This window comes from Salarias fasciatus, chromosome 6, assembly GCF_902148845.1.
Source record: "Salarias fasciatus chromosome 6, fSalaFa1.1, whole genome shotgun sequence".
Classification (NCBI taxonomy): domain Eukaryota; kingdom Metazoa; phylum Chordata; class Actinopteri; order Blenniiformes; family Blenniidae; genus Salarias; species Salarias fasciatus.
In genome coordinates, this window is record NC_043750.1 from 12,694,914 (window position 1) to 12,755,861 (window position 60,948).

The 60,948-nt window shown below is 43.4% G+C and overlaps 2 protein-coding genes across 3 annotated transcripts; both read right to left on the bottom strand.

The window, feature by feature from the left end:
* Positions 1-28,474: 28,474 nt before the first annotated feature.
* LOC115390111 (uncharacterized) lies at positions 28,475-31,358 on the bottom strand. Its single transcript, XM_030093813.1, has 4 exons — positions 31,218-31,358; positions 29,691-30,136; positions 29,346-29,473; positions 28,475-29,201 (listed from the first exon to the last, which is right to left on the bottom strand). Exons 1-4 carry the CDS (start codon positions 31,239-31,241, stop codon positions 29,044-29,046), a joined length of 756 nt encoding a protein of 251 aa, XP_029949673.1. The 5' UTR covers positions 31,242-31,358; the 3' UTR covers positions 28,475-29,043.
* Positions 31,359-32,699: 1,341 nt separating this feature from the next.
* rab11fip4b (RAB11 family interacting protein 4 (class II) b) lies at positions 32,700-54,803 on the bottom strand. Of its 2 annotated transcripts, XM_030093811.1 has the most exons (14): positions 54,410-54,803; positions 44,036-44,286; positions 43,600-43,785; positions 42,216-42,350; positions 40,596-40,631; positions 39,560-39,659; positions 38,945-39,048; positions 38,622-38,762; positions 38,347-38,428; positions 37,884-38,021; positions 37,527-37,685; positions 35,978-36,058; positions 35,419-35,562; positions 32,700-34,966 (listed from the first exon to the last, which is right to left on the bottom strand). In XM_030093811.1, exons 1-14 carry the CDS (start codon positions 54,485-54,487, stop codon positions 34,850-34,852), a joined length of 1,752 nt encoding a protein of 583 aa, XP_029949671.1. In that variant the 5' UTR covers positions 54,488-54,803; the 3' UTR covers positions 32,700-34,849. The 2 variants fall into 2 exon arrangements, with proteins under 2 accessions (XP_029949671.1, XP_029949672.1); XM_030093812.1 differs by lacking the exon at positions 35,978-36,058 and having other exon boundaries at positions 54,410-54,802.
* Positions 54,804-60,948: the final 6,145 nt, after the last annotated feature.

Consider the following 60,948-nt stretch of genomic DNA (forward strand, 5'->3'; position numbering starts at 1 on the left):
TCTGTGAGGATGTATCTCACAGCAGTAAAACACTGCATGTGTGTATGAGCGGCTATAGGGTTTGTGTCTACATTAATCCCAGGAATGTTGATGTGGTCTATAGTTTAATAGAGCGAGGCGTGGGTGTGGAGTACGAGTCCCCTGGAGCAGAGCTGAGGTCTTAAAGTACTAAAAAGCCTTGACCCAGACTCTCTACACCCACTCGCAGGGACACAGCACCTCTTCTCCGGTCCAGAACAAGCTTTCATACTTTGGCAGTGCAGCAAAGAAGCTCACACTCGGATATAAACTGACGAAAAAAAAAAAGAAAAAAACGCACGCGGGGAAGAATATGACCTTAGACAACAAACATGCACAAAATGTACCCGGCATTCGTTCTCCTCCGCTCAAACACACAAACCCTCACAGCCGAACACATCCCCGTTGTCTTGTCCTGCTCGTCATGCAACGAGGAGCACATGACTTAAATCGGGTGTGGTGCGTGACCTCTTATCGGACAAAAGCGTCCCACAGAGAGCGCTGATGTGGGAGCCTGTGCTTCCCAGCCCGGCCCGTCGTTCGACAGTCATGAGGTCTCCATCCTGTTCGCCACGCCGTGTCTCGTGGTTCAAAGTCCATAAAATGTTTGAGCTGAAAAATCCCCCCCGCTTTTAAGAAACGTTCAGCCATGGCGGCGCGTTGTCAATAAATCAGCTGCTTCGCCCGAGGACAGCAGCGCTAACCAGAGAGGGGGGCGAGGGGCAGAAGAATTAATGTTTTTCAAGAATGAAGCCTTTGAATTCAGTTTTTTTTTTTTTTGTTTGTTTCTATAAATGTCTCACCTAAAGGGCCTGGTGGCTCTCAGCGAGAATGGCTCGTCTGTCTCTCGATACGTTCACATGCTCCAGCAGTCACAGCCCACTGCAGACACTCACTCCTGCTTCATCCCGTTAAATTATCATTTTTTTTCCACTGTTTTCTTGATTAGCACATATTATTTAACTGTCAGAACTACTGATGGCATCTCTCTGTGTCGCACTTCACAGGGACATTTGGCACAAGTTAAAACTTCATATGTCATTTACAGTGAGAAGCGTGAGTTTTATATCTGCAGCGCTGTTTTCAAAGGAGCCAGCTAATCATGATGTTTAGAATTAAACTCAATGTCGCATGCAAAGTTTCACAGACAGGTAGTTAAAATGTGTGTTAAAACGGCTTATAAAGCAAAGCGTTTCACCACCAGGACGCATTCTTCTTTGTTAATAAACCGGTGAAACAGAGAAGGAGAGAATGATTATAACATTTACTGCTTCTAACATCAACTCTTTGAGTAGGAGAGGCATGTGTAGAACTCTGGAATTAAACCGAGCGGAAGTGTGTGAGGATTTACATGTGTGTGTGTGTGTGTGTGTCTGTTACAAGGCAGTGTCATTGAGAGACGATGCCCCGAGGCAGCTGGCTTCAGTAGACAGAGCGCTCTGTAAAATCACAGTGATGTTCAGCAACACGAGGTTACCGGGTTCCTCCACAGGCCAGATATGAAAACGGGCCCCAACTGTGCATGAAAATCAAGTGAAGAAGCTTTAAATCGCAGCGCCTGCATGCAGCCATGGCTAAATGAGAACGGAAGAAGCCAAAGGATGAGTTGAAGGATCTCTTTAAGTCAAGACTGCCTTCATTGTCTTTATAAATGTGGTGATAAAAGACTGAATCAAAATAAAATGCACTGAATGTGAATCTGTTTTTCCTTTAACTGTCATTTGCTGAATAAAGTTTTGATTCAAAATAATTTTGGAGCGTTTGTGTCTATTTGAGAAACTTCTACAGCTGATGCCGTCTTGTCATTTCGCACCAGCCTCCATATCTTGTTTTTCTGCACCATGTGAAGAAATCTGCGACGAGCCGACATCAGTTCAACATGGTAACATCAAACACATACCGATTAATGTGAAAGACGACAATCAATACACGAAATGCAGGAAAAGATCAACGCAATGTTCAGCATTTAAATACACACCTGTCATCAGCCTGCTGTTCCACCTCCCTGTTGTTTTTTTTTCAAACCTTTATATAGAACTCACGAACGTGTGTCATTTCCTCACATAGTTGCAGTTTTTAGCAGACAATAACAAAACAGTAGTTAAACAGCAGTCATCAGGGACGACTGTTAGCTGTGGAGTAAAACACAATGAGGATTTATGGCAGTAAGATCTAATACGAATCATCAAATGATCAGCCTCTTGGAGAATATAGATGGAAATAGCTCACCTGAAGATACGTGTGATTTATTTTGGATGATGGGTGTTTTAATGGGTTTTAAAATGGGATGAAATGTCTGAGCATATGAGGATTTAAACTTTCAGTTTAGAAAGAACTGACCGTTAAATTTCAATGTGAACATCTGTGATCTGCTGGAATAGATTGTTGTTGTTTTTTTAAGTTATTCATAAAATATTTAAAGCATTGCACACTCCCGAACAAGCACGTTCTGGGGTAAAGCCAGTGCTTAAAAAAAAAAAGAGCAAAAAACATGTTACCAGTCTTTTTTTTGCTGAGTAAAGCAGGTAATTAGACCCAAAGTGTGCATGCAGAGTGACAGCAGAGGAGCTCTCTCCATGAACTCAGTGAGGGAAGAAGAAATCTGTAAATGATCTTACCAACCTTGTTAAGCTCAGCTTTTCTAATGATATGCCATGCACACACACGAATAATGAGTCTGACATTCCAGGCATTTAGAACACTCTCTCTCTCTCCTGTGCTCCAATCTTAGATAAGATATAGCGCGCTTTGTGTCGCTGTTTGCCAGTGAAACACTGTCTCGCAAAGATCAAATAGGAGTCTGGGTTTTCTTCTTCGAGGGAAGCGGAATGACACAAATACTGAAACTTGGGGTTGTTTTTAAATAGACCCTCTCTTCTAATAGCAGCGATTTCCAGTTCCTTATCTGGCGTGTGTTGATATCGCTGTTCGTCATGTCTGAAGAATCCGTGCTCGGAGTTTGTGCGAGTCTTGCTCCCGAGGCACAGTTTGGCAAACCACAAGAATCCCTCACCCCCCTTCCACCACCAAATTATTAACTGCTCCCAACAAAGCAAATTGTAAACTGCTTGGAAATGTCACACCAGGCCTAGTTTCAGTATAATGAAGTGTTGACGGACACAAGACGGATCTTGGGAGAGAGCATTAACATCCTGTTTGTTCATTTTCGTATTCGTGTTTTTTGTTTACTTTTCTTGCAATTATTGTTCGTCCAGGCTTTTGGAAAGCACCTAAATAAATTAACATAACAATGTAGACATTTATTTATAAATCTGTTCAACTTTCCTGTATAAACTTCAACAGTAGGGGGGTTTATGGCATGCTTCATCTTTACAAACAAACCCTGAATGTGCATCTTCGAGTCTACCCACAATCCTTCAGGAGGTCCCGTTGCACAGCCTGTGATCCACACCCCGGAGCTGCACTGGAGGAATGGCTCACACACACACACACACACACACACACACAGCCCAGCGGGAACCGTCCAGGATCCGCAAACACGCAGACACGCCTTATCCGCGCCGCATTTCTGCCAGATACTGAACAGATATGCAAACCGCTCGCAGATAAAACGGCGGAGGAGCATGCCTGAGCCGGATGAACTCACACCTACGGACTTTTAATACGCCGCTCCTCCTCCTCCTCCTCCTCCTCCTCGCTGGCGTTCGAAACACCCCGCTGTTCACAAAGCTACACGCAGTTACAGGGCTGAAGTATCTCCAGCAACTTGTGTGTTTATCACTGGTAAATACACACAGCTGTTAGCGTCCAGTGTAGCCGGTGAACAATGCTGGCAGCTACACACCTCCAGCACAAGGGACACATTAAGAGAAATAGTAGGAGGAACTGGCCCACAGTCTATAAACCAATCCCCTGAGTGTGTGTGTGTGTGTGTGTGTGTGTGTGTGTGTGTGTGTGAGTGTTTAATGTAAAATGTCCTCACCCGAGGAGCAGGATGAAGATCTTGTTGCAAGTCACATGGATTGCAACATGTGTAGAACTGCAGAGGAGGAGAGTTACTAGTATCAGTTCAACTTTTCTAATCGTCAACAACTGAAACAGCACAAAATCTCCCTTTTTTTTTTTTTTTTTTTTTTAACAGCTACTGCTTTAAAGTTCATGCTAGGTTTGTAAGCTCTGCTAGATTTAGGCCGCTTTGGAAGCAGCTGTAAAGCTTAATAAGTGTTTAGTGTGTGTGCCTCAGGTTTCAGCTTGCTAAGTAAATTCAAAAGTGCCAGGCGTGATGGCTGATGCCTCGGCCTCGACCGTCCAACGTTTTCTTACTCGCATTAGTCCAGTCCCACAGAGGGAGATGATGTTTCAGATGCAGACAGAAAGTGATGCCACGCTCTTCACCGGCATTGCTCAACCTGCTGATCAGGCTCCAAGCGTGTTTTATGATGAGCTTTTCCTGTTTGTCATGGCAGCACACACAGGTGAGATGATGGGAAATTTAGGGGTTGCATTTATTTCCAAATTCGCATGAGAGAAATGTGTCAACTGCAGGGCTGACATAACCTCCGAGAGCGAGATGAGGTTTGATCTGAAGGGAGCACACCATCACATTTTTCCTTCCAAAAAACAAAGATGTTGACAAAGCTGTGGGAGAAACACTAAACTGACAAAAAAAAAAAAAAGTTGCCAGGGAACTAAATTCATAGTTTTAGTTTCGCAAGAATAATATTTCTCAAGTTTCAACTCCTGTGGCCTGCAGTGACAAGAGACCTTGACATGGCGCTTGGTCACTGGTAGGGTTGGCTGTGAACACACACACACACACACACACACACACACACACAGAATTGCATGTGTGCACACGCACATGCATGCACACAGGAGGACCTCCCCTCCAGCAACCCCAGTTTTTCCGAGCAGACGGTTTTGCCATCCCGCTCCCGAAATAGCCACCCGTTAGCACGGCCAGGTCAGATGGTTTTGAAACATCCATGGCAAACGGTGCTGGAGTGAAGAGGCGGAGGGATCCATGAGTGCGTGGCCCCCTCTTGGAGGGCTCCTGAGAGGTGGTCACGGGTGGGCCTCGAGTGGAGGTTTCTCCCACACTCATGTGACAAACGAGCGCCGAGGAACAAAGGAGGGGCGTCTAAGAAAAACCGCTGATGTGTGTTTGGATGCATGTGCGAGCAACAGGTGGCGGATACTTCACAAAGAATATCTTACCTTGGATTTCTAGAGTAGGAGCAAAAAGCACACCTTGCTGCCACATGGTTCCTGTTGGATCTGTTAAAACAAACTGTCTTAAATTTGTCTAATGACGACTGTGATAAGCATAGCGTCCGTTAATAAAGCTATAAATGTTTCAAGTGCAGATCGAGTGTCAGTGTTGCATTTCTATATTCACCAAAAGCTGCACCTCTGATTGGTAAAGACGGCCTCGTCTGTGTCCTGCTGGTATTACAGACATGCCTGAGCCGATCGCAGCGCGCCGTCTCGCCATTTCCGCCTGCCGTGTGTGTTTGAAGCTGCAAGTTTTCCGAGGCTCATGGGAAACGCTGCTCCTCAAAAAGCCGTCCGAGCGCGTGAACTGAAACAACTCCGGTCCGAGACTGTAATTCTCACTTCTCAGTGTGGCGATCGAGACACAAAGCCTTCTGAAAAAGGCTTTCTGGAGAACAGTTTGCGTTTTGCACAAGTGATCGGTTGTGCGCCGGATTTCGAGGGGTTTTCCAGTCGGAGGTCTTGATTAGTCACACCTGTCAATGCGTCTTTCTGCTGCGCGTGAACCTCACAGGAATTTGTAACAAAAAAAAAAAAAGCAAAAAAGAAGGCAAACACTGAGCGAATGCGGCACTTTCAGATGTGATGTGTTTAAAGCTCAAACGCTCGTAAACAAACAAACAACTGGTTTCTAAGAGACTCCAAAAGTCTTTCCTGCTTAATTTGATGGTGTTTTCACAGCGCAATCAGAACCGAGACAAATGTGACTGCAAACATCAACTCACTAAAATATTGCTGACAACTTCGCAGGCGGCAGTGAGCAATCACATGCGCCATCTGCTTTGACTGATGTCATATAGAAGTTACTTTTAGCCACGCTAGCGCGCGCAATCTGTAGCAGGACGGGCTCCAAGCTGAAAACGATCTGGAGCCAGGAGAACCGGCAGATAGGTCCGCTCTCTGCGTCGCTCTCGCAAACAGGCGTTTGGCGTATTGATTCACCGGGAAGGCAGGCCGGAGCCTCGACACAGCAGCCGAACACGCAGCCTCCTAATGACTTAACCACATCAACCCTTTTCTCTTCTGTGCCGTTCGCCCTCCCTTCATCTCTTCCTCCAGGCACCAACCGTGGCTAAGAACGTGGTGAGTCACGTTGGAACAAAAAGCTCCATTCAACACACACACACACACACACACACACTCCTGATCAACTGCCTGCCTTTTAATAAAAACTTCTTTTTCAGCGCCCCCCTCCCCCTCCCCCTCCTGCCCCACCCCGTCCTTACAATCTCCAGGCAGAATTGGACCAGATCAGGCCAATCCAATTGCCGTGCGAGGATCAAGTCACCACGCTGGTGCTGCTCCCAGAAACCACCAGGAGCCAAACCTCCTGAGGTCTTCTCACCACATCACAGAGCCTGCTGCCCAGGCACAGGAGCGTGTGTGTGTGTGTGTGCGCGTGTGTGTGTGTGTGCGCGCGCGCGTGTGTGTATGGACATGAACAGAATAGAAAGCAGGATTAAAAGATAAAAACCATACGCGCAAACCGAATCTATTTCGATGTACTAGAACTTCCTTCCTCATACGGAGCCTCATGACACACCGCCACCGCCGCCGCCGCCCTCTGACCTTTCCTCCAGCCTACGCTCTGGTCAGGGGTGGCGTGTCCATATCTGCGTATTCCCTCAGTGTTGGGAAATAGTTTGTCCAGTGAGGGCAACTCACCACGCATTTCCAGAGAAAGGACAGTAGTTTTTTTTTTTTTCTTTTCTAATACCCATTTTATGTTTTTCCCTCATGAGCAATGTGTGATTATCAATCCGAAAATAAACTTGCAAGAAGAGGGACTCTGGTTTTCCTTTAAAACAAAAAAAAAAAAGAATATTATTCAAAACAGAACTCTGTGTGCTAACAGCAAAAAATTCAAGCGAGGGACAAACCCACACGGCTTTCAGCACGCTGCTTGATTTCAAAGTGATAAAACGGACTAACATCCATCTATTCCAGTTCTAGTGTGCAGGCGCGCCAGGATCTCTTCTCTTTACACCATGAGGACGACTCAGACTTTTCCTATCTCGCTCTCATTCTCAAACTGTCCTCCAATGTTTATCTGATACGTGAGATTCTATTTATCACAAATGAACTTTCAGTGTTAGTTTTTTTTATAAAAAACTTTAGGAAAAGTAAATCCTTTGTAAAGACTGTAGCTTAAAGAAACAGCATTTATGCTTAAATTAACAGACATTTGGAGCTCAACATAACTCTGATTTAAACTTCAGTCCATTGATACAAGCTCCTGTAGTATCCATTTCCTCATGTATTCAACATCATTCATGATTATTTTTAGAAAAAAGGGAAGAATGATATGAAAAGTGTCTCACAACAGCATTCATTTCATCATTCCATAACTGACGTTTTTTTAAAAATATGTACATAACAGAAAGTTGGGGAATTAATTGTATTTTTTTTTTTTAAAAAAGTGCATTAAAAAATACAAAAACCAAGAGTCAAATATAAACCAAACTGTAAAATGAATATTTATTCCTATCCTATTCTACTGATAAAAGTTCCGAATACGTTGAAGTTCATCACTGGAGGTCTAAATTTAAACTTTAGCAAAAGCATAGCACAAAAATAATTCAGTCCACAGTGTAAGTGTTAAAAGTGCTTTACAGCAGTGTCTGTTCAGGAATAAACAGCTTCACTTGTTTCTAAGTCCTGAGGTGTCGGACTTACGTAAGGATCTGCTGAGTGACTTTCACTTGTTTATCATGACAACAGCGTGAAACATGTTTTCTCTCTCGGCTTGGTGCCAGGATTCACACTGCCAGTCCACACTGGAGGAATCTCTGTCAGGTCACAGAGTGTATGTCACACACCAGTGTGTGTGCCGCGTTTAGACTGCGATAATGGGTTCATGTAGGAGCAGTTCACTGCCACATTTATGCTCTTTTCATCTCTTCATCGTGATTTTCTCTGGGCTGACATTCACAAACTGGATTTTTTTTTTTTTTTTTTTTAAATCACCTTATAAATTCTCAACCCAGAGGTGAATTAATCTTTTGTAGTTTGATTTTAGAATGAAGCGTTCTCCTGAGCGCCAGACAGGGACAAAATGAAACGAGGCCTAAAGGTAAAGCTGCTCTGGGAGAACACGCCTCCTGTTTTATCTCACGGTTTCTGGAAGAGCTCCTCTCTCCCTGGCGTGAGGGTTCTCTGTGGGCACGACGGGTCAACTTCCCCGTCAGAAAAGCAAAGTACATTATTCAGCACATCCACTCTGATGCTGCAGGCGTTAAGGCTGGAGAGCAAAATGTTCTCCCCCGGGAAAAACGACCTACCTTTTGAGATATTAGGCAATTATTCAGGCTTGCAGACGCTCTATTATCAACAGCAATCGCAATATAACTACCTTTCAATGTGCTGAATGCATACGCTGAAAACAAACCTCTAAAAAAAACCAAAAAAGGGCCCGTTGAATCCACTTCCAATAGGCTGGGAATCAGCTTCTCGTTACAGGCATTAGTAATACAGTTGTGACTCAGAGCTATTTCAGATATTTCACTCAGCTCGATGAACTGAGGCGGCAGAGCCAAACATATATTTACACTGGCCGCGGCCCCGTGTACACACCGCCGCACAATCGCGATGGAGGTTAGGAAGTTACGGACATGAATAGCATGCCAGAACTTTTTAGCTCATGTCTTTTGCCTGGGGCGACAATCTCCTCTGCTTGTAGGTCTTTCCTTGAAATTAAATATTGATGCCCATGAGTACAATATATCTTTAGTTCATGGGATAAAAATGTGAGTGCAGGATTTAACATTTCATATTTAATATTAACCGATCGGTTACAACATTATATCAGAAGAATGTACAAGTTATTGAGATTATTTAATTGCTAAATGCTCTTTAATATCTAATATCTCCAGCTTTTACTGGTCGTCGTCCTGACAGACCTGTCACCACCTGCCTGCCAGAGTCTGGCTTCACCGGAATGTTTGGAGAATCGGAGACTATTGATCAGAGAGGCGGCAATGCAGTGCGGTAAGCGGGGGAAAAAAAACTGAGAATTACAGGATAAGATTATGTCTTTTAACAGTTCCTCTGTACGTTTTCCCTGTAAGACAAACACTGCGGACTCGAACTGTCACTCAGTGCTGTCCGCTGGGAGCATGGTGACCAGCGTGGGGACCTCGCTTCTCTGATTTCAGGAGTCATGATTATGTTTACCAGCATTGTTTAGCACTCCCGAAAAAAAAAAAAAAGCTAATTACAAGTAAATAAAGCACAGCTGACCCGACGGCTGCTCTCAGGAAAGAGTTCAGGCAAAAGTTATCCTAATTGAAATGTAATGGTTGTTTAAATATCCAACTCCAAAATGAAAATATGAACCGCATGGCGAAGCTGGAGAACAAGTGAAGTGGTAATGTCCGTTTAAAATGTCACAACAATCCATGTAGTAGTTTTTTTAAGTATCTGTTTTCGATTACACTTGTCAGAGGACCAACAGGCGCACCGACTGACGCGAGGAGACCGGAGCCACCCGGCGAGCGAGAGCTGCCGCTGGAGGCCAGATTTATGTCCAGTGAAAAGTCAGGTCGGCGCAGCGGCTGACTCCTCATGCTTTCAGCTTGTTTTTCCTTTTCAGAACCAGACAGACTTTTTTTTTTTTCCTTTTTCAGACGGTTGTGTTATCTGCAGCACCGGTTGCATCATGTAAACCGCTTCACTCCGAATGATGCAACTCTCTCCGTTAACATGCAAAATGACAAATCTACAGGCGAACGCCGCGATTTCAACCATACATGAGAGAGACGCAGGAAGGCTCGGGGTCTCTGGGAAAAATAATCAGGCTATAATGACAGTAATCATTTTCTCGGAATATTTTAGCGACGCGCTTTAATCTCCTCTTAACTCTCAATTGGGTCCTGACCCAGATTTAGAAAAAAAAAAAAAAAAAAAAAAAAAAAGCCTGTAGGGGACTGTGAAGACCTACCGCACGCCGAACAGAGTGCAACACTGGCAGAAACGGGTGTGGTGAGAAAAAGAGCCATGATGGAGGACGCTAATAAGAAAGAGGAAACCTAAAAAACAAGGATGACTCAGTGTCATCCTCCAGACTGTAGCTCACTATAAAGGGAGTGGGTGACAACCTGTCCCCCCCCCCCACCCCCACACACCCCCCCCCGCTCCATCCCTCACATCCACCCCTCCCTGAACGGGGCGGCGAGCTGTGGCCATCGGAAGGTGGTAGACCTCATCAACAACCTATTCAAATAATAAAAAAAAGGCCAACATCAATTCAGCATGAGTCACAAAAGGAATTTTCCCAACACTTTTTTTCCCCCCTAAACCAAAGACAGTCTGTTGTACTTCCATGTGTGACATTAAGTAATGTAGGTCATAGTAATGCAGCAAGGCCTACGAGCTCCAGCCTCATTACAGACACACCTTAAATAACATGTCTAGTAGTCATTCTGCCATTCTGTCATTATCGGTGGACAGTTTTTCAAACAATGAATATTCATTGATTTGTTTTACAATGCTAAAAGGACAAAGACTGATGATAGTCTCAAAGACTGACTAGAAAAAAACGCTGCCACTCAGCGCCAGGGACACACACACACCATAATAACCTACTTGCTCAGCTCGCTCAGACTCGAGCAGCGCTGACCATATAAAACCTGTCGGTGTCTGAAAAGCTGTGCGACACAAATAAAATGCAGACGGCAGCAGCACTTAACCGCACACACAGATAAACACACGTGCGTCATTATAGTCCGTATAATTACCTCAAAGCACACAAATAACCACGTCGAATCAATACAATTTATAATCAGCTACAACACACAGTCATAGACACATTTTAAGGATGTGTATGGCACACACACACACACACACATTTATGGGCACACACACCAGGAGTGGTAAGTCAACAGATAAAGAAGCAGGTTTACTCTCTTTGTCACGTTCACACATTTAAACAGCACCTCAGTTAAATGGGATCCTGCTCTTTCTTTTACAGTGGGCTATTTCCTTCAACAGATTTATCACCAGTATTGCACAAGTCCGTGTATGTGTGTGTGTGTGTGTGTGTGTGTGTGTGTGTGTGTGTGTGTGTCCGTGTGCCCTTTGTGAGAGGGTGACCAAATGAGCCTCTGTGTCAGTGCCTCTGTGGGGCTCTGAGGGCCGCAGGCTCAAGCTATTAAGATGAATATAGTCCCAGATATGTGATCTGAGGAGTGATACTTCAGGGCGAGGGAAAAAGCAGATGCTATTCCAAAAAAGAAACCGCACGGGCCAACGTACAAACCCTGAGGGACGCCTCGACAACGCTAGTGTCGGAGTCGCTATTGTAGTTGGCCAATTCTACTAGAGCCAACAGTTAAATCTAATACTCCAGAAAGGACTGCCAGTAAAATCTGATGTGTTATTATCAACACATTCTGCCATCTGCGTGCAGTGTTGTGGAAATTTATATTTTGGGGAGGATTTTGTGCACGTTTTGTGTTAACGTTGAAAGCGGCGAAGATGTGGCAAAATCAGCGGTTTTTGGCTGAGGCTGAAGTGATCTCCTGCATGCATGAATGGAAGAGGATCAAAAGTGAAAGATAAGCAGTGACAAAGACTGCAAAATTAAACATGATTGCTACAAAGCACATTTTTCTGCTGTAAGAACAAATAAATGTCGAGTGTGTGTTGAATTTTTGGAGGAGAAACATAAGAGCAGAAATCTGAGCGAGGAGTCGAAATGAAAGGTTAGAGAAAGGCGCTAAATCAGGTGACTGAGAGTCTCTTAGCTGGCGCTGCAATACACTCAAAAAGTACCACAATTTCAGGAAATCACGAACAAACTATGAACTAAGAGGTGAACTATGAATACCTTCACAGCATTTCAGAGCGGCTTCGTCAGGGAAAGCCAAACCCGGGAGGCCGGGTGGACAGAAATACCAAAGCAACCATTCCGACGTTTTCGGGCGCCAGATTCGCCGTGGTGACACATCAAGAGGTCAGACAAGAAACAACAAGAGCGATAAGTCATCGGGAAAACTGTGAGTCAGTCAAACAATATTCCAAATTGGAGAAAATTGCCTCATGAGTTGCAGCAACGATTGCCGACTCTGTCGTGAAGTTGGGTCGTGTTCCTTTAATTTCAATTCACGGTTTAACAAAGTACACAACTGTGATCATATCCACTAAGAATGTTATTTAAAACCCTTTAGAAAAAAAAAAAAATCACTTAGTACTGATTGTAATAAGCAAAACCTCTGAGTTTGCATGTTTCTAGAATATTTTTTTTTTCGTGTGAAATTTCTGATAAACGTCATTTAGATCCTCTGTTCAAGTTTAGATGGAATAAAATCTGGAGGCGAAATTTATTTTTAATGTATCAAACTTTAATTATAATGTTTATAATGTAGGTCCAGAGAAAATCAAAACCTGTTAACAAGGATTATAGTAAAAAGACTGAAAAGATTATTTTTGCGGCACTACAGTTACTTTAAAGGCAGTGTTAATTGTTACTTGAGAAAATAAATTTACAAAATCCGAGCCTGAAATCCATTGAGGCTGTTATGATTTTAATGTGACATACTTCACCACTTAGTTTCAGCCTGACTTTGTTTCACTGAAGGTTTTATATCAACATTGAGTCAGATTGTAAACTCAAGGAAATTAAAATTCCAGATTCTAGCAGCTGAGAAAAAGAGCAGCAGGAGCAGCAGCAGCAACACACAAAGTTAAAAGTATAAAAGGTAAAAAAATTAACTGTTGCTAACCGGACAGCATTGTGTTAAAAATGATTTACTGCTAGCAGGGATCTAATGAAAAATACATTATTGTAATTAATTATTTTTTTGAACACTAGTAATTGAGTATTTTTTCCAGTTTGTCACTTTACTCAGAAGTCTGATCAACTGCATTATTATTGTAAAATCTACTTTTAAAATCACTGATCCCTAATGAGTTTTCCCATTTCAATCTATTTTTAAACCTTTCATCTTCATTTTGACAACTTTCTTTGGAACAGACACTATTTCTTATTTAGTTGATGACAAAGCTTCATAAACATGTACATATATTTTAGTATGTCTCTGACAAGCTGGTAAAAATGTAAAAGTTTATTGAGATGAGTACTTTGACAGTGCTTTTCCTTCAATTTGAGTAAAAATGTTTTGAGTTCTCAATCGGTATGAAAGCAAGTGTGATATTTGGCCTGTTATGATTTTGTTTTGATCATCATTTTGCACCAAAACTAAAAAAAACAAAAGTATCAAAAATAACCAAAATCAGTTACTTTTGATTTACTTAGAAGAGTTTATCCAGATTAGTCACTTGAACAGGTGATAAAAAAGAAAACCTGATAAGAATAGGAAGATCATTTCAATCTGTCATAACAGACAGAAAATAACTTTTTCCACAAACTAGAAAGTTCCAAACACAGGTATGAAAGTGAATGACATTACAGTTAAACCTGATGAGCCCTGAGCCTTATATCCTCAGCTAAAAATCACATCAATGTTTTCATTTTCCCCAATAATTCAGAGCATTGAAAACGGTGCGCTTTTTTGCAGCCGCGCTCGGCAGCACCGGGCGTCTGCAGCCGGTTCCAGCTCAACAGCACAGCACATAAACATGTATGAATATCATGAACCCATTTGGTCTGTCTCCAGCTGATCTCTCCTTCTCTCTCTCTCTCTCTCTCTCTTTTCTACTGCACTTATTGAACCGGGTACATCTGAAAAGGCTTAAGGCCTTCATCCAGCCAAATTCTTAAAAAGGAATCTTCTGTCAATTTCGCTCCGTTTTCATCAAACCTTGGTTTGCGCCTTAGCAACGGGAGCAGCGCCAAGCACATTTCTCTGAGTCATCGTGGAAGGGGGGAGCGACATGGGGGAGGAGAAAGAGAGGAGGAGGAGGAGGAGAAGAGAAGAAAGGGGGAGGAGGAGGAGGAGAAGCAGGAGGTGGCAAGTCCGGAGTTTCCCCTCTTGTTCTCGCAGGCGAAGGCCCGAACGGCGAGCTGAGAAAACCGTGCTCCATTGTTTCGGGCCCGCTGGCAAAGCGAGCCTTCCTGAAACTCAGCAAACAACTATCACACACACAGATGGGAGAGGTGCCAGAGCAGCGCTCACTCACAGGCCTGCCAAAACTGTCCGGAGCTGTTGTGTGGGAAGTTTAAGACTTTCGTAGAAATTCTTGTTTTCTTTGCCTGGCAGTGGGACAGAAATACCTCCGATACAACCTTGAGACAGAGTGATATACAATGTTTTCTTAGAAAAATCATCGCTTCCCCCAGAGCGGTTTTATAACCGGCGCTGGCTGATTGAAGCCGCGGTAGAAGTGAGGCTGGGCGTGAGACAACCTTCAATCATCATTCTTTCAGAATACGTAGTTAGCGTAAACAGATGACACTTAAAGACTTTGCGGTTATGCCACTTGACTTTTAAACCGCTTAATAATGCCGCTTAAATATACACATTACGTGCTGGCATGAAAAAAAAAAATGTCAGAATCATTTTATGTGCAGTTAGTATGTAGTTTGGTTTGACAGAAAGTGGAACGAGACGCTGCATGGGAGAGAAAATAGACAATGCCATTACTGGATTTATGGTCATTTCTGTTAAAAAACAAAAACAGCTTAACCTACTTTCTAGGAAACGCTATTACTTAATCTAAAATAGTTTTTTGAACCTGAGATGTCATCTGAACCCGAGCTGGATAACGTTACCAGACATCCTGTAAAGTGACAAAGTCATCAGCGGAGGGTGTAATCCACTATTTATGCAGCTCTAAAGGAAGCCAAAAAAAAAGTGGGTTGGGATCTCTGAGTGAGATTCAGACATGGCAGGAAGAGAAACGCTTAATAGGTAAAAATGGTGAAAGAAACGACGCGGCGAGGAGGAAGCGGCGTGAGAGTCGAACCCAAGCCTTCACTTCTTGGCCGTGTTCGAACAGCGCGCGGGTCCTGGCGTCCCCCCGGACCCTCCGGCCAGCTCCACTGTTTGTTTTCCACCCCGACGTGGGGACAGATTTGGACGGGGGGCGACAGCGGAGTCTATTTTCTCCACCTGGAAGCTTGGAACGGACGGGAGGGAAACTCAAGACTGGTTTTACCCGCTTCCTGGAAACGGTAAAGCAAGCGGGAGGCCCTGCTGTCAGGGAGAAGGGGGGCAGAGAGAGAGAGACCGGGCAATCGAGTCTGCAGAGAGAGAGAGAGAGAGAGAGAGAGAGAGAGAGAGAGAGAGAGAGAGAGAGAGAGAGAGAGAGAGAGAGAGAGAGAGAGAGAGAGAGAGAGAGAGAGAGAGAGAGAGAGAGAGAGAGAGAGAAAGAGAGAGAGAGAGAGAGAGAGAGAGAGAGAGAGAGAGAGAGAGCAAATGAAGATAAGGAATATGTGTGAATGCATGAGTGGGCGTGTTTATTTGCTTGCTCGCCTGTGTGTGAGAGTGTTTGTGGGTCTGCGAAAAAAAAAAAAAAAAAAAATAAAGAGAGAATGACAGAACGGCAGGAGAGCACGTGCTCCGGCCGCGCGATTTGCTGATGCCCACGGAGATCTGTTTACAGTGAGCGGCCCTGCTGACCCCCTCCAGAAAGGATACAAGACTCACTGCCAACACACACACACACACACCTGGACACACACATCATCCCAGCCACATTTCTCAGTGGACGGAGATACAGATGGTACCAAGGGCACCTGTTAGACCGTACACCTGTAACGGCGCCGTGTGGGGGTCCGGCGTGACAGAGGGGGAAAGAGCGAGGCGCGTCCCTCACACCCGGCGGACGGCGGAACCCAGCACACACCAGTGTGCACCTGACGTGCACTGGGAAGTCACGCATGAGCAGATAAAACTCGCAGAACGCAGAGCGCAACGAGGAGAGCCAATGTGGGAGTTTCAAGGCTCGGTCCAAGGCCTGAAGGAAAAGAGGTGTGAGGAGGAGATTTAAGACATGCAGGAGCAAAGAGCTGAAGGATGAAGATAGAGAAGGAAGGGGTCAAAGGTCAAATAAGGCAAGAATTCTGTAAAAACAAGAAAACACCTATTAGAACGGCTGCCTTGTTTGAGCATTGAAACTATTCACCAGTTCATCTAAATATACGAGTATTTGGCTTCAAGTGTTGAAAACACAGACGACTCTCCAGTAACAAGGCGCGCGGCTTTTTACCCGTGACTTTTCCACTCCTGCTGTGAGGGAACGATCTATAATGTCAGGGTTTCTGAGCGCTGATCTCAGCTTCACATTCCAGTTCATTCCGCTCTGCTTTTCTTTTGCCTCAGCATTCATGTCGTCTGCAAACCATCAGGTGGCGCTGTGACCCAGAGTCTCTGAGGGTATGCGTCATTGCGGGGCAGGGTGTACAGCAGATGACGACTGAATCCCGACCGCAAAGAGTATATGATGTTTATGCAGTTTGTATTTTGAATAATTAGCTTGAATAAACTCAGCAAATGTAGATTGTTCACATGTAGCTGCTATATCATATTTTAGAGGGCACTGACAGCCTTATGTATAACACTGTATACTCTGTTTATGCCATAATTTGCTTGGTTTTCTACTTTATGTATGCTGTAATACCTTTCTGAGTTCCAGCTTAAGGCTTAAAAGGTCAGATGTTAAATCTTGTTCCAGCGATAACTTAAAAATGTGAAGGCCCATTCAAACTTCAAAACCTATGAATTGTAGGATGTGCTTTGTATTTTGTCCAAACAAAAGTGACTGACATAGATTTATTAGTGTGTGTGAGTACATTTAGAGCATTTAAAAGAACATTACAGAGCTAATATCTGTAAGGGTAAAAATTTAGGAACAAAAATTGTGAAATCTGATATCTAAACTGTTAAATTTGTACTCAGAACCTAACAAAAAAATTATGAAATAGTACCAATGAAATTCCTTAGGTTTACAAAACACCCAGATTGCAGATAAAGGCCTAAACCAGCTGTCAAAGGAGATCCTCTGAATTACACGACCTGTCTTCAACTGCCGGCCAGCTTTTTCAAGGCTCCAGCTTTGCTGTCCTCACCGGCCGCTGCCTGTTCTTAATGCTAAACTTATTCATAAGTGAAAAACAACATCCTGTCAGCTTCAGACCTTCAGACCTTCAGACCGAGCGAGGCGCACCCCCCCCCCCCCCCCCAAAACTATCAATCCACTCCTCCAAATCGATCCCGTCCTCACTCCGCCTGGCATGCCGGCCAGGTTTCAGCATGTCCAACGTTTCGGGGGGACGACCCTCCCTGACACACCTCGGCGTGCGTCTGCTGACTCACGGACCGGCTCGTCCGTCACACTGATTAATCGTGATCGATGCTGCGCGGCAACAATGGCCGTGCTGCTGTACGTCGACGGACTGGAGTATAACGGACTCGAGAAAAACTCTCCACAGCAGGGCGTCGATGCCGTGGAGGGAACGGTCATGTGTTTATATCATATGTAATGCGAAGGCACACCAAAGCACACTGAACACAGAAAAACAATGGCGGCTCATTGCGCTCATTTAGCTCCGCCCGTCGAGGCATTAAGAGAGCGAGAGTCTGAGGGTGAAAGTGGGACAGACATCAGTGATACCAGATCTCCCGCTCTGCCCTCCTCTTCAGCTGCCTCCCGCCACCGAGGGGGAAGTGAAGGAGGTCACCCACGCCTACGAGCACTCAATCAACCTGCCGGCGACCTTGCCTGTCCTGGATACGGCGCCCGCTGCCTCTCTGCCAGCCTGCTGCCAGCTCGCTGCAGCCGGCGCCGGGTTAGCCCGCCGCGGGAACAGAGGTGGCGTTCAAGCGAGACGCCGGCGGCGGCAGGCGGGGGCCGTTTGGTGTCAAACGACCGAGGCTGCGGCGGAAACACACACAGGTTAATTAGTACGTCGCCAACGTGAAGCGCTGGCGACAGTTTGAAGGAAAATGAATGTCGTGGTACGGCGAACGTCGGCCAGCGTGAAGGTGGAATACCAACAGCTAGAATCATGTCTTTATGATCCACTTACTTTAGCTTTGACTTAACAGTCGTCTGTGGCAAAAAGAGATTTTCATTAGGAAAAAAACAAAAAAAACTCTGTATTCATGTATCCATTGCTGGGGAACAGCGAAGCTAAAAATACAAACTGCTGCAATATGAGGAGTGAAATTTAAGTTAAGAAATTTAATTAAATGTATTCTAAATAGGCTTTCCTGTCATATTGGAAAAGGATACCGCAGCATCCCTGACCTTTGACCTCCAGTTTAACTCATCTTTGAGTCAGAGAGAACAGCTGAGACCATTTTGGAATACCGGTAATTATCACATCGACAGAGGAAGAGCTAAAAACTCACCGAAAAACTGAACTTCATTTTTTTTTTAATAGAAAACAGCATAAACCTCAAGTCTGCCTCAGCCACTGCTGATTGGCATGGAGAATAAAAAGAGAGGCATTCAAGCGGTTGCCAACAACAATCCAGCTCCTACAGTTTACACCAGTCACCCCATCAAAATATCTGCTCCGACTGCATCATTATTATTATTACAGCCAGCAAAGAAAATCTGATCGAGTATTATACCGTCGACGAAAGCTCAAATTTGCATGGTGGGGCAAATATCCCAGACCGCAGTAAGTTTGGAAACAGCTGATCTCCGGCAGTCGCCACCGCCAGGGTGCAAATTGCCACACGGGGCTGCAGATATCTCTATCAGCTGCGACTGTCGGGTCACATTCCTTTGTTATGCGCTGTCACACGGGCCTTCCCCTTCGGAGAGTCAGTCAAGGCAGCGGATACAGCTGCAAAGATGGCTCCAGTGAAGACAGACGACACATGGGCCGAAACAGACGGGGGGGGAAGATGGGGGGAATCTTTCTGAACGGATGGCAGAGAAGTTGAATAACCTTGGACACGATGGTGTCCAGTTTGTAGACTGAGCGAGAAAAAGGGAGAGACACAGAGACAAGAAAGTGAATGTAATTCATCTTTAAAAGGGCAGATTCCAACATGATGCATGGTGTGTAGGGTGTGCGTGTGTGTGTGTGGGTGCGCTACATCTCCCCCTTACTGCTCCACAGAGCAATGTGGAGAATGAGGATTCTGGGTTCTGCCCTGATGATCAAAGGCATGAAGAAGCTGATAGAAAATCCCCCCCTCCCACTCCTTAACACACAGAAACACACACCTACAAGCTCAGCAAGCAGCGTGTGAGCTGATGCTGTGAGGGATACCTCCACTGCGACTAACAAGCGGACTGGGTTCAGCTTTAATTCATGATTTGGACATTTTAATAAAGAATGTCATCTGTTTGTACACACTGTGTCTGAAGTCACTGGTTTATTAGTGCAGTTCGTAAGAAAGCAGTGAGCGAGAGAGTTTTAATTTAATCAAACTTGATTGATTTTGACGCGGTACACAACATAAAGCTCTTGTCAGAATTTTGTATTTCAAAGAAAGATCACTTCAGAAGAAAGTCTCAAAAGGAATTTAGTGAGGATTCTATTTGCTTGCTTCGTGCTTAAACATTGAACATGTCAATTACTGAGACAAAGGGGAAATCTTCCAATGTCATCTTTAATTGATTAAGTGTTGTCAGTCTGCACGTGACATTTACGGCAAAAAAATACCAAAAACAACTATTCTGATGTAGTCTTTTAAACTACTACAGTGAATTTAATACTCCAAAAGACTGCAGAATAATCAAACCTTTTCACTAAACACTGCTCAAACATCATACATGTGCACCAGCAGAACACTTTGCTGGCATGCTGAAATCATAATTCCATTCACTGATTTTGCCTCGTTGTCCAAGTGAAATTGTAGCAGCCCCCGAAACACTGAATGATTCAATCAAACCTGTTTTCTATTACTAAACAACACAGCAGAAGTAAAAACAACTGTGTGTGACTGAAAAACATCTGTGAACTGAACACATACAAGACACATGCCTGGATTTATCAGCATATACTGACAAACAAATGGATGTACAGAATGTATTTTTCGTTATCTCTGAGAAAAAAAGATGAGTCTGATATGGTGAATCAACTATTGTTGTGTTTCCCTACAATATTATGTGGATTTACCCTTTGGAGTGTTTGAACTGAGAACTCTGCTCTGCTGCCTGAGTACGGGACAAAATGAACATGAGGATATAAAATGGAACAACATGTCACTGAGTTATATTTAATGTTTTTATTTTTTTTGGCTACTATTTGAGTGTATACACACAGATGACTGCATACCAAAAACCTGAACTCACTACATGATAAAGTGAACAGAATGTGTTCAAAAAATACGTATGGGGTGAAAAATGCAGGTTTAGAAATCAGCATGCTGAGCTCCGTCGGAGGCAGTCCTCCTCAGTTCCACTGGAACAAGTTCCGCTTGTGCTCTTCCACAACAAGAAGCTACGCAAAATAACTATTTTCACAAAATGATCTAAATCCATGTCTTTCAATTTACCGTAGTTCATATGAACATGCATGCATTTCATTATTTTCTACTTGAAATGCAGTTTACACATTTCTTGCAAAATCAAAAACTCTTTCATTGCCACAAGTTTATTCTGTGCAATGATAATATCTTGTATATTTTTAAATACCACCAACATTACTACGCAAGAACATAAAATATTGTCAAGGTTAATATATTGTCTTTATTTAATTGTTACTGTTATTTTTCAAACATTTTATTATTGTTTGTATTCTTTTTGCTATTCATATCACTGTTCACTTGCTGCTGCATGTTTCCCCATTGTGGAACAAATAAAGGAATACGCTAACATGAGGAGACGACGACTGGTCAAAGAATATAAAATAATGCCTTGGGGTTTTTTTGTTTTGTTTTGTTTTGTTTTTTTAAACTTTTTTAAGTTCCTTTATACATTAAGCTCAAGTCCACATAACCTAAAAAACAAAAGATCAGCAAGAAACAAAAATAAAACTTATTCATCTCAGAGGAAAAATCTTTAATTATTATGCTTTTATTTCAATTCTTTATTCTTTCTATGGAAGAGAGGACTCTTTAAAGTCCATCATGTACTATTTATGTACTTCAAATGTGCTTTTATTTTCTCTTTTTTTTTACTCGCTTTCTTTTTATCTTCGTTTAATATTTGATTTACAAATGTTACTGGTATCTTTAAATAAGTTGTGTCCGAGTTCTTTCTTAGTGACTATATGAGCCCTACCTGGCATTGATTATTGCAGGAAACTTGGTAATACTATATTTCAGAGAATTACGTGTATCTGATGATGTTAACCTTCTAGAATTGTTACGTTATTCAGGTTGTCAGAGGACAAATTTGAGTCTGGTCTACAACCCATGTCTGAACACCTTTTGGACTCAAATGTCATGATGGATGATACACACTTTTTGGACTCAAAACAACAAAACTGGAAGAACATTTGTTCTTATTTCGACTCGTGGTGCAAAAACTGCTGTAATCATGTCCATTCCAAACAAACAATAAAAAAAAATACGACAAAGATTTATGAAAAGATAAGCCCTGAGCACAAATAAGACCGATTTTAGAATTTCTTCAAGACGATCATTGAAAATAGTCATTTTTACTGAGTTGATTGTTTTCATTAGTTTGCTTCCTTCCAAAAAGCTTTAACAAAGACCTTTTTTGATGTTCGTACTCAAGTAAAGTACCATGTTCATTCCCTGTTGTATACGCACGAGTCTTAATAATAAATTCACCAGGAAACAAAAAAAATAAATAAATAAATAAATGTTACTGGTATTGGATGGCAACAATAACCAGTAAAACATTGTGGAGTGAACAGTCTGTAGTAGATCAGGTGAGCTTCTGCTCCTGTTTGTTGCCACTTATTGTGGTGAAACTCAGCCTGATCAGCACTTCTCCCAACTATTAGAGACTGAAAAAAGTTCAAGAACCAACGACCACTAGAAATCCTCCATCCCATGTTAAGTTACTGAGACTAGCTAACTTTACATACCAGTATTTTAAAATCTATTGTTTGATAAAGGCACACATTTTGAACTAAAATGAAAAGAGAAAAAAAAAAAAGCTTTTGGAAGAAGCAGAAAAGTGTGATGCCAGTCATCTGACAGAAACCCCCCCAAAACGAAACGTCCCTTCTGTGCTTTATTTCATTTTTCATGTAGATGATTGATACTGAAGATCTGGTTCCTGTTTATATTCGGACGCTCGTCTTCCAGTCCTTGTTACTGACACCCTTCAGCAGCTGAACCCGGAGCGTCGCAGCTCATTGTGCTTCATCATCGATGACGATTCTGTACTCAACACTGTTCTCGATATCCTGCAGTCGGATGGATTTATTTACAGTTGAAAGCAAACGGCCTTCTCCTGTTATTCATTCACAGAGCGCCACTGTCAGGGTGTCTAAATTCCCCCTCGTCTCTCCACTCTTTCAAACATACATTAACATTTATTATCTACAGCAAACAGTCCTGTAAGTACTCAGCCTGATTTATCCGTCACGCACTAACCTCGCCTTATCTTTTAAAGAGAATGAATTTTAAACACCGCTCACATTAAAGTCTGACATCCCTCTTGGAAGAGATCGCAAGTCTTGATGAGACAAATGAAAACGGTACAGAGCTGTTTAATTTACTGAGACATTAAAAAAAAGATGAGTAAGCACTCAAATATGTGAGGGAAATATGTAAAAATGACCAAAATCAGACATTTGAACATTATTTATAACTCAGTTGATGGGTGATATGCCTGTAAAATATCTTGTTCTTGCTTTTATCTCATCTACATGCCGAGTTTTTTTCCCCTTACATTCTCACATTTACACAAACTCACATCAGTTTCGGTGACGCAAGTACCTCAACCTTAAAGGGGATGCTTTTGGGGTTCAGCCTGTTGCCCACAGACGCTTTGATACGTGGTAGGGTGAGACCGGGAATTGAACCCACAACTTTTTGACGGAAAGCCGATCCGTTCCACCAAAGGAGCCACGGTGCCGTAAATATGACTCACCACCTGAAATGACCAAATATGGTCGCTTTCCTAATAATGGCTTGAGAAGCAGTAGCCACAGAATGTTCTGCACTTGATCAATAGCCGACACACTGACCGGAATATAAGCTTCAGCTGGGGGAAAAAAAACTCGAGTGAGCGTTTGAACTCTGCACAGGATTCAGAACTAATTTTCAGACTTCAAGGCGAGGTTTTATGTCATGCCCAGTGAGCCTCTTAATATTCATTTCAAATGGGGCTGGTAGGCCGCAGCATTGTGTAGACAGAGTCCTGGGCTGCTGGAGGAGATTAAACAGAGTCGGAGTCATGCATTATACAAATGAGTTGTATTTCTGACTACAGCACTTTACACCAGACAGTCTCATCTGTAATTCAGATGCAAGTCTCATCACAATAACAGTGTGGAGACCCGAGAGTCTGACATGAGATAACCGCCTGCGTGGGTGTGCGTGTGTGTGTGTGTGTGTGTGTGTGGGATCTGCATGTAAAATCCCCCCAGAGTTTCAGCTTCGCTCCTCAGACTAACAGTACGTCTGCGTGTTAATTCAATAAAGGAGCAGCGGCGCAGTGGAAGCCTTCCTCCTCCTCCTCCTCCTCCTCTCCCTCGCGCTTTGTCTCCTCGTCTTTCAAGCCACTTCTTTCCCACCTTTCCGTCTGCTTCACTCCGCCTTCATCGTATTCGCGTCTGGCTCCATGCGCTCGATCCTTCCTCCCTCCACACCCTTCTGTAACTGTACGTGCTCGCTCCCTATTCATCTCCTCCTCCTTTCTCTCCATTTATCTCTGCTTTCATCTGTCACAGCCTCCTCCTCCTCCTCCCCCCCTCCCTCCCTCCATGTCTCCGTTCTCGTATGTAAGTGGTGGGTCTGCGGGGTGCTTGTTATCCAGCACCTATCCAGACATCCCTCGGCTGGGAAGCCAGACAGGCAGCCGACAGACAAAAGAAGGCCGGAGAGGAGAGTGACGGCCGGGCAGCGAGATGGACAGGCAGAACAGGGGGGGAAAAAAAAAACATAAAATACACACGAGAAAAATGTAACTGGATGGCGAACGTCCACAGAGGAAGCACCTCGACGAGTCTGACAAAAAGATGGAGAGGTTGTCAAGTGAGGGACTGGGAAACGAGCCGGACGAGACGGGGAGGCTGGCGACGGAGAGGCAGACAGGTGGGCAGGTTGTCACAGGCCGGTGCGTACAGCAGCCAGCCGAGCTACGAGCCCAGCATCCCAACAGGCCACGGAGGTCAGGAGCCGCACGGCTGATAAACACTGCCGCTGCCTGGGCCTGGCAAAGTACTGCAGGGATTAATTAATGCATGCAGGCTGATGGATAACCCTTTCATCGCTGGGCTTTCTTCAACTCAGGCTTCGGGTGCTGCTGTTAAAACCGGCGCATCGTTGTGTCATTGTTCAAAAACGCCGCGCTAATTCAAGCCAGGAGGACATTTTTGTTCAAACATATGCATTTCCTCCAACGGCGCCATAATCAAAGTCATGCCTGTCGGAGGAATGTCTTACAATAGTATTACAATGACACTCAGGAAGTGAATTTACCAGAGCCAGGCTGGAGCAGCGCTCCACTTCCACCATATGGTGAAGATTTCGCTCCTCCTGATTCCAATCGCTCTGAGTCAGCAGAATCGGCCGGCTCGCCCTCTGCTCGCCAGATGTACCGACTCCTTTAAGGACCAACCACCAAAACACAAATATGCTGCGATTGGATTGCAGAGCTCAAGTTTTGAAAAACGTCAACTCAAACTAAGGTTTCCTCCGGACCGGGGAGTAGAGAGAACCGAGTCTGGAGCGGAGTGTTGCAGCACTTTTTATTTCAACACGAGTTCGGAAACGGCGTGCTTTATCATCAGGCTATTGTGACCTTTACAGTCACTGACTGCCCAGTATTTCCACAGTCTTTGTGTTTTCTTTTTTTCTTCACACCCCACCCCCCCTCGATGGTCTGTCACCCAGATTTCTACACTCTGGCCGTCTTCCTACTAGCTCAAGTCACAATGACAGGAAACGGCGACCCTTCTTCTTCGGGACCGACACAAGCTGCGCGTCAGAAACTCCACCGCAGCTCGTGGAAAATCAAAGCGTTCACATCCGTGTAGCTGTTAAATACTATCCCACGTTACCAGACAACACTGGAAATTGCCAAAAAAAGTCAAAAGTTTTTTGCTGCCAAAACTCTGAGAAGGTAAAAACCGCAGTCATAGCTTCATATTAGCAGAGACACATTTTCCAAAGGGCCTTCTACCACTTTCAACTAGTGGACTCCTGACGACTGATCTAATTTACTGGCATCTTTACAACCAAAAACGGGCAAATTATTTATGTTTCTCTTTCTTTTTTGCTCTGGTTCGCTCTGGCTGTAGTTAGCTCACCACAGGAATCTTCCTGTGCTCGCCAGCGCGTCTTTACAAGATCAGTCAAGAGACGGCACAGAAAATGACCGGACGTGCTGAAGACGGATGAAAAGGCCGGGACTGGAGGTGAGTCACAGCGGAGAAGCAAAGCCTCAGACGCCTCCCCGGACGGACTGCACGATTTATCACGCGGTGGGAGGTCGTTTGAAGGAGCGCGTCGTCCTGTTGGTACGGCGCAACGCCGCATGCTGCGCATAGGGGAGAAGAATTTCTTCCACCTATAGTGGAGCTGGACTCAATACGGTCATTTCGATGATGAGAACTGATGCATGGCGCGAAGATCACATCACTCATTGCGACAGCATCAATGCACGTATCGGGGCTTCCAGCGGGGTTTTCTTCACCTTTCAGGACAGGGTTCAGCCTCCTCTGCTCTGAACGGAGCTCCTCGCTGGCAAAGTCTGAGCTTTACTTCGGTCAGCCTCCCTGCAGCTCGTTACACATCTGATTAAGCGTTTGGCTTTTATGAGAGTGTTGATACTTCACGGTGTTCAAATCTTAACTTCCACCCCAGATTTTCATCATGCCAAACATTAAATCACTCAAGGAAAGTCAAACATCGACGTGTTCGTGTATAAACACTCGTGATTGTGGCACTTTTACCTGGTTCCTGCTGACTGGCCTCACAAATATAGCTCAGAGAAACAAAAGGACAATTTTTTTCTCCAAAGTAAAATTAAAATATTTACTAGAGCAAAACTGAATAACTGTTCTGTACAGAAGGTTTGTATGCTTGAAATGCTGAAATCAACATAAAAATAAGTGAAAATCCCAGTTTTCTTATTGTCATCAATTAATACATAAGCATAGTATTTCAAATTTCTATTAAAATCAAACTGGATATCAGAAATAGTTTTGAAATTCTGATTAATGTTCTTAAGTTACTGTCACCATTGACTTGATCAGGTCATTCATTGGTTCTTTGTAACGGAATAAAGAGGATTTTTCATCCTCTATCCGCCACCGGAGTGCGTTTGCTTTGGTGAGCTGCAGGAGTGCGAGCTGACCACAGGCCTCCTTCCTGTCTCCTGCTGGGCCTCTTCATGTACCCGGTTAACAAACCATTATGCAGCCAGATCAATCAAGACGATGAATGCTAAATGACCGGCCGCACACTGGAACCAGATGAAATGCCTGCTGGCGAATCACATCAGAGAGATGTGGCTCCAAAGGCCCGAGGCGGAGTTTTCAGTAACACAATATTCCGGTGGAATTGATGTCTTCACACAACTCCGATACAAAGGTGGGCTATCGTGCACCAACCAGTTAAATCTATCTATCTAAAATGTACTTAATCTCAAGATTAGCGCACTGTCATTCAACCGATTTGACCCAGTCGAGATCAGTTTGAGCTTTTGGGTGATTTGTGGCCATTTGAAGTGAAATGAGTTTGACATTCCTGGTCTGATAACACAAGAGAGCCACAGCGCCTCCTGTATTTACGGTCTGTGATTCTGATCACTGTTTAATCAGCATGTATGAATGTGAAGCAGATTCCCCAAATCAAAATGTGAGCAGCATGAAATCCAGATCAGCTCTGTTAGACTGATGACACTGGACTGAGTCCACTGTAAATATTTTCAGTGAATTTAGAGAACAATTAGTTTCAGAGGAACCAGTCCGGACAGAAAATAACAGCGACTGTGAAACAGTTTGTCGCAGAGGAAAGAAAAGAAAAAGAAAGAAAGAAAAAAAAAATCACACAGGCAATAAAATGCTTCTGTGTTGATTCTGCATTTTTTGGGTTTCTTGGATTTTTCCTGAATGCAGCAGAGTGCTGCTCGCATTCATAAATATTTATTAAACTGCCCATGATCAAACAAATAGCATATGTGAATTCGGCTTGCGGAGCATTTGCGCTGCCAGAGCGGCCAAGTCTGTAAAGAATGATCATCGGTGGAGTAAATTAACACTGACACTCGGTACGGGTCAGTTTCCTGGAAAGTAATGCTTTAAGCAGATTGAGACAAACACAGATTTAGGCTGACAGTCACAGATTCATCCATCCGTCCAGTTTCTATATACAGCACTTATCCCGTTGGAGGGTGGTTGAGCTGGAGGCATGCGTCGGTCAGGAGGAGAGCCGCCCTGCGCAGGTTGTGCATTCAGAAGACAGCCTCCTCACAATGACGAAGGAGGGCACCTCTGTTTGCTCCAACGTTACCAGGGGATATTTGACCTTGCATTAAAATCTAAGCTGCCCGCCTCCGACTGAAGGTACAGCCAAATTCCCCCAAGATGCACGTGGGGAAATGCACAAACGAACGCCGTTTCAACACCGCGAATCGTCGGCGCATTTAGAGTGCGGGGTGCTGTCCTCTTCCCCCATCGTCACCACTCCTCCAGTTATATTTACCTCAAACCACCAGCTGTGGAATTCGGCAGAAAGCTGGGGAACATCAGAAGCGTCTTTGGCGCTTTGACAATGATTGATTTCTACGTTGCAGTCACTCTTTCATACCTGAGCAACCTGGAGCTACTTGAAATTCAACAACACCGACTCAAAGCCTGCAACTACACATTTTGACAAATTATGACCTAAATCCATGAGTGATAAGAAGCCTGAGAAGATCATGTAGAAATGCGTGATGAATGTGAGAGCGACTGAGTTTGCTGCAGACTCTGTTTGGATATATTCTGGATCAAGCAGCAGAGGGAAGCAGGGTTGTGCTGTGCTGCGAGTGAGTGCCTGTGTCTCTCCAGTCCTTGGGAATGAACCCATTGAACTCCCAAAGGTGTGTAGAAATAACTGAGGGAAGAGGAAAACCCTTCACCGACTCCGCCATCTAGTGGCCGAAACATGTCATCACTTCAAACAGCTCCTGAATCATGATTAAAGGACAGAAAACCAAATTCTGAGAAGATCTACTTCGAGGAAAGAGTTGATTTTGATTTGAGATGAAGAGATGGAAACATGCTGGATCAGGTAGAAAATCTGATTTAATGCGGACTTGAAAAAAGGAAATGATTTGAGGATTAGGCAGATTACAATGTGAATGTTTGTCACATGAATAAAGCCTATCCAAGCCAGAAGTCACAAACAGGAGGAGCCGCTTCATGGAATTGTTGTGAATGTTTGGAGCTTATAGAATAAAATTGATAACTAAGTCCAGCTGATGAAAAACAGACCTTTTTGAAGACATGAACCCTAATACGAGTGTTTCAGAAGAAAAATGGAAATAAGAGAAGAAATGTGCAAATCTATTGAGCAACAGCACTGATGGCAGAGGTGCAACTAAAACCATTCCTTAAGACCACAAGTTAACGCATACTTTTGCTTCTTTAAAAATCTAAATTAAAAGTAGCAAATAAAATCAAAACTTAAAAAAAAAAACTGCTATCTTACAATCTAGAAAAAAAAATCTGTTCATTAGGATAGCTTAACTTTTCTAAATATTGATTTGGAATAAATCTAATGCTAAGTAAACTGATGTTCTCATTCGGTAATACAGGTACAAAATTAATGATCGCTTCTTAGTTATACGACTGGCTTACGGAGCATCGTCAAACTGGCCGCGGACAGCGGCCTGGCTGCAGTGGAACCACAGGATGCTGCGGGGGTGGTGAGCGTCTGGCTTGTAAAGAGCCGACGCCGGCAGGAAGCCAGCGTCCTGCTGATGAGGCGGCGAATCGTTCAGCCCACCTGGACCTGAAACCCGGGACAGACCTGTCAGGAACGCAGTCTGAACCCAAAGTAAATGATCGTGTAGCATCCATCGACTGGTTCCATTCGCCTCTGCCTGGCTGGTGAGTGTATCGGACTACACGATGGGAGCAACCGTTGTGTTTTTACCGGAGGAGTTGAGCCCGATACGCATCGCTTCCCAGTCAGTGATCGTGAGCTCTTCGATCTCCTTTTCCCAGTCCTCCTCCTCCACCTCTTTCGCTGGTTTACAGGCGTCTACATAAGCGGCGGCGGCCCTGTGAAAAAGCTCAAGTCAGCTCAAGTGTTCCACCAGCAGAGTGTCTCCCCAGTGCAACAGGTGCCTGGTCCAGGTGGGAGACAACAGGAGAAGCAACAGAAAAAAACATCTAAAATAACTTCTAACTGTATTATTGAATCGTCACAAAACCCAAACAGCAGAGAGACGACTGTGGGGACTGTCTAATGATGAGACTCATAATCAAAGTGACACACCTCCTTTTGGCTCTGGATTTTTTCCTCCACCACTGGTTCTTCCTCGCTGTCCGTGTGTTTGGATCTGGCAGCTTGTCGCCATGACTACAGGACAGGGCGCCGGCGTCCGGCTTTGTGTCCGAACTGACCGAGACGCCACCCGGATGAGCAGCGCCGCCGCCGGCCACGGCGTCGGCAGCCGGGCCATCGGTGACCGCCGGGGTGAGCTTGGCTTCTTTTGAGGGAGCTGCTTTCCTCGGCCGGCCTTCATCCCGATGGCTGACGTCACCGTTGACCAAGCACGGCCGCCTGCTGCCGCGCCGGCCGCCTTTCCGACCAGCGGCGGCCGAGAAGCCGCCAGGGACAACCAGGCCGGCGTCGGGGAGCAGGCCGTGGGCTTCACACTTCCCTTTTCTCCCTCCCCAAAAGATCATATGAGTGTCCGGCATCCCGTCCCTTGCAGTGAACTGTTGGAGGAAATTCAGATTTAGAGATTACAAGAATCTGGCATTTTACAAGATTTTTTTTTAAATAGATGTAAACTGTTCCCCAATTCTGGAAGAGCTCATATAGTATTTGACGTTTGACATGAATATGCAGTCAGTTAAAATACAACCAACATCTGAACCCCAGACTAAACACTAGTGTTGAGAGGTTCTTTAACTCAATGAAAAACTGCTGCTAATTTTTTAGTCCAAACAAAACAAACCAGCTATTTCAATACAGTGATTTGATTTAGACAAAATACTGACAGAAGGAGAAAAACTGAAAATGAATGTTGGTTTCCATGCCATGCAAAGCAACAGCAGACACACTGAAAATGCAAGCAAGCAACTGACTGGACACACAATCACACTCAGCTTTCTGTCATTAAATCTCATTGCCAAAAACATCTGAAACCCATACAAAAAAAAAAACAACCAATTCTCAGTAATATTGTTAGAAAGTGTCTTCAAGCTGCAAATATGCACAGCTACACAGCCACTGACTTCTTAGATGTACTATAAACTCAGATCAAAATGCAGCATCAGCTTTAATTCACTGTTTCAAAATCCTTAACCCTCACATGCTGTTCATGCTCTGCACCTTCATAGTGGGATCTAGGTCAATTTTGGCCTAAAATTCTGTTGTCACAAGTATTTCCACCAAATTTCTAACCAGAAATGTATTCAGGATATTGAAATGTATGTCTAAGGGTTTATATGTATGTATTTTAGATCACTTCAGGAAAAGTCATCAATTTCTGCTCAATGAGAAGGCCCGGCTGTGTTTGCAGAGGGGGGTGTATTTTACAAATCAATAAGGAAATCTTGAATTTATTCATTTATCTGAATATGTTAGAACGTTACTTCCGGGCAGGAGCTGGTCGGTTAGCCTCCATGCTACCTCCATTAGCATTAGCGCTCTCTGACATCGTTTCAAGTCACCAACAGCAAATCAAAGACAAGACATCGCTGACACTCGAGTGGAAACACTTAATCGAGCTTTAGAATTATCTTAAAACCATGAATCGGTTTAGGAAAGGACTCGGTTTGATGAACTTTTTACCTGCGCAGCGGTCTTCTCCCGCATGTCCACCTGGTGTCGCAGGAAATGATCGTCAGATGTGCGCGGACTGATAAAAAAAAACTGATTAACGATACAGATGTGTCAATCTCGTGATCGAATATTGTGTTTGAAAATATTTGTGAATGCACTCAACTATCTGATTCAACTAGTGTTTTCTTCTTTTACTGAAAATCCTCATTAGACTAGAAAAAGGGCGGCGTGGGGTGATCTCATGGTTTTTAGGAACTACTTTTCTTCCGCCTGTTGTACAGTAACGCTACCGTTTAAAAGATTATAAAAATATAAATAAAATATAACTAAAGAGTTTCAGGGAAAAAAAAGCTTTAGTTATTGAGAAGTCTAAAAAATATTACTTCAAATCTTCCAGGAAGCTGAAATGAAACCATCTGCTGGTGAACAATAAACAACCACTGTGGTAACATTCACCCATCTCCCATGCTGCTTGATCCTGGGCCAATGGGCAAGGCAGGAAACACCCTGGACAGGATGCCAGTCAGTCCATAACAGGACAAACACACAGAGACAGACACCCACACACACCTGTAGGGACAATTTAGGGTCACCAATTAACCCCACAAGTATGTTTTTGGACAGTGGGAGGAACATGCAAACTCCACAGGACTTTCAATTAAGGCGAGCACATGATCCACTGAGCCACCATGCAGTCTTCCACTCAACCTTATTATCTACAGCTTTGTCATCATCAGAGCAAAGCAAAACTAGTTATTATTAATAAATTCTAGAAGATTCAAGATACCACTTCTACTGATGTGATAATGTTTAGAACAGCATACCTTAGCAACGCAGTAAGTTGTATTAATCTACAATCAATCCTGCTTCTTTATTTGCTTCCACAGAGTGTTTTCAGAGTTTCAGCTGAACTGACATTGCTCTGGGCCCTGGCACCAAGCTCAGTGCTTCACCCAGTCTTACTCTTTGTAAAACATGGAGCGTGGAAAGAAAGGAAAAAGAGAAAAGGAACACGCAGTTTCCCAGTCCTGCTTTATTATGGATTTCTTTAAGCTACTACTGGAGGATATTTAGATGAACTGGAGAATTCATAATAAAAAATTAAAGTGTCCAGGGAGGGAGGTGATGCAAGGGAAATCATGCCTGTTCAATATTATACAGGCATCAGTGAATAATAATCATATATTAATTTGCGCATGGTACATTTGGTATCGCAGGCACTCTCCCAATACGCCCAATGGATAATCCAGCAGAGGACGGGTGTCGTGAATCTTGCAAATGCTCTTCAGTTCACTGGAACAAAGTAACGCACAGTAATGTGAGGGTATGTGTACGGCAGTATTGATCAATGATTCAACCAGGAGTCTGAAAATGACTTTTTGCTATGGATAAGCAAAAATATTTTATTTACAGCAAAGAAAGTCACACAGTATGGAGGCTGAGATGTCAGCAGCTTAAAGTGGAGAAACAGTGTGGATTACTGAACATTTCAAAAGGCCTTCTACAAAAGAGAAGACTTAACATGAATGAATCTGGCAGAAATTTCATGAGCCAACTTCACTGCCAGAGCTATTTTTTTTATTGCCATTTTAGTTGACTACATCTGACTAGATAGCCTGAAGAATTAAAAATTTAGAAGTGAGAAGACACAACTTGTTTTGTGATTTTTTTTTGTTGTTGTTGCCGTTTTCCAAATTGAAAAATAAATCCATGAGCGTATGAAGAGCTGTATGGAGAAAAAGCAAAATACAACACAAGCTCAAATTGTTAATCAGTTAATATTGCCCATGAAGCTCACCGTGAGGAAGACCGTGTACGTCCACAAAGAAATCAATCTGAAGCAAATAAAAAAAATCCAATGATTTTCACAACTAATAAAATATTGCCAAAAAACAAAAAGATCTGACTTGTGTACCTTACAAAGTATTGTGCTCTATTGCCAACAAGACACCTAAACAACCACAGGTTTGTTCTTGATAAAACTTTATAAAATAGTTCTTAGTATCAATCTGAAAAAGAGTGGTGAGTGGCACATGAATACAAATTTTCACTATATAATTACAACATTTACAAGTCAAGAAAATATGTCAAACGCAGACATTGAACGTACCCTCAAAAACATTGTAAATCTATAGCAACATCCTCTTGAAAACTGTCCTTAAAAAGGCACAGACAGAAGAAAATGTGAACCATGCAAAAGAAAACAAAACAATTTTTTTATGTGCAAGGAAGCAAAACTCAAGTTTAGACTTATTACATAATACAGCAGATTGTAATTGTACCCTCTGGACACAATGCTCTCCTCATTACAGCACTGAATACTGCGCACATGTGTCACAACATGCTTTAAGCAATTACAAAGATTTGAATTCAAATCTTTTAGCCACATAAAGCAAAATATCAAGTTGTACATTCATGGTATTTACAGTATTAGAGAGTTTCAGAGAGCCATCGGGGTTTGAACTACAATCTGCAACCTGTATATGTCGACGAGTTCGCTAATCAAGTCTATTGTACCAGAAACAGTCACCTGTGGATGCTCGTGTCCAGTGTTTCAGACGACTCAGTGAACCAGTCGCTCTACAGTAACTTCACTGAATGGTCGCCTACATTCACCTCATTCTATCGTCATACTTCTGTGCAACGTCTTTTACGTCTATTGCTAGCAACAGAGAATTTATTCAAGCTCAAGCTTTGCTTGCGGGTAGCAGCCACGGGAAATTACAAGTTTCAAGACACTCCTGGGTTTGCAGCCGACGTGCCAAATACAGCGACACTGCTACACATCTGAACCGACTAAGGGCCACTTCTCAGTGAAGCGTCTTCACTGTCCGACTGATTGACATTGCGAGCGCTGTGGCAAGGTTTCCTGGAAGACATGTTCTCAAGAAAAGAACGAAAAAAAAACCCCCAAAACCGTTCACCTTCAACATACCTTCACTGACTTCACAAAAAGCCTCTTTTGCTCTCATACATGGTGCATCACGTAACGTCACAACTCTCCTCCTTAAGTCACTCGTGTGAACTTAGAATCTAGGCACTCTTCTTTCTCCAACCACCTCTGCCTCGTTCCTCAATCTTCTTAAAGCACTTGCTCATCCAGACATTTCACCCCGACGCTTTCAGACGACACCCACGTCACGGGGGCAGTTTACAAGTCGGGCAGCAGCAGACTGTCCTGCCGTCATGTCTGTCTCACGCAGGTGTAGCTACTGACCCTAAAGCGTGTATCCCGAAACCACAACAAGCATTTCAATGTACATTAGGATTCAGTAGTATACGTCTGTTACGCTGTTCCAGTTACATTATGTCCAGTGTTCTACGTCGAGGGACGGCGTTGATCCTCAAAGCCTTTTTGGGCGAAGAATTCCACTGGGATGAGCTCCCCACGTTTAGCACATGAGATGAAGAACTGTGACAAAGAGTCACAGTAGAATAATCACCCAGCAGTCACCAACTGAGAAGAAAATTCAAAGTTCAAAGCTGGATAGGAAGTTTTTGCCTGATCCAAACAGCAGGGGGCGATGCGAGTCTGCTTATATTCCACTGGCTCAGTCTCTTCCCACAAGCTCCCAACTCGGACTGGAGTGAGCCTCACTCCCCCGAGATCAGGAACGGTTCTCATCCCAGCGGAGTCACTGCTAGTTCTTGATCTCCAGAATGGAGGGGTTGTGGTCCAGGATCGACAGGATGATTTTGTCCATGTACTGCCGCAGACGCAGGTTGATTTCCTCCTGCTCCTTCAGGGCTTCCATCAGCTGGGGGGGAAATAAAACCCAACTTCATTTCTCTGTTTCTCTACAGCGTGTGCAACATTAACATCAGTGGATTCAGAGTTTCTCCCTGAGATATAATGCAGGTGGAGTCTGATTATTCAGAAAGTTTAACAAGTGCAGCTCTGTGGTTTACCCTCGAGGCTGAAAGAATCAATGCAACTATTATGTGATGGTTCTCTGGGAAGTTATGAACAATAATTGCTATTGTTCTCAATGTTTATAAAACCATTATTTATTCTACATCATTATTCTTTCACAGCAAAAACATCAAACAAGGGGCTCAAGTCACGGGTTTTGATAGAATAAATTAGGCAGTAAGTCAAAAGCAAATGGGAATAAAAAGTTGTATGAAACACGCTCACAGATGTGATTGTTTACTGTCAGAAATGTAGCTGAACTGCCGTTTGACAACACACTGGTGACGTTAGACTGACCTGGTCTCTGGAGGCGTTGTCTATCTCGGCAGCGAGCGACTGGGCCTTGGTTTGGGTGGCAAACAGATTCTTGGCTTCGTATAAGCTGAGGCTGAGGATCTGACCGTTCAGCTCTTCGTTCTGCTCCCTCAGCTTCTGGTTCTCCTGAAATACAGCGTCACAGCCGGAGGTTGAGGAGGGAGAGAAGAGGCGAGGGACTCTGACCACTCAGCCACATCAACACCAGCAGTTTGTTTCAAGTGGACACTACTAAAGCCTCCACTCAACCCAGACGTGGTGCTCTGCCTCTCATTCAGCACCAACCGCAGCAGAACACATCTATTGTGGCAACACCTACAAGACGTGACGTGGGGTTATGCGTGTTACAGAACAAACTGCTCCCCTGCTCGGTCTGGTGTGTTATAAAAGCTCCGTGATTAAGCTGCCGACAGGAGGTCAGCTTGCCCTTCACCACGGAGGGGACTGCACAGCTGACCCCATCTCAGCCCGGGCAAGGTCTCTCTACTCCGACGTGATTAGTGGTTAATCGGGAGGTCGAAGGTCGCAGAAGTTATTTTACCATCAGAGTGGGACGGAGCCGAGCCCCAGACAAAACCAGGTGCTGGAATTCGGGGGGAAGAAAGTCCTGGGACACAAATCGCTGGACACACACACACACACACACAGACATTTACAGAGGTGCACAGGCAGGCATAACAGAGAGAGACTCCATCCGTCCTCTGCATCACCAGAGGGGAGCCACTCTCAAACTAAAGCTCTTTTTGGCAATCACATATAACTAATATCTATTGTTCAGAATGTGAAATGATGGTAAAAAAAAACAAACACAAAAACTGTTGTTTTTCCTGAACTGTGTTTAGGTTTGAGTCTGGCTCGTGGCTACAGCAGCACAGAAACCTTGTCATGTCAAATCGCTGATAATGAATGTATACAGTGTGAACCAGCAGTATTGACTGACTGGCTGGCAGTATATCCCTTTAAAATTGCCTCCAGGTCTTTTCTATCTTTAGTATTTTTATTGACATATTTCACTTGAAAGACTCAAACACAAGGATCAATGTCTCCTCTGCCTTTAACCATCATATCAGAGAACATCTGAAAAACACTTCAAACATCTACCGTGTCCATCTCTGATGTTTACTTTGCATCGAGTCTGTCCACTTTGCAGCGTAGCAACATTTGACCCTAAAACTGCAGCAGGCAGATACTTAAAGGGGGGAATAAAAACACGTGCACTCAGCAGCTGGAGTCCTCCTACTCTTTGATAAAGCTGCATTGTGCTCCGCTACATGCTCCACTTCCTGTCAAAACATTAGTAATTCATGTCCGCCCTGCTTTAAAACAAGACCGTGCAGAGTATGAAACCAACACTATAACGTCACTTAACGTGCATAATCATATCATATGCATAAACGCAATCTGTTGCAATATATACTCCATACATAAGTGCATTCCATGGTCATGTATGAATTATTAAATGAGCACAGTTCATTGAAGTGTACACATTTTTCAGTTTCTTAGTATAAAATGTTATGCAGAGTTTGCATCAGAAAACTGACAGATGTGTTCCCCCTAAGCCCTCTGGGAAATGAAAAAAAATGGAAGAAATAAGTTTTTGTACTGTGACTTTGCTTATCTTTGCAACAATAAAGCAGCAAAGAACTGAAATGATTTATTTTGAAATTACAATTCTGAAAGAGCAGAAAAGAGAGAGTATAAAATGAACAGAAAACTATACACATAAAGTTCTGATCACAAGCATTTGTAAGACAAATTTAAAAATGGCTGAATGTATCTTTTAATGAAATGTATAAAAATACCAAGGAGAGACATAATTCACTGAGTAGCATGTTAGAAAATTAAACGCAGTAGAAGCTGCCACTCTAATTCAGACTGTTCACACTTCAGAGCGTTTCACACCTCCTCATACAGTCACACCTTTGTGTCTTTTAACAGCAACACGGAAATGCAGGAAGTTCATCAGCGTCTCGATTAACTTCGATTATAATAATTTCATGTTTACTTTTTTGTTTTTGCACCAACGTACTGAACAAAGAGGCGTTCTTGTGAACTGCAGTACTAACATGAAGACAGTGTTTCGCCCGTACCTGCTTGAGCCTCTTGACCTCGTGCTCCAGCTCCACTTCCCTGGTCCTGCTGGTGAAGTCCATCAGTCCGGAGGAAGAGCTGCGGCCCCGGCCCGGCTTCTCCGCCTCCAGCTTGAAGAGCTGCAGGTGCTCCAGCTCTCGACGCAGATCCTCTATCAGCTGAGAGACAGCAGAGCAACAGTGTAACAACGTTGCGTCATGCAGAAGCGGATTACTGGAGGTGTGTGTGTGTGTATGTGTGAGCCGAAATAACAGCGGTGCAAGGGGCGACTGACAAGAGTGCAGGGAATCAGCAGTTGAATAAACTCGGCTGTGCGTTTATGTGTGTGTTGGATTACATAAAGCAGTCGCTCCCACCTCTTGCATGGCTTCCTTCTCTTTCTGGAACTGCTGCCGGTTCTGTTTCAGTTTGTCCATCATTTTCCTGTAGAGGTCCATCTCGTCCTTCAGACGCAGACTCGTGTCTTCCAGTTTGTCTGTCATCCTTTGCTTCTCCTGAGGATGAACCAACGCACAAACGGAGTAACCTTTATATATTTCTGACACATTTGGCGTCATTTACGTGAGCGCAGCTTTCAATAGAGGTGTGATCTCCTCTTCGTGGCGTCAAAATCACAAGTGCTGCGATGACTTTAGCTACGATTTAAAGACTAAAGAAACTTTTATTCTTGACAGGAGAACTGTGCTGACATCTGTGGATGTGGAAATAACTAAACCATGCATGTTAGAAAGAGAAATAGAAATAGCTAATGGTGTGATAAACCTCAAAGAATAAAAATAACAACAACAAATAAACAGAAAAAGAGTGAATATGGCGCACCTCATCCAGTTTCTCTGTCTGTGACTTGAGTCGACACATGTTCAGGGACATCTCATAGTTTTCCTCCTCAAGCAGCCTCACTCTGAAAGACAAAATCCAGCATATTAGTGTGGCGCCTTCTGCCTCACACAGTGTCTACATATATAGATACCAAGATCCAGTCTTCACACACCTCAGCTTAACACACACCGTGCATATACCATGAGAACCTGATCGACGGCGGTAACACCTCACGGACGTGTAGGTCGGCATGCTTGGCTAATTGTGTTTCTCACCTGTTAGTCAGCAGCTCAATCTGTGTGTTCTTGTCTCTCTCCATCTTGCTGTACGACTCCCGGTGTCGTCTTAAACCCTCCTGCAGGTTCTGCTCTGATCGGGTCTCTTGGTCTTTCAGCTGCTCTTCCAACTCATGAACCCTGAAGAACAGAAAATAACTCTTGATACTCGATGAGGAAAAAGTTGAGCATGACTCTTGAGTAACAGAACATTTCTTCATGTGTTATTAAGTTGCATCTGTTGGGTCTGAAGCGCATGTCTGTAATGTATAATCACTCATTTCACCGCAGCTGAAGTTGCTTCATCTCGTTTTGAACCCTACCTGTGCACCAGTTGTGTGTTCTCCTGCTTCAGCTTGGACTTGAGGTCGCTGTTCATCAAAATCTCATTTTCAAGTTCTGCCACCTTCTTCTCAAGTGAGCTCACCTGAAAAACATCACTGAATTATCAACAATCTGAATTTACAGCTGCAACATCAACAAGTTAAAGTTAGAAGACAGGGAAAGTTATGGTAGTGACTTCTTTAAGAACATAAAATATGTAGAAAATAGAAAACATCACGGAAATTTCACATAAGCTGTAGTTTTTCATATAATATATATTGAGTCAAAGACTTATGAGTTGATTCTGTACATCTCGAGTGCTACTTGTGAAACTCAGACATTGCTTGAATGAATAAATCTCGCGATCCTGAGTTCATCATAGATGTTTGCATTCTGAACTGAGGCTGCACCTCCACCAGGGACACTTCTTCACTTAGGGATTTCACTGATACAATGTGTGCACAGAAAGAAAACGAAGGTGAGACTCAGTTAATCATTCACAAGTTCACATTACACGAGAGCTGCTGCTGCTTGAATTGAGCGTGTGATTGGAGAAAAAAAAAATAAATCCACCGAATGCACACAGACTCACACGGGAGCAGAGGCGTTCGTACCTTCTCGTTGATGTCGATGTCGCACGAGTCGATGCTGTCACGGAAGAGGTCCTCCGTACTGCCATTACTGCTGCTCAAGTTGCTGTTATGAAGCAGTTGCCTGCACAGAGAAACAGACAGACGCACATAAGGAAACTGCCGGGAACGTATCGAGACGAGCAACTGTATGTTCGGATGTGTGTTCCTGTGAGAGCGAGTGGGAAACTGTGGGTTCTGCGACGAATGCTGCTGTGAGGCAGAAAAATCTGATGTGCAGAACGGCAGAGAAAGCTGCTGCAGACAGAAATAAAATTAGCACACTTTGTTACATCAGCTCTGCATACACCCACACAGGTGTGTGTGTATCTGGCTGGGCTCAGTGAGGACACTCATGCTATGATGTGACTTTGGCTGCCCCCCCCCCCCCCCCTCCTCTTTTACACCGATGGAGAGGAAGTCAGGAAATATAACCGAAAAGTCGTAAAAGAGAGCAATAACGTGGAAGAGGTAATCAAACCAGACAAAGACGACGGCACAAAGAACAGGGAGGGTGAGCCAAACCCTATATTGAAAACATAGATCAGGTCTGACAGGCCATTTTCACCCTGTCACGACAGCTACGTTTCTGAGAATGCAAACATCACGAAAGCCCGGTTACTGGAACACGTCGCCCCGCGTCGGTCGGCGGGTCTCACAGTGGAAAAACGTGGCCGATGCTTAAAAAAAAGCTGATGTCTTAACTCACTTTCTCAGCTCAAAGGGGACGTTTTTCTTTTTTTTTTAACCAACAAGCCTGAAGGCAGGTCAGTTCATCCACACGCCTCCTGTTTAATTGGAATAACTAGTCAGTAATTAACTGGATGTTGGAGAGACAATAACAGATAAGGGAGCAGTCGCCACTAATCTGGCTCTGCATGTGTTCCTATATCAACAAAGAGAACAAACACGTGCGGTGCGGGTTGTTTAATGCCTAAATACAGACAGTACAAGAGGCTGACCTTTCCTTTTACAGAAACACACACACACTAAGGTACACACATGCTGGTGAATGGCCTACCTCCCAAAGGCAGTGCTGGAGATCTTCCTGTTGGGGCTGCAAAAAGAGAGAAAGGACAGTGGTGAGTCGAAATAGACATGTCTAGACTGAGCTCAGAAATAACTGTGGATAGCAATCACGATTTTGTCTATTTTGACAGATAGCATGTGAGGAAAAGAGAGAGAGGAAGACTGTGGAGGACACCGTCAATGTTATTAAAATTTCACTCCGAGTTCAGTGAACTCGGAGTGAAACGAGGGCGACAAAAAGCCCAAAGACTTTCAGCCTGATGAGAGTTTCTGTAATGGATTTCACATCGGATCAACAGAACGGAGCCGACGTACCGCGGGGTCACATACATGACAGCTGATGTTGACGTAAAACTACTGTCAACATCAGATCCTCACAGAAGACAAGAGCTCGAGGTTAAAGAGTTATGCAACAGAACAGTGTAATGTGGCCAGCTCTGGACTTTTCTAGACTTTGATTGGTTCAGACTATGAAAACTGCGGTACCCAGATTTATTCTGCTTTAGCAACATATTCAGGTACTCAAAAATTGCATAATTAATGATGGTTTCCTAAATCTTGGAGGTTTCTAAATCAGTGTATAAGATTTACAGGTTTTATAACCCAGGCTGAATACAAATTCTTCATTCTCACACCGTAAAACACAAAACCGGTGATGCTGCTGTTCTGTTTTAGTTAATAACATATGTTGAATATGCAGTTTAATACCATATTATATTTATCTATAAAGCGCTTCCACAAAACCATGGTTGAAACTGAGTGCTGTATATGTGGAGCATAAAAACACTTCAGCTTAAATATATATAATAAAAGTGTTCACAGTGAGTTCAAACAGACCTTTAATAAATATATATATATAAAAAAGAACTATTTGTGGGTGTTTTGAATGTTTGAATATTTTGTTCCGCACAGAAGCAAAACCCCACCGGAATCATTCTCACATTTTAAAATTACAGAAGAGAAAACTATTGTTAATGCGTTTGTGTGTTAATGGGATTCAATTACATGAGCTGCCTTAGATGTTCCTTTAAATATTAATCGTCTGCCTACAGTTCTTCATCATTCCATTCCCACCTCCATCAGTTTCAATCTGCACCCACATCCTGTTCAGCATAATCGCTCTAATCAACAGGTTTCCATTTCCATCTCATTCATGCGCTTTCCTCTTTCTAACTCCTTTCCTCTCTTCATTATTCGTTGAGGGAAAGCAGGTCTGAACAGAACCATGTTTCCTCCATGTTCAGAGCTCCTGCGTTGTGACTGCATGTATATGAGAGAGCGCTCATGTTTCCAGGAGGCTTTGAATGGTCACCTCAGATTACGTGTCCAATAATAGCTCCTCTATTACAATACCTAATGAGGTGAGCGTGGGAGCGACCGCATTACGTAATCATTAATCAGCATTTATGGGCGTGCATGTAGGATAACGTGTCTTCTCATGCATGACGGAAGAGAACCGGCACTTAAAATGCCTCAGTGACAAAATTCTGTCGTTCATCACAAGCAAAAGAACCCATCTCAGTTCAGGTGGATTAATACACTTTACAACCTGTAGCTACATCCTCTGCACGCAGTGTTTCCCTGCACCGTGTGTGCGTGTTCGGCATCCGACCTGTTTGCCTTGAGGTTTTTGAGGCGAGCGTCCAGGTCATTCAGCAGGTTGACCTTCTTGCTGCAGTGGGAACAGTAGACGTCCATCAGTTCACCCGAGTAATGGTGACGAACCTTCCGAGGAGTCTGGCCCGCACTGTAAACACACAAAGAAACGCAGTGAGTGAGTCCCGTCCCCTCACTGCCGGACTATCCCTGGAGCGGGTCAGGTATGGGGGTAGGGGGGCCTTTCTCTATGGAATTTACATGTTCTATGCATGAAAATTGAAATCTATGCTTTGTGAGGCTCACCAGCTAATAGAAGAACTTTTTTTCCAAATCTACAAAGGCATAGTAGTGTGTAGTAGTGTGTAGTTACTGTGTTTGTGCGGTTCGGGGGTAAAATCAGAAGGACAAAACTGTGACATTATCTCCAAATCCAAAGAAAAAGGGACAAAGCATCCAGGAATGTTATCACTTTGCAACAGAGAAAGTAAAAAGCTAACTTTTATCTCTTACACCAAATCTATAAAAACCTATTGCAGCGAAATATTCAGAATATTTTTTTGAAATTTGGTGACTATCTAAAGGTGAACTTAAACCCACTTCATATTATACTTATTTAAGCTCCTTTTTCATGCTGAGTGGCCTAAGACCTCCTGTAAATCTGGGCCTCATTTTGAATTTAAATCTCCATGCTAACTCCATTTTGGTGAGTTTTGTCTGCTTGGTATGCGTGAAAGCAGCATAGAGCTTTATTGCCAGTCTATCAGTTGGGAAACATAATCCCATTAAAGACGGGCCTTTGATGAATATTAATGTGGCCTTCAGGGCAAAAAAAAAAAAAAAAAAAAAAAAAAAATCCCTAAGCTCCATTTCTATAGCTGAGATACAATAATATCAGGTCGGGTAGTGATGCTGGAGTTAACAGAGACTCAAATCCATACAATCCTAATAGAGGTGAAAGTACAGAGACTGGTCCGTGTTTGACATTTTGACATTTTGCCTCATCACGATTTTTACCTTTGGGAATCAGTAAAAGTGAAATGTAAAGTTACGTTCCACGCTGCAACACGATACTTGGTAGTTAGTGCTTTGCAGATCTGCGTGGGAACTTAAACTTTTTGTCCCTGGGATGAAAAGCAATTACATGACTCAACGAGAACTTCAAACACGCAAACGCATTTAACCAGATGACTTCTTTTCTCAGCCAAAGAAAGAAAATACTGCAATGTAATGTCATAAGTACATAAATGCTCAATTAGTCAGCCCAGCAATAGAAGTGGGTGTGTTGGCTGGAGCTATAAAAAGAACGGTGGTGTAGTGACCACCTGTGCATGTGTGTGTTTTCTCTGGACATCAGTACTAATATCCTCTCATCTTTGTGTTTGGGTTTTCCGCCTCACCTTGAGGGAACGGACGATCCCAGGTCGGAGTAGCCGTTGGTCCGGGTCTCGTCGTCCAGACAGGGGCTGCTGGGAGCGTAGTCTGGCTCCTCCCCCTCGCCGTAGTCCTCAAACTGCTCCTCGTTCAGAGAGGCCGACGAACGCGTCGACAAGTCGGAAGTCACAGAGACGCTGGTCTGTCCGCACCTGAGGAGGAAGACGGAGAGACCGGGTCTATACGCTGAAGGAGTCGTCTCCATTTCACACAGTTTCTGTTTCTTTCCCCACTTTCTTATCTTTAAACAGACATTTTGTCACAATGGATCAGGCTGCTACAAAAGAAGCAGAGAAAATGGACGAGGAGATGATTAAAATGTGAATGAGACAAGATATCTGATGAAGGACTCCTGGAGTTCACTTCTGAGACAGGGGGAGTGGAGGAATCCGAAGTTCTCACTTCTCCCCGGGGAAGAACAGGTCCCCCAGCGCGTCCTCCTTGTCCTCGAGTCTGTTGAGTCCGTCCGATCCGTCCGACTCCTGCGTGCTCTCTACGGCGCTGTCTCGGTCCGATTCCCGCTCCCTGCCCTCGTCCAGCGCCTCCTCCTCGGGCTCCTCCGCCTCTCCAGGGAACAGCTGAGACTCGGGGACGGGGTCAGAGTCGGCCCGTGTGCACATGATGGCCGGATAGACCGACGCCTCCGCACCACCCTGCAGGAACAATCAGAGGTAGAGACAGAAACAAATCAGCCACGGATCCATATCAACAGAAATACTAATAAAGAGTTCAAGATGGTGGTCTTCTTCCACAACGAACACTTGGAATGTGTTCAATATTATTCATGAAAACACACAAAAAAAAGAAAAGTAAACCACAATCACTTGATTGTTTTAATACATTTTAAAGTCTAATACAATCAAATCAATCAGGTTTGGATTATTGGAAAAAACACACATTATAGGCTAATTTTCGCACTCAAAATGCCTTCACTGTGGGAATAATGCCCCATTCACAGGGGGAGGGGGTCTGGAAGGCTAGAGAGGTGAGGGGTCAGAGGTCACGGGTCCCACTCCATCTTGTTTCACTCGTTAAAAATAGCTCAAATCTGCTCTAATGCTACAGAGAACAAAGACAAAGCTCAGCGTGAGCGAACAGCTGAAACACACAGAGTGATGAAGGAGGGACAGCAGGTGAAAAGGCCAAAGGATAAGAAAGAAAGAGTGGAGCTACAGAGCAAGGAGAAAGTGGAGTTGTTGGAAGAAAAAGGGCATGAAAAAAAGAAAATCAAAGGCAATTAGAGAAAAAGAGGAAAGGGAATCAGTGGTGCAGTGATTATCAGGAAGATTGGGAGTCAGAAAAAAAAAGGAAACAAGCGTTATTCTAGACTGGCAGTGTTTCTCACCACACTAAACCGAGACTTTCCCCTTCAAAACACCGCTGACATACACATACTTTAGTTTGTGCGTTTGGACTGCTCCCTTCCAGGGTCGTCACTGTGGATCATGTGATCTGAATGTTTGATTTGTCGTTGGTTTCATGCCAAATGCTCGTCCTAACACAACCTCAGCCCCACCAGCCGGGGGCGAAGCGCCTTGCTCAGGGACTCTCAGTGGTGATCCGTCAGTAGTGGGATTCAAACTAGACAACTTCCAGCTTCAAGGTCACTTCATTAACCTCTAAATTCCATCGAAAAGATACAATGCATAACTGCACAGTTCCTTTGAAAAGCAGTTCATCTGCATTCACGTCTTCAGTGTGCTCATATTTCTTTCCAATGCAAAAATGTGTCATTTTTTTATATATTATGTCCGGGTCAAACACAATCAGCGACACACACCCTAAGTGACAGACAAGCCCAGGCTCTGTACCTCCACAAAAAACCCATCATGGCATCCGAGGCTTAGTCACAGAGAATAAAACAAAGGATAAAGGTCTCTTTAGCATTCCTTCCCTGCAGCAGAGAAAGAAACACACTGTGTGGCGAGGAAATAGGCAGCCCCCCTCTAGACCCCAGCAAAACAATTCAAAATACTGAACAAGCGAACACAGTGGGCGGCTTGACACCTGCTGTGAAGAGACAAGTGCAGGATTTTTTTTTTTTTTAAATGTATTTTTCAAACCGTCTTACATAAAAATACAGAAAACAGATAAGAGATCAAAATACTTTCCTCGTGCAAAGAAGTGGGTCGTTTGATGCAACAATGACATTTAGAGGAACTTTTTTTCTTAACTGTATTTATCAACAAGAAAAACAATTATTTTGCTGCAACAGCTTGTTTTTCATAAGTTTTCCACACTAATGGATGCAAAACGCTGATGGGTAAATTTGATTCATAATCAAAATTCTATTAAATTTATTCTGTTCAGTAGAATAAGCGTTGTTGCTTTGCTTCAGTGTGAAGCTGTTGTTTCAAAGACACCGAAGGACAGCAGCCTCATGTAGAGAGTGTGTGTTTCAACCAGAAGCGTTTCTGTTTCTCTACAAGCCTCTAAAGCACCCTGCACTGCTGCGATGACACAAAATAGAGTTACGATGGCAGGAGACGCCGTGCGCGCGTGCATTTACAGTACGGTTTTTCTCTCTGGAATCGCCTCAAGGCTTTGACTGCCAAAACATTGAGTCTTTAAAGTGTTTTGAGTTTGCTCGATTCCCCAAAGCACAAGCACAGCTGGCCTATCAGACAGCATCCAAATTGCCATCGGCTTTTAGCTTGGGACGCCGAGACCAGCTGTCACACAAACTGCAGCGGCGCTTCCTGAAGCCTGGCATGCCTCCACGCTCCCTCCGGCCAAAGGAGAGTTTTTACGAAGATGACTTCGGGCGAGGGAGTTTGGCTGAAACATACTAGCTCTCTTAATTAAATAATTATGAAGTTAAATTGTAAATTCATTTAATAAAGGCGACGCTTTGATCTCCTGTTGAATGCATGATGACAGACGGAGTCAAACATAGGAGAAAAATCCGAAATAGGAACATTTTTCAAAATAACTCATGTATTATATCTATTTTCAAAATGTAGGACTTAAATACAGATTGCACCTTATAGCATCAGTCCGTGCAGGGTGTAAGCAACACATATCTTCACATCTAAGTTTGAAGCCGAAAGGAAGGAGGTTTCCTCATCTGTGAGACTGTTGCTGCAGGCTCTGACCCAGTTAAAATGCAGACATCCGATCGCTCTCCCAAGCGAGGCCGGTGTCAGAGACAGAAAAGGATATAAAGACAAAAGGAACATCTGTCTCATTTCTAAGACAATTCTCTTCATTTTATCCTCCTTTGTCCATTTGATCCTCCGTCTGCACAGCAGGTGAATTTAAGCCGAGGATGCTCAAAACACATCCTCAGTACTTACTGTGGTCGTTACAAACGCATCCTATTACACCTTGTTTGGACTCTACTTCTAAGACAACAGATTTCAGTGCATATTGGTGAAAACGGTCAAAGAAACGGCTGTGCAGCATGACTAGTTTTGCATGTAAGGACATTATTGGGAGAAGTCAAGCCGACAGGAAAGAGTGAGAGGTGAAACATGCATTATTTACTGCTGCTGCGATAGAAGTAGTGAGGAGATACTCCGTGAAGAGCAGAGAGTACTTCCTACTTTTGTGTCGGCGAGGCTGAGAGGCCGATAATTAGAGAACTGGTCAAAGACAAAAAAGGCATTAGACAACTATGCAACACACACGCGTTTTGCTTTCAGGCTTTTAAGACATGGTGAAATAATTCAGGCTCAAAGACTTTAAACTGAGGTTATTAGATTTCAGACATAAAAAAAAAAAGACTTCATTACTCCGTCATGACATAATGCTGAAACTCAATGCTGAAACTCAGTGTTGAGTCATTAAAGTTTGATGCTTTGGTTGTTGTGCAACGCTGAGAGTAATTAAAACACACACAAACACATGCATGGAGGAATACTGTAATTAGTTGCCAGGGAGGCAATGAACAAACAGTAATAAGAAAATGAGTGTCTTTGTGTTTAAGTAGGAGCTGGAAGAAATGGCAACACAAGAAAAAGAGAAACGTGCACAGGGAGAGTGAGACTGAGGATGTTTGCAGTCCATTCATAATCATATGCAATTATTTCTTTTCATGTTACCAATACTCTGAAAAATTAATCCAACCAAATACAAAATGTGAAACTTCAATGGACACAAACATCAAAGGGGGGGCGTGAAATTAAAGATATTCTGAGAAAGAGCAGCTGAATTCTCAATTATTCATAGAAAGTGAGTGATGCAAAGAGCAACTAAAGAACTGCAGAACATTAATCACAATATTCAACAAATGAAGATACTGATGAATGATTATATCAAAATGACAGATGATTGTATGTCATTCTCAAACAGACTGGTTCGGTCAAAGCTTCAGAAGAATCATATGAGAAGGCCAAACAGATGAATCAATCAATGTTCTCTTTTAAAAATGACAACATAAGAGACTGGCATAAAAAAAAAATTATATTTAATCTCCGCTTTTAAAAAGACTGTTAAAAAACAAACAAACAAAAACTACAGAAGTACAGATTTTCTAGTGTATACTAACAGCTATCCAGTAAAGAAATATCTGGACTTTAACATCAATTCTGCAATGCAGAGACGTAAAAAAGGAAATTCAGTGTGTTTATAGTCAGTGGAAGTAAGCTGTAAATTAGTTAAAAAAAAAAAAAGTACTGCGTGATCTCAAAACATAAATATTCAAGTTTAGACCTTAGAAAAACAAAAAGACTTTCTCCACATGTGACACTGCAGAGAGGAAAACTCCAAAGTGTACAGAGTTATAGTTCACGATGCTGCTCATGGTCGTTCCTCTGTGCAGCATCTGTGGGTCAAGAAGTGGACATGCTGCACGTGCACGGCCTGCTGGGTGCACGGCGTTTAATGACTGTGTGATCAGTGTTCATGGCTTCACCTGCCTTCTTTAAAGTCACCATTTCATCGTGACACGGGCTGATGTGGATCATAGTGAGCTACATAAACCACCTCTGTGTTTTCTGTTTTTTAAAACTTTGCAGTTGGAGTTTGAAGTGTGTAAAAGGCTGCATGAAGCTGTGGAAAAGGAACCGATAACAAGGCGATTATGATAAAGTTGGTCAGGAGTGAGCTTCTTTTATTTTGAAAAGAAGCGAGTGCAGTAACTAAGGAGGAGTGCTCTTATTGTGTCACATGACGACAGCAAAAGGAGTGTTCAGGTCGTGATGAACAACGGGCGTGGCTTTCTGCTTTCTGACCGCTGCAGCACACATCTGCTCTCAAATCACCTGAGGAGCCGGTCCAAAGAGCAGAGGAGCTGGGAGCCGGTCCAGCACTGAGAATTCAGTCAGAGTTCATCACTGAGGTCTCTGTCGCCTGAAGCCCAGATCTATCAGGGAAATGATCCAAGATAACTTCTGTCGTCACTGAATGTTGGACTGATTGTCCTGTTATGTCACCACAGTTTTCTTTGCCGGTATTCGAGACGTGAGAAGAAGAGAGTAATTGGTCGGATCGTCTTGTTAGCAGCAGCACAAACTGATGGACAGAGAGTCAATGATAGTGGGCAAGCTGGCAACAAGTTACAAATCTAAATCTGTCCAAAACGATGTTTCTAAACAGAAACTTGACATTTTAACATAATAAGACTATAAATAAAAAGTTTGAGAAGTAGATGTGTCTTTATTTTCCCTATTTCCTGGTCGAGCTTCCATCACATGTATTTGCAGCTGTAGCTCAAACGGGAAAACCGACTCACACCATGTCAGTGAACATCAGTTCCTCATTCAACAGAAACACAAACACATTGCCAAACATTACCAAAGGTTGCTGCAGGCATTACTGTTCGTAGGAATTGGTTCTGCTCAGAATAGAGTGCTGAAGGCTCATGTCTTCATTCTGGATTAAACAATTTAAGCCTCAGATTTTCAGGTTTATAAAGAAAAATTACAAACAAAATAACAAAATGTTGCCAGAACTCTTCACAAAAGGAGCCAAAACACATCTAAATGAAATCTAATTGACAATTAGACATTAAAATAATGTTCAAGTCATAAGTCAAAAGCACTTTATCACTTAACACTTGATCGATTCTCGGATTAAATTCAAACCCAGGCTTCCTTGCTGTGAGGCAACAGGACGACCCACTGCACCACCATGCCATCCCAGTTAAAGCAGGCTTTATCTATTTTCTTAAAGAATTAAACTTTAAGACTTTAAGCAAGATCTTCTGAGGACTGCCCTTTGAACATATTCAAAGAATATTTTTCCGTCATACGAGCAAAGCCAGACTAAAGGAATCAAACAGCTTTCGGAGCTTCAAATGAGGTTGTTCCTGTTGCATATTTGGATGTTTGATGGCTGTTTTTTTCTGTCTCTGTGCTCCACAGAAGACGGAGAGGAGCACTACAGCGATGTAGAGCGGGGCTGAACGGGCGGACGCTCTCACCGCCACAGACTGGATCAATCCACGCCGATGAAGCTTTGATTCAGTGTGAGTCAGCAGCTAAAAGGACGGCAGGATGAGCGGGAGAGCGAGAGGCAGACTGAAAAGGAGAGCGATGGAGGATGGAGAGCAGGAGAAAGAAGGGCGGCGGAGTCTTTCCGCTTTGTCAGACTGAGCGACTGAGATAAGAGGCGCTTCTCTGCAGAGGTTTCTTTTCTCTGTGTCTCTATTTATTCTGACCTCTCTCACTTTCCACTGTGAGCTCCTCGGCTGCTGCCACTACAAATATATTCACTGAAAAAAGCAAACGGTTTAACCTCCGTTTTCATATTCAGCATTTTGACTCTTTGAAATGATCTGCTTTTTGATTTGTCAAGTGAGCAATCACTAATTGAAGTGATAATCATACTCAGATCTTATCCCACACCAGATATGTCTTGACAGTTGCAGCTTTTCTTTGTCTCATTTTACGATCCTGTGTTCATGCGATTGTTGAGTAACTTCCACTGTCACACCTGCAAACACTGTTGAGACAGAGGACATCCACCGCTTGTGTTCACATGCATGTTCCTGCTTGTTTGTCGGCGTCATTCGGTGCTAAATGTGAGCAATAACCTCCTGGGTGACGCACAGCCTCACACACTGCACAAAAGGGAATCGATGACTCCGATTTCGCCGCCGTTTTGTTAAGTCACCACTGTACGAAAGTTAGGTTTCAGCAAACACGACTCACGTAATCATCACATTGAAATACTGTACAAACCCCCCAGGAGACTTCTTCACACTGAGAACTGCTTTAAAGCCTCTATTTTACTGCTCATTCATCTCTGGATGGAAACTGCGAGCGGGATAAAAAAAAAAAAAAAAAAGCAACAACTGGGGAGAGCCGGATACACAAGGTACTCACAGAAAAGCACATTGAGTTTCAAACACAAACACTTTGGTTGGAGGGGAATCGGCAGGTACTTGGATTACCAAGAATGCGGGAATGGACAAAGGACAACGCAGGGTGGGACTGTGCGGGAACACAGGGGACAGTGTTCAGGTATTTTCTGGAAAAAAGCTGCTTAGATTCAATCCCCAGAGATAAAACTGTGTGTCAGACTCGTCCGTCTGACAGTTAACGGTAGCGGATCATAAAAAATAAAAATGAAGGTCGTCACGGAGTTAGTGTGTCATTCCGAACTGCCCCACAAAGTCTTGGGTGTGTATTTAATACAGGCCTGTTAAACGAGAGGAACTTGAAAAACAGCCCATGATTCAAAGTGATTAACGTTTCTTCCCGTGTTGTGTGTTAAATCAACAATGACCTTGATTGTTGACTATAAAACAGCACATGAGTTCAGTAGCGAGGTCACGGAGATACTATTTGACAGCCGCTGTTGTACAACACGTAACCGCAACACGCTACCTGCGTGTGAACAGATCCCAATGATGAGTGATGGCGCCACAAAAATGGCTTAAAGTCATTCCAAACACTTTCTTATCTCTACATCAACATGTTTTCCAGCTATTTACAGAAACAGTCTTGATGTTTATCTCAACAATAAATCTAAACAGTAAAACTCTCATGTTGAAGTTTACAAAAAGCTGACACACAGGTGTGTGTGTGTGTGTGTGTGTGTGTGTGTGTGTGTGTGTGTGTGTGTGTGTGTGTGTGTGCATATGCAAATATCCACTTGGCGTTTCAACTGCTCTGAACCCTCCAGTGTTTGGTGACAGCGATGTCCTGTTTATCATGAAAACACAGAACTGGGTCAAGTCAAAGTCAGGAGTGCTTTGTTTAAAAGTCTGATGAAAAAAACAAAACAAAAAAAGAAACTGTTTACACAACAACCGTGTTGGACGTCTCTTAAAACAGCTCTTTTGGAAAAATGTTTCTGGATGACAACGCTTTCAAAATGTGTCAAAACCACTTTTCTGGCGGTTTGAGGAAGTGCTGCACAAGCGACAATCGACAACAATGGAAAACTCTTTGAATTTAACAGTGATTCTCTGACAAAGTGTACATTTACCCCACCGGACAGAGACCCACTGTGTTTTTTTAAATACAGCAGGTGCTGAGTGTCCCTGCATGAGACAGAAAGACGGCTTGAAGGAGTTTGAATGTTTACACTGTGTGGAAAACATCACGCCAACAAGTGGCCTGACATGCAAACTGCAGTGTTTCAGCCTTTCAGACATTCCCCTGTGTGTGACGATTTTCAAAACTTCCTCTGAACAGGTAGTTTCCTAAAACGAAAATGTATTAACAATGCAGTTCCCAGAGATTCAAGCCTCACTGTCAAGACTTAATCTGAAGCTTAAAGAGAGGATGACAGCTGAAACAGGACAGGTAACTACAGTTCCAACAGTAAACAGTAATTATCATAACTTATAGTTTAAAAATAGTTGTACAGTTGATTAGTCTGAAGGCTGATTTTAAGACCTGACTTGTGTTTTTATTGGAGGGCGGGGCAATGAAAGGATATCAAACTACCAGATTTACAATCAAATGATTGAGCATTTGTTCTACTTCATGTTTCCACTTCATTGCTGAAGAACAAAAAAGCAGGAGATGCATCACGTTGGGCTCTAAAGCCACTTCACGGCTGAGGCGTGTTGTGTTTTCTGTGTCGTCGGGAGTCCTGGACACGAAACAACAGAGATCCTCTTAAACAAAGTGCGTTGCGAGCAGCTGCTTGTCGGCCCACTCAGGAGCGACCGTTGAATCGGGGGCATTTCTCTGGCAGGCACTCAGCAGGTGGTCAAGAGCCTGTGTCCTGTCAGCTGCTGCATGCAAACTGTCTCAATCAAATGAATACAGTAAAATAACTATCAGAGAAAAGTACAACGAAACCAAGAAATCTACTTAAGTTTGCTTCCTTTTTTCAAATCTAGCCAAGGCCAACGCTTGTTTTGAGAACTGGGGAACGCTTCCTCTGAAACAATAAAAGTACATCTGCATCAAGGTAGAAACTGTTTGCTTTGTCTGTATCTTTTCTCTCGGTATCGTCAACGTCTGAATGAATAAAAGAAACAGCGAGAAAAGGAGTGACTGTTGTGACTGCTGCAGATTAGCCTCCATTCATCCAGTACAGCTCGGCACCGCACGTTAATCTAGTTATTCTAGTCCTGGTGAACACACTGTGCACTGGCAAAGACACTGGGTTCAATTACAGACTCATCTGAAGAAACGAAAACAGAGGACTGCGAAAATAATAATGTCAAAGTCGATGTCGGCCGGGGGGAAATGATTTTACGTGGTGCAGTCTCTGGGGAGTGTTTTAGTGGTGGGGACAATGAAGAGTGACTGTCCTGTGCAGCTGAAGGAGAGTAAATCTCATTACGTAATGTTCAGTCAAAGTCCTGGAGTATTCAAAACCACTACAGCCTGACGTCACATGTTTCGACTGACGATGCAAATGAGACTTAACTCACCTTTCTATTTAAAGAGTGATGCACAGGACAAATTCAGCCCGTGTAATGTCAAGAACACATCGCAGAGGAGTCGCCAGCTGAATCGCAAACTTCTATTGCTTATAATTACCTTACAATGCGATCAAATATATATCAACAGTGGTAATACCTGAGGAAATTCATGAAATACTGAAATGTTTAACAGTACTTGAAATGTTTACTGTCACTCACAGGATAGGATCTTGAAATTCAATGTTGAGACATCAAGCAGTTGTGGCAGAATGCTGTGGAGTTACTGGTATAGAGACCATTGTGTTTCATCATGACATTATTTCATGTCCATAAAATTATAAAACAACTTTAAAACAGCTCCAAATTAAACTGTCCAACTTTTTTAATTTATATCTTTTTCTAAAAATCTTTCCCTTCAGCCAAACTGGAATAAAAACGCTCTCACATGTATTTCTCTAAACTATATAAATGTGGATCCAGCCACACGTGGACGTGCTATATCTGTCCTGCTCCCTTCACATTTCGTTCGATCACTTCCTCTTTCTGTCACTGCTCTCCCCTTCCTGCCACCCCTGTTTCCAATTAATCCCATTACCGTCAGAGGGATGCTGGACCGCAGCAGAGAGGGGCGACCGGGAGGGACGCTGGGAGGCAGAGGGATGGCACAGACACCAACAGCTGAGCGAGACAGACAGGCGAGCAGCGAGGCGGGGTGAGGGTGGGCTTCCAGCAGCACTCACATCCAAACAAACTGTGGGGACAATGGAAGAGCCCCCCCCCCCCCCCCCCCCCCCCCCCCCTTGGTGTTCCCCAAAAAATATCAACTCCCATCATCCTGGTGATCATTCATGAAACCCTTGTCTCTACCTTCTTTCTGTGTTTTGTTCTCATTCTGTCAAATTATCTTGTTCCCCCCCATCACCCCCACCACCACCACCACCCCCCCAACCCCACCCCACCCTCCTCTCTGCCCCACATTCTCAGCAGGCTGAATGCAGTCTTACCCCGTTCACTAGTGGGGGGAGTCCATGATCAGCAGTCTCCTTCTGTCCGCCAGCCAAGCCCTCCCTCGCTGAAGTCATCCGCTCGCCCCGCACACCAGGGCTAAGTCCGCCGTCTCACACACACAGCACGAAACACACACAGGTGTTCCCTTTAACTGCAAGAGGAAGAGGAGGAGGAGGAGGAGGAGGAGGAAGCATCGGAATAGTCCAAAGGGTGAATCCTGTGTTAGTGGTATAGTCCGAGCAGAGAGAGAGAGAGAGGCTGAGGAGCAGACCGGGATGGATCTTCCTACACTAGCTGCCTCTCTGTGTCACTCACACACACACACACACATACACACACACTCACACCCTCACTGCTTCGCCGGCTCGCTGGCATTCACACAGTGAGCGCTCAGATCAGGCAACAGTTGTTGAATTCATGGCCCCTCCCCTCCTCCGCCTCCCCCTGCAGTGGTCGCCTAGCAACTGGCTTCTGTGGGCGGGGCCTGCGAGAGTTCTCACATTGCTGCACACTCGGCCTCAGCTGCCGCCCACTCGGGCTATATTTGCATATGAAGCCCGGCCTGCCGGTGTCTGAGGCCAGCGCCTGTGTGGGCTGCGCAGAGGGGGAGGAAGGTGATTGTAGTCGCTCAAAACTGAATCAAACTGTGTCTCCAGTGATGCAGCAGATTCAATAAGGTGGGTCAAAAAAAAAAAAAAGAAAAAAAAAAAGACAAACTGATTAGTCACGATGAGAGCAATAATAAAAAGGGAGCCAGCAGTAGAAACATGGTGAAAGGAAGCGGGGAACAGTTGTAACTCATTGCATTTGGCCTAAAAAGAGCATCAAACACCTGCGATCACAGTGGCAGCTAAATATTTATAATAAAAGTATCGATAGGCAATGATTAAAATAATCGATTAAGATGAATTGCATGATTTTCTGTTATTAATCACATTGTTATGTGCTGATTTCTGCATGCAACAAAAACTGTATTCTACAGTTGGCTACCGTTTCGTTTGCAAACTGTGTTTCTTGTGTTTCTAATAGCAGTGTTTTTTTCTATGTAGCAGGAGATAAATTATGACTTAAAAAAGTTCTAAATTAAAACCAAATTTATTTTCAACTGCCACAGCATTCATGTTTTATCTAGTTTGTCGCAGCAACAGCTACCTCACAATCCAGGATCACAGGTCATATTGGTCTGGGTTTAACACAAGTTTTTTTCTTTCTTTCTTCTAAATATGTCACATTTCATACTTGGGTCTGATATTTAGCCCTCGGTAATCGGTCAGGTGCATTCAGTGAACGGCGATCTGGTCACACCAGAGGGAAGAAATGCCACCAACAGCACATTATTGTTAACAAGATGTCTGAAGACGAGCCGCATGTCACCAGGAAACATCTGAAACGTTGAGCTATGTTATGTTATTCAGCATCAGTGACCTGTTTAAGAAGAGGGGGAAAAAGCTGCCCCATAGTATTTTTTCTGTCAATAGTTTCTCTTTGAACTACTGGACAGACAAAAGAAACATTGTGGGAGTTTCCAGCATAAGGCAGCTTTAATTAAATCCTCAATAGATGACTTCTGCCTTTGCATTTCTTTCTGTTGGGTCATGTGACTTAAAGCTCAGGAAATCTGCAAATCTCTCATGAAATCCTTTCAAAAATGTATGAGCTGAGAAGTCAGCATGTCAGGATACAATATGTGGAAGTAATAAGAGCACTGCACAAAAGCTTAAAATCTCCACATTGAAATAATAACATAAAATAGACTGTATATTGGTTTTTATCAGTTCCATAATGGAAACGGATTCCTTTTTGTATTAAAAGACCCTCAGAAGAAAGGACACCATTCCAAACAAGCATTGCCATGCAATTAACTCTCGGTTTCAGTTTATTTGTGTTCCCATAGGACAATTTAGGTTGTAGCAAAGTGCAAAACATAAATTAAAGTATATTTCAGTATACTTTGAATTTAAATATAGAATACAGTCGATTACATTCTTAAACAGCATTTATATATAATAGCATTTGCTGTGAAGCAATACACAAACCAAAATGACAATGAATAATTATTATTTTTTTTTAATATAGTGGATTTATTTTTCTTTGTATTTTTGTAAAGGACCAGGGGTTGCGCACTTGAGATCTGTGCTAAATCTAAATCTGCTTAAATACACTGAGTGCACGCTCTGTGATGTTAGCCATTATCTCTCATATCTTACATGAGCTCCACAGGGAACTTCAATCTGTCTTCTCGCTGCCCCTCTGTGCTTCACTCCGTGTTTGCTTCTTTGAAAAGACTTCAGCTGCACGACTCTCCAGCCTCTGCTCTGTGCAGAGGAAAAAGATCAGTACTGGAGGGTTTATAACCGAAGCTTCTGCTTTCGCTTTTCACGGACAGTGTGAGTCCTTCGGAGCAGGTGTGATTTCAAATCACACTCATTTTAAATCTTGCTTTCAAGATTAAATTCAAAGAGTTTAATAGGCTCGAACAACCTGAGTAAAGGATAATATTAAGAGTGTTTTTCACAGCCTACAAAACCGAGCTGCAGATAGCATCATGATCCTGGTTTCTACATTTCAGCCAGGAATTTGAGATGACCTGGTTTGGGTCATGCTGAATCACTCTGTCAGAATCAACACTCAACATACAATCTGTTTTCTTTTGATAACCGAGCGCTTCCCTGGCTGCTGCATTGTTACTGCCCTACTTATATGAGAAGTTCCCCATGTGGTGGAAACATAAATCACAGACTCCACTTGCCACCACAACAAAACCCCAACAGTTTCAGTGCTTTCTGAAACAAAAACAGATAACAGCGACCGTTTGTCTCCTCTATACACACTCGGTTTCAAGATACCCCATTTGCATAATGTATCTAATCATTTATGTAATCCATGCTGAGTGTCTAGTTGAGTTTAATTTTCAACATGATTATGATGAGATTCAGACATGACTGGTATGAACAAATATCTGCCATTTGCCAAGTTTTCACCACTCCAGCTTTTCGCTCCAGCAACTGGACTCAGCAGCTTCTGTCGGCAGCCGAGCCAAAGCTGATCCCAGCGAAAATTACCAGGAAATATCAGTGAACCTATTGCCTTATCTCCACCTCCCACTCTCTCTTCCGGCCTGTTGACATATACCCAGGTTTTTTGTGAATTTGGTGACTCATGCTTTCTCTCCCAGGCAAAGCATCATATCTGCTCCGGTCCAGATGCTTGATACCAGCGTTCCCAGTCTGATGATAAACAATTAAAAAAGGAGAGGTGGCGAGAAAAGTGGAGAGGAGGAAGCAGATATGATCCAAATGGACGGAGCCAAATAAAACCTAATTATGTAGAAAGGAATGCACCCTCCCCTTGGCTTTCTGTTTCTCCTCCACTTCTCAAAGACGTTGGCAGCGGCTCAGCCAATGGCCTGCGGCTATTTGTTTATGTGCAATTTGTAAGAGGGTTGGCCTCTTCTTTTCCCCCTTTTCAAAGGAGCCGTTTACAATTCTATTCATGTCTACCTGCCTCATTCAGACGGCCACACAGAGTTATGAAGCAAAGGTCTCATTTCCACTACATATGCTTACATTCATTTGTGAGATTAAACAAAAAGTTTCTGTTGCTGTGGACCATAAAGAATTAAGTCAAGTAGCGGTAGTGTGTTACCTCTTGTTGTATCCTCACCTACACAAGTATTTCCGCACACACACATAACAGATGTGTGTGTTGCCGAGTCGGGCAGGAGCGGGTCTGGAGGGACTCTCCACCAGCTGCAGGGATTCGCGGCGCGAACAAGACGAATGGCAGAGACGTGACGGGTACGAGGGGGCGAGAGATGTATGGAGCCCCAGAACAACAGAGGGAAGAGCAGGGAAAAAGAGGCGCACGAGGCGGGGACGCTGTTCAGCTGGGGCAGTGGGTTGGTAGGTTGAGGATTTAGGTCAAGTGCTGTGGCTGAAAATGACTCCTCTGCCAATTAAAGACACGCGCAAAAATAAAGTCACACATGCACATGGTCAACAGAAGATGCTTTCATACACATGGAAGGGCATCTGAAGTCTTCCTGTAATGCAGTATTAGCCAGAATGCATTAATCCCAGAACAGTGAGGAAGAACCTGGCTCGAGTTGAACTGAGTTTGCATGATCTCCCTCAAAGAAGGTTAATTGGAGAATCTACACTACCAGTACATGAATTCCTGGTTGTCTTTCTCGCCGTCTTTACCCTGTGACGGACCGGCCCTGTCCAGGACGTACGTCGCCTTCTCTCATAGTCAGATATCGACTCCGGTCGCTGCGGCCCTTTGTTACATGGATGGATGACCGAGGCCTGGAGCAGGAGACCAGATACAATATGACTGTTCTCCTCATGGCTGTTTTGAAAGATTCACTATGACACTTTTATCAGTGAGAGGGTGAGGAAGGGGTCAGACAGAGTGTGAGTGAGTGAGTGAGTGAGTAATGGAAGGAGAGAGAGCACGGTGGGAGAAGCTGAAACCCGCGGTACCATTTCACTCCTCATCTTCAGTCTGGCAGGATAGTGTGACGGATAATGTGAGACCATGAATAACTGGGCAGATGTGATTGAAAAATGGAAACTTCAAATATGACAAGCAAGAAGGACCTGAGAAGAGGCGGCACACAGGAACACAGCTTTTCAAAGAGACGTTTCAATCTTGTTCCAGGAGGCAAGACACACTGACTCTAAAGTGGACAGAGAATAACAGAGCCACAAAAACACACAGCCGCAGTTCCACTAAATCACACATGCAAAAATTTTACAAAGCTAAAATGACACGTCTACTGATTATTTATTGATTTACTGACTAGTAAATAAATACTCTCTTCTATTAAGACACTGTTAGTCTAGAAGTTTGACAAACAATTCAGAAGGACACTGGTTTGAATCCAAAGCAAAGCATTTCAGTAGAGAAAGCCTCATTGTCACCACAATTTAAAAGACACTCGATCCAGAAATGATCGCTCACAATAACAATGTTCCACACTAAGGATCAGAATATAGATGCAAATATTAGAACTACGAGCAAACTGCAGATCTGCAAACTGATAAAGCTGAGAAATTGTTTACTTGTACTTCCAGGGCTATCTGCACGCCACAAAAAAAAAAAAAGATTATGTCGAAAGATTTTACTGTGATTTCACGCCAGATTGCTTACTATGTTACTCAGTTCCCAGTATGTCTTTTACAGTAAAAAAGCAAAAGAGGAACAAACCATTGCTTTCACTGTTTCAGATCACATAAAAATATCAATATACTTTACACAAAATGAGCTACAGTAAGGAAAATCAGTGGTTTATTATCAAAGTAACAATAAAGAGCTCTTTGGATTAAGGTTTAATTATTGTTCAGTTGAGAAAAGGCTGATATCTCTGTAGATTTAAATATCCTTGGATTAATATCAAGTCAAAGTAACACATACAAGTCACTGTGTGTTGACAGATCATTGGCGTTATGCTCGTATTATCCAGCCAGATTAAAGAGTAAACAGTTCCTGGGTTACTGATCTGTAGATACTAAATTGTGGTTTGGGTTTTCACACAGTTTAAGAGAAAACACATGTTATTCCAAACACATTAACGGCAAATAAAACTGACAGAACGCTGTAGCTCAAATATATAACAAAGGGACTTCTTTATACCGTGTGAAATGTCGATCTATCAGTGACTTCAGGGCGTAATATGAGTGAAACCAGGCTACTGGGTTATGAGTGCCTGCAGGGAAATTTCACACATAGTTGTGGAGGTATTGATTTCCATTCACATTATGCGACTTTACTTGTGCACTCGTGCTTTGATAGTCATGTAAAGGGCAGAAGATATCAAGTGCGTCGCCTGATTTAATTTATACATAGAAAGATTAATCAACAGAGACTAGTGAGCTGAGCACAGAGAGGCCCAGAACACTTATTTAGCTTTGAGAGGAAAAACTGAGCATCCATTGTGAGGCGATGAGAGAACTGATTTTAATATTTTTCTAACTTATTGATATATGTTCAAACTGTGGTTAAAAACTGACTGAATGACTAATGACTACAGTGCCAAACAAAACCACTGTCAGGATACACACTTAAACGTTAACTTTCTTTTATTTCATTATTTGGATTAATTCCTGTGTCACATATCAGCACTGGTCTTTTCAAGGATAATGAACAAACGTGGGGATAATTCTCTCCATCAGATGTACAGAAAACAGTTTTTTAGGACTTGGAATTCAGCCAAAACATCAGGATGTCTACAATATTGAAATGTTGATGTGAGTTTTAGTTAAAATTTTCTGCATTTTTATTCAGTATAGCCGCTTCAACACTTTTTTGCACCCATGGTGACGTTTCCCTTCTTTCTAAAGTTCATCAGGTGAAGTAAAGAAGCAAAGACTGTTGTCTGTCGGAGTGCTGAGCTGGCCCAGCTAACAGGTGATTGACAGCAGATCAAAGCCACGTGATCAATACATGACCGGGCAGTCCCATCTATCAAATCACTTCCAGACCACTGGGACCGCAGGAGACAGAGGAATCAATGAGGGAAGACGAAGATAAA

Coding starts and splice junctions, on each gene's coding strand:
- LOC115390111 (XM_030093813.1), bottom strand. CDS start 31,241: ATGCGGGAGAAGACCGCTGCGCAG. Junction 30,137..31,217: donor GGGAGAAGACCGCTGCGCAG/GTAAAAAGTTCA, acceptor TTCCTCCAACAG/TTCACTGCAAGGGACGGGAT. Junction 29,474..29,690: donor AAATCCAGAGCCAAAAGGAG/GTGTGTCACTTT, acceptor GCTTTTTCACAG/GGCCGCCGCCGCTTATGTAG.
- rab11fip4b (XM_030093811.1), bottom strand. CDS start 54,487: ATGACTTCAGCGAGGGAGGGCTTGGCTGGCGGACAGAAGGAGACTGCT. Junction 37,686..37,883: donor AGAAGGAAGCCATGCAAGAG/GTGGGAGCGACT, acceptor GCTGTCTCTCAG/CTGATAGAGGATCTGCGTCG. Junction 34,967..35,418: donor ACAACGCCTCCAGAGACCAG/GTCAGTCTAACG, acceptor TTTCCCCCCCAG/CTGATGGAAGCCCTGAAGGA.